Source organism: Labeo rohita, chromosome 18 (genome assembly GCF_022985175.1).
Source record: "Labeo rohita strain BAU-BD-2019 chromosome 18, IGBB_LRoh.1.0, whole genome shotgun sequence".
Lineage (NCBI taxonomy): Eukaryota > Metazoa > Chordata > Actinopteri > Cypriniformes > Cyprinidae > Labeo > Labeo rohita.
In genome coordinates this window covers 10,684,948-10,746,981 of record NC_066886.1, presented here as the reverse complement: position 1 = coordinate 10,746,981, position 62,034 = coordinate 10,684,948, and the positions used below count along the sequence as shown (strand labels likewise).

Below are 62,034 nucleotides of genomic sequence, written 5' to 3'. Positions count from 1 at the left end.
AGCACAGTGGGTTTCAATCTCAGTGTGCAGAGCCTGTTAGACTGCGTGGGAAGTGTAAGAAGGATGCTATTGGGAGGTTTTCTCACTGCATAACACTGAAACCTTGGTAACAGTGTCAAGATTTATATATATCAGTATTTACTCTAACAAGTCCTGATATGATGCATTCAGTGCTGGGACTTCCTCTTTTGTTTTGTCTGCCCATCTATGGTCTGTCTTCCTGTAGAATGCCTTATGAATTTTTGATAAATCACAGAGCAGTCACAGGATGGATATGTTCCCAGAGACACAATCAAATAACAACAGCTCTTATCAGCTGCATTCAGTGAATTTGTTGCGTGTTGTACATTTTTTGAGTATTGGAACATTATGTACTTGTTATTGATGCTGTGTTACTCACGTGTTACATGTCCTGATGGCACGCTAGTCAATCTATGACTGGCTGTGGATGTCAAATAATTACTAAGCATCTGCCATAGTAATCCTCTCGAGCTTTAAGATGTTTCCATGAATTAAAATGTTTGGTGGAAAAGGATTAAACTTTTTGTAAAGATGCAAAGATGCTCTGGCCCTTAAAGAATTATTAAACAGAGTGTATTCACGACGCAACATCAATCAGCACTGAATGTAAACTGAACAAAACTCACATTTTTTTGCTAATTATTGCCGCTGAAAGTAATAAATTATTGTCATGTTTTGGGCTGTGCTAATTGGTTGGATCAGGAAACACATTTTGAGTACTATAGACAGCCAAAAGTTAACAAATTAAGGAGAAGAGTGCAAAAAACTGTCTGGGGAACAAACGTTGTTTGTGGTTGGCCAAACTGAACCAGGATTTCCATTACAAGAATCTTGACAACATTTGTGTTTGTTCTTATTTCTGGTCAGGTAGGTGAAATAATAGGCTAATGTTTTAATTAATACTGCTCGGATGTATCTTTACCACCTATTAACTTTAGTTTGTCAAAAATATTACACCCTTTCCTGCTTTCTTAGTTGTTCTCTATATGATTTTAGCAGCTTCCATGCTTTTTTCCATGGTTAGACATAATAAATTAGCAGAACATATTCAGTAGTACATCAACCGTGCAATCTATGCTGTTGTTTACATCCGAGTATTGCCAATATGGCCGCGCATCCGGGTAACTGACTAAACCGTGAGTAAGTGCAAATCCTCTATAGGCCTATGTATTTCAAACGAGATGATTCAATATGTACTAGCCTACTGAACAACTTGACAGCTTAACTGGTGGAAAACCGTAAGTAATACATTTTCCATTATTTATCTTATTTAAAAGCAAATGTATATTTGTTAATTTAAATGTAGAATAAAATTACTATGCTATTGCCGTTCTTGTTTGTGTGGCATTTTAGTTACGGTCGAAAGACTACATTTCCCAGCAACCCGTGGGAAAGAAGGAAATGCATTTCAACTTTCACTTTAGCTTCACACGCCCATTACTGTCATACAGCGGCAACAGTTTGGAATTATTTGTGTGAATGCGACGATTTGTTTATAGAGTTCAAAGAGCAAACAACGAACGTTTTGGGCGTCATTGGATCGTAAGTTTTGCGTTGTGAATTTTAAATTGCAGACAAAAGTGTATGTTCACATGTGTGGGGTGCGCTTAAAATTTTGGCGACAAATGAATTGCAAAACAAGTTAAAATCTTCTAAATTTTTGCATAGTTTTCATTAAGGTAATTGTATGCAAAATCACGAGAATTACAGCTGTGCTGCGTTCTAAGTTCTAAGTATTATGACGCCAGTGTTGTGACTATTTGTGACAAGTTTCGTCGACATCATATGGAATTTCGGTCATATTCAGTTTTAGTGCAGTCCAGGACGCTTGTGTACATGGCCAGTGAATCCTGGTTGGAGTCTTCCCTGCGCCGTTCATCTAAACTTGGGCAGGAGGTGTTGGAAAAAGCAAAGAGACGATCTGGTAGCCGCTTAGGTACAAGACTAAGACCATCACCTGTGTTTGATCACAATGAAAGGACCTCAGAGGTTTGTAGACTCAATTCGTATTGGTTTGATCACAAATAAATGATGTCCATGACACTAATGCTTTTATTTTTATTTCCCTTGTGTTACAGAGAGACATCATTCATTCAAACTTGGACCATGCTTTTGCAAAAATAGTGGAGTACATGTCAGAAACCACCAGACAATGCAAGGTAAACATGCTTTATTCATTTACTTTAACTGTGTTGATCTGAATTAGAAAAACAACCTGTACTAATTCAACAGAAGTTTTATGAGACCGTCCACCTGGCTCAGCCCAGTGAGCGAGAACACATCTGTCGCTACCATTCCCAGCAGATGTTGAGGACTGCAGATCAAAAACAAAATGCAAGTACAGCCATCAAACGAGACATTGTAAGTACTGAGCCTGACAAAAATGTCATACTTTTGTTGTCATTGTAGCGATTTTGAAATGGATATCCATGGGTCATTCTAAAGCCTGGGTTATATTGCTTCACGTTTCAAACTGCTTATAATTTTCCCTGGGGTTAACAATTAATCCTAGGTATTCTTATGCTTGCATTTCACATCGTACATTCTTAAACCCTGTGTTAATGTTCTTTTTTGTGCATAATTGTCAGTGATATTGATTGGATGAATGCATCATGCAACCTGTTTACATGAGACCCTATATAGGCTGTTGCAGCTTAAACCAAAAAAGCATAGTAAAAAAGTAGATTTTGAGCAAATAGAAACCATATTTAACCAGGCCATAGATACTACATTTATTCTGCACATAAACTCTTTAAAGTGGTTCATCTACATGTTTTTGAAGGGTTCATCAGAATCAGAGGATTTCCTTATTGAAGTGTCTCCAGGCACCTATTCCATCACAGCAGCAATGCAGGACACAAAGCCACAGACGAAAACTGTCCGCATCAATGCAGGAGAAAGCATGAACCTTACATTCAACCTCTGAATGTCACCTGTGTATTATATGGGTGAAATTCAGTGCCTTTATTGAGGACTTGCACTAAAATTGTAAATGCACTGACTTTGACTCTTCTTGATTTAAAGTGTTACTGTATAATACTCAGGAATATTTATATTTTTAATAGTAATCATGAATTTATATTGAGCAATAGCAGCCATAATGAGATTCTACCACATTACATTTTACTTTGTTTATTCTTTAAAGTTTTAATAAAGTTTTGCATCATTTTACATAATAGTCTTTTGTATTTATTTAGTACACCAACCATAGGATGTTTGAATTACTAACTAACTCTGGAAAAAAAAAAAAACACTGGCGATACTCATATCACTCTGAACTCTGGCTGTGGAACTATCAGTTTAGTTGGCCTTGTGCTGATTGCCAAAGCTAGTGGTGATGGTGATGACTTTGGTTCAGTTGATCCAAATATTTCCCTCATATTAACTCCTCGTCTTGGTGAATCGGGAACCAGCTTAAATAAAGAGCTGTGATTGGTCATCACAGAGTTATCTGTAGAGCTCCCAGAATTCCCAGTGTCTCTAGTGCAAGAATGGCTGACATCTGGAGACCTGACTGCTCTTCCTGAAATGCCAAGAACACCCAGTGAGTTTCTTTGTAAGATAAAGAAAATATTTTTATTTTACCTGGACAAATCTTCATTACCTGGTTGTTTGTGCTGTGGTTCTGCAGAACCCCTTTTCCAGTATCTCCAGGCTGGTCTGGTCTCAGTTTGAGTGTATGGCTTTCTCAGACAGGAAATCTCTGTGTTTATTGATCGGCTCACCAGTTCTGACCTTGAAGGGCTGTGTTTTGCAGCTCCAGTATCCTCATTTTCATCTGAGTCAGAGGTTGATGATGAGGAAGATGAAGGCACTTGTGTCTGTCGAGAGCTCTGTAGTTCTTTCAGTTGGAGGTCAACTTTCCTCTCTAGCTCATGTCTCTTATGGTTATTCAGTAGTGGAGATGACATGAACATTGGCCAGGACCTCTTGACTGGACAGTGGCATGGTGGAATGTAGGACAGGCTGTGATAGTTGCACCGGTGACATGGCAATTCAAAACAATTCATGGTGCAGTGAGAAACCCCGTAGCAACATGGCCGAGATGAATAATGGTGGAGGTCTTTGATAATTTGCTCATGATGAGAGGCTGGAATCCATACTGCAAGCTGTTTGGGGACATGAATTGTCATCCCATTCCAGAAGAGAACCTGGAGTCCCAACAGACCTTCATCACCTGTAATGAGACAACAGATTTGAGCCGATTATACAGTTAACGCATATCACTCATATGAGGCTCATATGTATTGGTTCAAAATTTGTAACTATCCACCTTTTTCTTTAACACAGAATTAAGCCTATGGGTAAGACTTTCAGTGCCTTAGGGAAAGAAATATTGGGAAATAACAAGAATAACAAAGTTCAGTAAACCGTAAAACTGTTTGCACTACAAACTAGTGTGTTCTTAATTAAGACAATACATTAAAAAAATTTGGTAAGACACTCCAATTTGCAATACCAAGCAGTAAAACGAGCTGTTTTGTACAGCTAAAAATAGCTGGGTGCGGATAAGACCAGAAGCCACACCCATAAAATTTACAAATGGGAAGAAAAAGGTGACTAAATCTTACTTTTTAGTGGATCTCTTAGCTCCGTACCAGAGATGACTCTTCCAGGCCCATATCGTCTCATGTCTGGCTCCCACGGTGCCAGAACAGTGTCTCCTGGTACGATACTGTGCCTGTGTGCACTGGATAGATTCACCATATCAGGCTGGCAAGTTGGCTGAACTATATTTAATGTGTCCATAAATGTATTTCCATTAGGTCCAAACTTATCAAACTCCACCATGTAAAGATTTCCTCTGCTCTAGAGACAGACAAGAAAAGTTTAAATGTTTAATAAACTGTGATTACACATTTGGATTTGAACAAAAAAATCACAATGTCAATTTGAATCGACGTGTTAACTATATTTAAAGATATGCTATACCGATCCAAGTAATTTTTTTTTCCTTTTTTAAAAGAAATTAATACTTTTTTTCAGAAAGGACACATTAAATGGATCAAATGTGACAGTAAAGATAGTTATAATGTCACATGTATCAAAGTTTCCACAAAAATAACTGTTTTTAACAATAATAATAGGTTAAATGTTTTTTTGAGTCTCAAATTAGCATATTAGCACAGGAATAAATTACATTTTCATATATATTTAAAAATAAAACATTTTAAATAAAATAATATTTCACAGCATTACTGTTTTACTGTATTTTTGTCAAATGAATCCAGCCTTACTGAACATAAAAGACTTCTTATCCACCTTTTTTTCAGCTAATGGGAAATAACGAGAAGAATAACGTGCAGTAAATGGTAAAACTGTTTGCACTACAAACCAGTTTGTTCATAATTAAGATAATACATTAAAATAATATGGTAAGACACACCAATTTGCAATATCAAGCAGCAAAACAAGCTGTTTTGTACAGCTAAAAATAGCTGGACGTGGATGAGACTGGAAGCCAAACCCATAAAATTCACAAATGGCTCAACTCTTACAGGAAGAAAAAGGTGGATAGAAACATTTAAAAAATCTCACAGACCTCAAACTATTGACTGGTAGTGTTTATGATGATGATATATATATATTTTCAGTACCTGATGTATGATTGTCCCCAGGTAGAAAAATCCATCTATCTCTCTCCTGGCTAACACACGGCAGCCAGGAAAAAGTTCAGCACCTTGCATTACCCTTGCAGATACACAAGATACTGTACTAAAAGGATTCATAGATGAACACCTGTAAAGATATATACAGCTGAGGTCAAAAGTTTACATACACCTTGCAAAATCTGCAAAATGTTAATTAATTTACCAAAATCAAAAGGGATCATACAAAATGCATGTTATTTTATATTTAGTACTAACCTGAATATTATATTTCACATAAAATACATTTACATAAATTATAAAAATGGCATTTTGCAGATTCTGCAAGGTGTATGTAAACTTTTGACATCAACTGTATTTTCCACAGAATAATTATTCATTGTGTTTTATCTGTCTTACTTTCACTCCTTCCAGTTATAAATTAAATGAAAAAACATACCAGCATGGTACAGAACGGAAACAACTTGTGCAGTTGTTGTATTGGACCTGATTGAAGTCCATTGAACGCCATGGGTCCTCTGAGTATGATGGCTTTTGAATCACGTCATCCGTTGAATGCAACAAACTGAGCTGTTACATTTTAAAACATTAAATGGCAAAAACCATAATAAAATAAATAAATAAATTCTGATTAACTAAAAGAGGATGAACAATATAAGTGGTGAACGCCGTAAAAACATTCAACATCTTACTTGGTCCACTTTGTCTGCTGAGTTGAGCGTCATGATGTAACAGCTTCCTCTAGTGGTGGAAGTGATGCACTGCAAGAAGTCTGATATGTCAGTGTTTATGGGAGTCGTGTCAGATATGTAAAAAGTATTCACAGGACGCATCACCACGGTTGATAATGAAGCTAGACATTGTGGTGGATTGTCTGGAAGACCGCTGGTCACCAAATGGACAGACTGACAGGCAGGGTCAGAGAATGCTAAAGCCAGTGCTGAGTGGAGGTCTCTGCCGGGACTTGTTTGTAATGTGTGGATCCAGCTCAAGGCTTCATAGACTACATCAGGGGTGCAGGGCATCATGTGAGAAGACCATGGTGTTGACTAGTAAAATATAAATTGATTTAAAAAGAAAAAAAAAATAAGTATAATGTTTTATTATATAACATAACCTAGCCCTGCGATGGATGGACAACAGCTGGAATTTTCCCATTGAATTTGCTACAAGTTTTGAATTGAATAAACTTAAATTAAAAAGCAATTTTGATTATATTGTATTTAAAACTAGATTTTTATTAACCAAACATCATAATATTGGAGACTATAATACTCCATGGACAAATACCAGAGATTTTAAAACATTTTTTTCATTGTAAATTTACCTTGTATGAAAAGCTGATAATATTGAAGAGCGAATCTCTGAGTGAAGCTTTAGTAATCAAGGTTTGAATGATAAGATTCTTCACTTGTCCCAAAAAGCCATTCATTCCCACAGAGGAGTCCAGAACGAAAGTGACATTTCTGCCTTTACCCATGAATAAGGGAAGGACACTTCGGCTGTGAGATACCCGAGGACTTGACGACATTGTCAAGTCTGACAGAATGATCTGCAACACAATTGAATTTGCTAGGTTATAGTGGATCTAAAGACCTATCTAACTAGCTTCTGGTAAAACAAATAGCTTTTTTTCATATTTTTGGATAGTAACCAAATGTAAGAATGAGTAAACAAATAAAAACAAACATACCTTTCTTGATTCCTAGAACACAGTTGGAAACTGTCTGAATTTTTGTGTTGTCCCTAGTAATGATCCACTGAGCATTGATTCTTGTCTCTACTGTGTACTGAGGTTGCCATAGTGAGCCACTGACCAGCCTTAAACTATTAGTATGTCATTACATCCATCTAGTGGTGACACAGAGCATCTGATGAGCACTCAGGGACCGGTTTTAAAGGGATAGTTCACCCAAAAATTCAAATCTGTCATAATTTACTCACCCTTACGTTATTCCAAACCTGTATGAGTTTCTTTCTTCTGCTGAACATAATAGAAGATATTTTGAAGAATGTTTTCATACTATGGAAGTCAATGGGGACCACCAACTGTTTGGTTAAAATATTTTGTGGGAATTTAAATTTTTGGGTGAACTATCCTTCATATTGCTCCAAATCTGTATGCATTTATTTTTTTCTGTAGAATACAGAAGAAGGTATCTTATAGAACCAAACTGTTATAGTAGCCATTAACTTTATTTTAAACATCATTCTAAAAATATCTTTGTTTTACACTTTGTGAATAACATGGGGGTGAGTAAATAATGACAGAATGAATTCTTAAGATTTTTAATGTTTTTTTAAAGAAGTCTCTTCTACTCACCAACAAAAACAGTAAAATATTGAAATATTTCTACTATTAAAAATAACTCTTTTCTGTTTGAATATATTTTAAAATGTAATTTATTCCTGTAATTTTTACGCTGAATTTTTAGAATCATTACTCCAGTCACATGATCCTTCAGAAATCATTCTAATATTCTGATTTGCTGCTCAAAAAACATTATTATTTTGAAAACAGCTTAGCAGAATTTTTTCAAGTTCCTTCAATGAAAAGAAAGATTATTTATTTGTAAAAGAAATCTTTTGTAACATTAGAAATGTCTTTATCATCCCTTTTGATCAGTTAAAAGCATCCTTGCTAAATAAAACTATTAATTTCTATAACGTCTTTCCTATAAATAAATGTTTCTTGAACATAAATCAGCATATCAGAATGATTTCAAAAGGATCATGTGACTGAAGACTGGAGTAATGATTTTATTACTCTAAAATTTAGCTTTGATCACAGGACTAAATACCATTTTAAAATTTATTCAAACAGAAAGCAGTCATTTTAAATAGTAAACATATTTCAGAGTATTACTGTTATTTGGGTCAAATAAATGCAGGCTTGATGAGCAGAAGAGACTTATAAAAAACTTTAAAATCTTACTGTTCAAAAACTTTTGACTGGTAGTGTATGTTTATGTTTTAATACATACTATACATGCAAATTTGCTACTAAAAACACAACCACATAAATGCATAATTTTAATCTCTATATGAAATATTACATAGTAAGTACAGTGACTGGTTTGAATGTTTATAATTTTATTTATATGTTTGTATAAACCACTACAGGCACTAATTTTTATTGAGGCTCTTGAAATGACTTTGGCTCTTCATTTATAATTCAGGATTCTGACAGTAGCAGAAACTGCAGCAATAGTAAAAAAGAAGGTTTGAAACTTTTAGAAATGTGGTTTGACAAAAAAAAAATGCCATTGAATGTCATCCTACACCAGAAATTGGCACCTCAACCTGATTTCAGACCCTGAGTGCTATGACGTCCATCCCGTGACAGACACTTATTCCAAAAATAGATTCTTGTTCTGTCATCTCCTCTTCCACAGAAGCTGAAATGTGAAGACACTGAGGTGAGAAAAGCTGATGAAATATACATGACGTTTTGAAAAAGTACACTGACAGATTAAAGAATGTTGCAAATGTAAAAAAGTATCCCTTTTGTGCCAAGGGATACATACTGTCACTGCACAACGTCCCTAGTGTTTTTTTTTATTTTCTCAGAAATTGTCTTATTAAGCAACTTTAACTTTATGAATTTTAACTGTAGTTTTCCACTGTTACCCATTGAGCAAAATACATTTGCTTACATGGGTGTAAAAAAATGGCATTTGAAAAAATATTTAAATTTAATAAAAAATATAATTAAATATTAAAATATTTTAATACTTTATAATATTTTATCATTGTATTTATTTTTTAATATTTTTTAAAAACATTTTCAAACATTACTTTGTATTGTTTTTATTTTTTTTTTAACAAAAATAAGCAAGTTATAACAATTTATATCCTTTTGGTATAAAATCTTAATATTTTTAAACAGAGTATTTCTTATTCTCCTTTAAACAAACAGAAGTCTATTCCAACAGCAAAAGTTACATTCTTTCTACTGCACTGCATTGCCCATGCATCCTCACTCCAGCCATGACATAATGCTATTCAAAATGGCTACCAAGCCTTCTGTGACACACTGTACAAATGTGCTGTTATAAAAACATTAAAACCACCAGTCACGTTATGACGTTCGACGAAATGTACACAAAACCCGCCGCATCTATCCGCCAAATGAACATGTCACGGGCAAACACTGCTGTGCTAGATTTGCTTATTCACGCTTGAACAATACACCCAACAGACCCGAATGGCGTCCCCAAGGTGCCCCTGAACATGAATTTTGACAGCACGATTTCGCATGGACGGGTGTTCAGCCAATGGGAGCACGGCAGTAGCCTTCCTCAGCCAATCACATTGGCGTATTAAGGATCAGAATGAGGAACTCTGTCGTTATTCAGATTCCGGGGTTGTATTTTCTGCATAGTGTTTCCTGCCCTGGTGCATGGTGGTCGAACGAAGGGATTGTTGGAAAATTTTCGGAGGTTAGTATATAAATGTGTTTTTACCCAGTGTGCCTTATTTCCTCAGACGCCGCTTAGCCGGAGAGCGCGGCGATGGAAGTGTGGTGGAAGTCGATGTGGGATGATGAACAAAATAAAATAGTGAAAATGCATCGGAAGCGGTGTTTTATTTATTAAAGGCAGTTGGACGCAACGTTCTAATCGGTTGCAACATTGTAACGTTCCGATTGTGATTGTCAAGTTACCGCGGCAACTAATTCAGTGTGGGCTAACGGCCGTTCCTTATGTTTAAACGCCTTTATGAGGGACAGTAATACTTTGCGTTAGTTTAGGAAATGGCATAGTTATATGAATATCAACGGTGATTTTAGTATGTAAACATTAGGAAACGGCAAAAGTAAAACGCGAGCATTATTGTAGCATATTTGCTAACATGTGAGGAAGAGTTAGCATGACAGATGTCCTGTCAACTAATAAAACTAATAATTTACGAGACACTTTAGCCGGACTGCCTTTGCATTCCAGCCTGGATACTTATATAAACCTAGTGCTATTGTTTACAAACTTGTTTTGTAGCTATCTGGCTAAAAATGGCATTAGTGATGAAATGCCCGCATTAGCACAATATTTGTATTCGATACACGTTTTTTTTTTATCATGTCACCATTTCAAACTATTTTTGCAGAATGCAATACTGTATATTCTATGTCAGGCCGTATTAACATTTTATTTGTATTTTTATTCCATAAAATAACAATTGTCTATTTTATTTTTACTACTACTTTCAAAAAAGTTTTTTTTTTTTTTTAATAATATTGTAATATTTCGTTATTACTGGTGACAAATTATACTTTTTTTTTTTTTTTTTTTTTTTTTTTTCTTCCTTCACCATAGTGGTTCACCTATTAACCTTTGTGCTAGCAGGGATTTTAGTTGTTGCTGGTATCTATTTATATTTTACTAGTACTAACTGAATAGATACTAGCATGTTTAATATTAATAGAAAGAGTTGTTGTTATTATATAATATTTTATAACTATAATATTCTGACTCATCTGTATATGTCAAGTAAAAAAAGTGAGATAAGAAATTTGACAAGTAAAACTGAAAGAGAAACTAGTAACTACTAGAATTTAAACTGTAAACAAGAAATAATTCCTAGTCTTTAATGAATAGTTAGTAGAATTGGAATAGATAAATATAACATTTAGAATAATATTGGATAGATACTAGTTGATGTCTGAATTACAGATCCATAGTCTAAACACATAAGTATAATAATTCAACAATATAATGAATAAATAAGTATTTTTAAAATGTAAAAGCACTAGGATAAAAATAGGTTAATTTTAAGAAATGCATATTAAAAAGACTTGATAATAACAGTACTAACATTCAAAAATTAGGCTATGCAGCAGGAGTACACAAGCACAAAACCATGATCATAATTAATACCTAACCTATAAGAATGTAATATCTCCTCCCCTCCCCATTTTGTTTGCATTATTTTTTATTTTTTTATTTAGGTACATACAAGTAGTTAATGGACTGACTTTTGTAAAATAACAATAAGAGTACTAAAAGCCCACCAATAAATTAAGGCCTTTGATTGCCTCTGCGTTTTACGTGTAAATCTGTAATGGCTGTTGGTTGGTTTGTACAGGCAGATCATGCTCTTAGCCCAGGTGAATCGGGACACCCAGGGCATGGAGTTTCAAAGTGTGGATGGGGACCCGCAGCAGGTCACCCTTTGCCTGACAGAGGCAGTAACAGTTGCAGGTGAGATGGCTGTGTATAAAATCTCATATTGCAAAATGCATATTGCAATGTAGACTCATAACGGCCAACTGTTACCACACAGATGACAACATAGAGGGAATGGACACGGTGAGCTTGCAGGCCGTGACTCTGGTGGATGGCTCCACAGCATACATCCAACATAGCCCTAAAGGTACTGTAACTACACACAGTAGCTCAGGGATCACCAGATCCGGTCCTGGAGGGCCGGTGTCCCTGCAGAGTTTAGCTCCAACCCTAATCAAACACACCTGAACCAGCTAATCAAGGTCTTACTAGGTATACTTGAAACTTCCAGGCAGGTGTGTTGAGGAAAGTTGGAGGTAAACTCTGCAGGACACCGGCCCTCCAGGAACAAGTTTGATGACACCTGCATTAGCTAATAATCATCATCATCATCATCATCATAATAATAATAAGGTTATGCTTCTATTTCTATACAGAATAAATGTTGTGTAGTTACAAAACCTGCACAGATGTTCTTGCTTGGTCACTATTCAAATCTTACAGCATATAATAGTTTCTCTGACAGAAAACAAAATAATGGAAGGACAAGTGATTCAGCTGGAGGATGGATCTGCTGCTTATGTCCAGCACCTACCAATGTCTAAAACAGGTATTTCACATGGATTTCATTCTGACAGAAGCAGCTTTATGAACAGTGACTGTTTTAATAAGACACAGGCTTCTTCTGTTATAATAACCAACACAACGATTGCCTTTATGTTTTTAAACAAACTTTTTTAGGTGGAGAAGGATTGAGACTAGAAGATGGCCAAGCTGTGCAACTGGAGGATGGGACAACCGCTTATATTCATGCACCCAAAGGTCTGTCTCTAAAAAAAATAAAGAAAATATTTTATATATTTTACATAACAAATATTTTCAAAAATGAAAATGTACTCACCCTCTCCAGTGAAAATTTGGGTGACCTATTTCTTTAAATGTTGGACTCATTATAATAAAATCAAATGAATGAATCTCAATCTATTTCATGTTTGTAGAAACGTATGATCAGGGCGGTTTACAGGCTGTTCAGCTGGAGGATGGCACCACTGCATATATTCAACATATGCCTCCATCCAACACCATCCTGGCCATCCAGGCAGATGGTACAGTAGCAGACTTACAGACAGAGGGCACAATTGATGCTGAGACCATCAGTGTATTGGAGCAATACTCTGCTAAGGTTAACACTGTTTCTTAATACTTACTGCATGTTTATATGGTTTAGTTTACCTATTCTGAAAAATTGAATCTACTTTTTGTTGCAGATGGAGGCCACAGAATGTAGTACTGGGTTACTTGGTCGAGGCGATGAAGCTGTGCATATGCAGGTAATGTCTCTATTGGTACTGTTTTCTGCATTTGTTAAATAAGTAATTTATAAAATGAATCCTTTGCATGTTAATGAAGCAGTGACACACTTTTGTGTGCTCAGATTGTACTGCAGGGTCAAGACAGCCGGTCGCCTAGAATACAGCATGTTGGGGAAAAGGCCTTCAGATGTGAACATGAGGGATGTGGAAAACTTTACACAACTGCTCACCATCTGAAGGTGAATTCATGCAGGAGAAAAGAGATACAGTATATACAGTTGAGGTCAAAAGTTTACATCCCCCTTTCAGAATCTCATTAAGCGCCGGGGTGAAAACTTTGAACATTGTGTACATTTTTCTTAGTTTGCCTAAACATCATATTTTTCACTTAGTACTGCCCTTCAGAGGCTGCAGAAGATGGTTTCCCAGAAGACAAAATAAGTTATATTTACCCTGATCCTCAAATTCTAAAAGTTTTCACCCCCTGGCTCTTAATGCATGTTTTTTTTTTTCTTCTGGAGCATCAGTGAGCATTTAACCTTCTGTAATTGTTGCATATGAGTCCCACAGTTGTCATCAGTGTCCTCAAACTCATACAGTCATTGTTGGAAAGGATTCAAATACACAAAAATGCTGAAAAAATATATAATAAACAATAATATGCATTTTGTATGATCCTTCTTATTTTGGTAAAATAATTAACATTTAGCAGTTTCTGAAACGGGGGTGTAAACTTTTGACCTCAATTGTGTATATATATATATATATATATATATATATATTTTACAAAAGTTTGTGTTTGAATGTGTGCTTTGTTTCTGTAGTAATTTATCCACTTTTAAACTTTGTCACTTTCTAAATATTTTTAGGTACATGAAAGATCGCATACTGGGGATAAGCCATACATTTGTGAACATATAGGTTGTGGGAAAAAATTTGCAACAGGTAACAATTTTTCCAAAAACATTTTGTTCTTTTTCAACTGTTTTTGTACATGCATTTTTATTTCTCTTTCTCTTGTCTTCAAGGGTATGGTCTCAAGAGTCACGTTCGAACTCACACTGGAGAGAAACCATATCGTTGTCAGGAGCTTAACTGTCTCAAGTCTTTCAAAACGTCCGGAGACTTACAAAAACACACAAGAACACATACAGGTGTTTATCATATTTAACTGGCTTGTAATCTGATTTATGAAATTGAGTTGTCTTTAAATTTTTAATTTGTTGTTTAACTTCATTTTGTAGGCGAAAAACCATTTAAATGTCCGTTTGAAGGCTGTGGGAGATCTTTTACCACATCCAACATTCGTAAAGTCCACATCCGTACTCACACAGGCGAGAGGCCGTACTATTGCTCTGAACCCAACTGTGGAAGGGCCTTTGCAAGTGCCACCAATTACAAAAACCACATGAGGATTCACACAGGTACCTGTCCTATCTGCTATAACTGCTTCTAAATCTAATAAAGCATACATTTGAAAGAAATCAGAGGCTTTAAAGCATTTTCTTTTTCAAAATAAGGTATAATTTTACACTTAAGCTCATAAGTATGTTTGTTTCATAACCTTCAGGTGAGAAGCCTTACGTCTGCACTGTTCCTGGCTGTGACAAGCGTTTCACTGAGTACTCCAGCCTGTACAAGCACCATGTAGTTCATACGCCCTGTAAACCCTACAACTGTAACCACTGCGGAAAGACGTATAAGCAGATTTCAACCTTAGCCATGCATAAACGCACAGCACACAATGACACAGAGCCGATAGAAGAAGAACAAGAAGCTTATTTTGAGCCCCCAGCAGGTCTGTTCACTTAAATCTCCATCTACAAACAATGCAATCTAATATTGTTTAACTAAAAATCTGAATTTTGAAATTCTTTTTCAGAGGCCATTGATGACCCTGGGTTAATGTATACTCCGACAGTGGTGGAAGATGACTCTGGGTCTGAGCAGGTGTCAGGATCAGAGGTCATGGGACAACATGTGGCTCTCATATCTCAGGATGGCACTCAACAGGTCAGTGATGACTTACATAAATGTCCACCACTCTATTGATCATGCACAATGTCATCAGGACCTATTTTATTTAATACTTAAGTACTACTTCATACTACTGCAGTACAAGCTATGGAAAGGCAGTTGATTTGCAGCTATCGTCCAGGTGAATAGTTATTGTTTTTCCCTCTCAGGTTCTGTCTCAAGCAGATATGCAGGCTATGGGAGGCACGATTACAATGGTAACACAAGAAGGAACCACCATAACTATCCCAGCACATGAGGCAATGCTTTCCTCAGGGGGAGCACATTCTGTTACTATGGTGTCTGCAGATGGGACAGAGGGGCAGGTATGCATTGTTACTTTAAAGGGACAGTCCAGCAAAAAAAAATTCTGACATCATTAACACACCATTGTATGGAACACAAAAGTTATTTTGAAGAATGTTGGTAATCACTTACCATTTCAGAATTCCATTGCATGTGGACCGATTCTGATTTTTTTTTTTTTTTTGCTCACATGTGATCTGTTTTACTCATGACAGTGTGAACTGCAAAAACCACATCTTTTTAATTCTGATTTGGTGGTACTAAATCCGACACAGGTCAGGGTTTTTTGTTTTTTTTTGCAATGCAATTGCAGTGTGAACAGTCACATCAGAATTCATGTGACTTCTGTGTCACTCTAGATCAACATTCATCATGATTCTGCGCTCATGGGAGTCACTTCAAAGATTTTACATACCCAGAGTATCAAGACAGTTGCGAAAGGTACTCATAAGTATTACAGCGACAACTCTATATACAAGCAAAATGAGGCCTCATATAATAAATGTTTAAAAACTCTAATTTCACTGGCTTCTACGGCAGTTCACACGATAAATAAATGCATAATTGCTTACTTTGTCCTCTGAGTTTACTGCTGTATGACAGCGCGTTGCACAAGCATTGCCAAGCCCACAGTTTTCCCGTGGAATTGGGCTACTTTTTCACTGTTGCCGTGGGTTGTTTTTAACTCTGTGGGTTAAAGCAACCGCACTAACACAATAATTTCCCACGGGAACAAGATTCGGCTAGTTTTGGACTATTTTTTTGACAACTTCATGATCTGTTCACACTGGAAATCTGATATTGGCCACATTTAAAACAAAAATTTGAACAGTTATACAAAAAATCTAATCTGAGCAAAAATCTGAATTGTTCATACTGCAAGCTTTAGTGCTCAATACTGATTTAAAAAAAAATTTTTTTGTATAGCTGTTCACATTTTTGTTTTATATGTGGCCAATATCAGATTTCCAGTGTGAACATATCATGGTTTTAAACTGATCCACATGTGCAAAAGTGTTGCCAACAGGGTTGCCAGGTTGTCACAACAAAATCTGCCCAGTTGCTTCTCAAAACTAGTCTAAAACTATCCCAATCACATTCTGCGTTAGCATGGTCGCTTCAAGCCACATTGCTGAAAAACAACCCACAGCAACAGTGAAAAAGTAGCCCAATTCTGCAGGCAAACTGTGGACTTGGCAACACTTGCACCGTGCGCTGTCGTACAGAGGTAAACATGGAGGTAAACTTTTGCTACTTCTTGATAATTTTGGGTATGTAAAATGTTTGAAGTGACTCTCACGAGCACAGAAACATGGTGAATGTTGATCTAAAGCAGTGATGCCAAGTCTGCGGTTTTCCTGTGGAATTTGGATACTTTAACACTGTTGCCACGGGTTGTTTTTCATGTCTGCAGGTTGAAGCGACCCCAATAACATAATATTTAGCTTCTGGAATGTGAATTTTACCAGGGGAACCACACCAAAAAACATGTATTTTACTGGGGGACCCCCTCCAAAATGCGACTGAGCTAGTTTTGAGTAGCAATTGGGTGGGTTTTGTTGTGAAAACATGGCAACCCTGATCTATAGTGATATACAAATCGCATGAATTTCGACATGACTGTTCACAATGTGCATGCATTGCAATGATTTTTTTTTTTGTATAGCTTTTCGCATTTTTGTTTTAAATGTGGCCGATATCAGATTTCCAGTGTGAACAGATCATGGTTCTGAACTGACCCGCGTGCGCAAAAGAACAATACGAACAGGGTTGCCAGGTTTTCACAACAAAACTTGCTTTTCAAAACTAGTCCAATTCCATTCTGGGGGATAAATATAGCATTAGTAGGGTTGCTTCAACGCACAGAGTTGGAAAAACAACCCACGGCATCAGTGAAAGAGTAGCCCAATTCTGGGGGAAAACTGTGGACATGGCAACACTTGCGCAGAATTGTGCAAATATTGATCTAGAGTGACGTAAAAGTCACATGAATTTCTATATAAATGTTTAGACTGCGGTCAAATTGTGACAGAAGATTGCAAAACATCTGACCTGTATTAGATTTAGTACCACATATGAAAGTGGCACAAATCGGAATTGAAATGATCAGATTCAATGCAGTTTGTGCTGTTCACACTGTCATGAGAAAAACAGAAATGAATCATATGTGAGCAAAAAAATTGGTCTTTCTTGTTCCACAGAGAAATGCATAGAGGTTTACAAAGACATGAGGATAAGTAAAAAATAAGTAAAAAATGACACAATTATTTTTTTGATTGGTCTATCCCTTTAACTGGCTTGTGTTCTACCTAGAGACTCCATTGCTTAACTAAATACACACAAGTCGAGCTTATTGTTTAACTTTTTATTTACATTTTAGGTGGCTATTGTGACACCAGATTTGTCTGCATACCAGACAGAAGAGGGGGAGCTCGTACAAGATCAGGAACACCATGTGGTTTCCACAAGTCCACACCCAGTCACACTGCTGGCTACTTCTAATGGCACACACATAGCTGTGCAGGTATAGAATATATACACACACATTATGGAATCTTCCTCTCACAGTCACATTAACATACAGGGTTAGGAGGGGTTGCACAAGCTTAAATCATGTGTTTACTTTGCCTGAGAGTAAATATATAAATCTGCAGTTAATGCCGTAAACCTTTGAGCCCCTTTTAGGGTGGGAACATGTAATTATTTTCAAAAGACTGTTTGTTGGGGCCTTGCAACCTTCTTTCCATTAGGCGTGTGCTTTTAGGATGTGCGTTAAATATGTAGGACTCAACTGAGTAAGTATTGTGGTTCTGTAGGTTTAACGTTTGGAAACTTTTAAAATGAAATGCACTATGCATCACAACATGACATAGATTATATTAGACTAGGCCAGATCAAATGCATTTGATACACTGCGTTGCACTGCAAAGTTTTTACACCACAGCTAGGTTTTTTTTCTGACGACTAGAGTGCATGCATGTGCATGCAACATTTAGAGTTTTGTGGATCACTGAGAGAAAATGAGTACAAAATGGATGCAATCGTAAACTTAATATCTAAAATATCTACAATTTTATAATATCTTAATATCTAAAGTTGTGGATTTAGAGATTTCAGCTGTATGTGTAATGCTAACTGAAATCAGTAGCAGATAAAGATCTAATAATTATGATTAGTGATTGTATCACTTGTCTTTTTTGCACTAATGGAGAACTAATTGAGCATACTGGTCTAGTCCAATCAGCCTTGTTTTGATCTTTACACCAATGTGCCATTCACTTCTGATTAATGAGCCCTCGTTGCCAACAAAGGGGAAGTGTGTCGTTCTCTAGAAGAGGGGAGGGTGACCCTGTGTTTGGTGGGTGGTGCCATTGAGCAAGACAATTCTGAAATATTTGTTGTACAGTTTACAGTTTTATTAAATGCTTTTTTTCTGTTTCCCCATCTTAGCTCAGTGATCAGCCCTCTCTAGAAGAAGCAATCAGAATAGCATCAAGAATACAGCAAGGAGAAACCCCTGGCATAGACGATTAACTCACTGTGAACTAAATGTCTCAAACGTGTGTGTGTGTGTGTGTGAGAGAGAGAGAGAGTGTGTAAGTGTAAGTGTGTAAGTAAGTCTGAGTACTGCAAATCTGTCAAGCATCATAGATTCTCATAATGCTGACATCATGTTCGCTATATACCAAGAAGATATTTTTGTGTGGATATGTACATAACTGTTTTAAAAGTAGAGTTTTCTGTATATATTTGATTATGCTATTTTTTGCAAGCTGTTAAGAAAAGATCTACAATTATGATTAAAAAAAGAAGAAAAACTACTTAATTTCTTTGTATTGTATTTTTTTTTGGAACATCTCCCAATACATAGTGCAGTTTACAGATTTCAGTTTGGAGCACAACAATCATAAACTTGTCCAAGGTGAAAAAAGTGCACTTTCATAATGCCCATAAAGTGCTCTATTTTCATGCACTAATTTTGTACTTAATGTAGTAAGGATTATTTTTTAGTACTTCTTAAGACAGTCTTAAGAACATCTAAATTTACGCAACAATGCTATTTTGGGACATCATGAATATGAACTAAAATGTGATTTTAACATACTAGTGGTAACTACATATTAACTAAGTGGTAACTTAACTAAGTACAAAAAAAAGCACTTAAGAACATTATGGAAGTGCACCTTTTTCACCTGGGGGTAAAAACCTGGTAGCATTCATTTTTTATTTACCATATAAATTCTAGGGACTTTCCAAACTACTTTCTAGGGACTTTGGGTTTTAACAAGAGGCGGGAAAGTACCACTAATTTGTTGATGTACAAAAATCATTAGTGAAACTAACAGGCTGCTTATGTGATTGCTATTGTTAACAAATCGCCAGTCATAGCTATTTCACTGCAGAAGCTCTGCTATCACAACAAAACCATGTGGCTAATTTACACCACCATCCAAACACTAACAAAATGATTAATCTCATCAAATATAATCCCACGTAATTCACGTAACGTGTTCCAGTGTCACGAAGAACGGTTCACAATGTGCCATGAACGCTACAATCACTAAAGCATTCCTCTGATCAACTCCAAGATCAAACGAGACCATTACTTAGATGAAAGAAAAGCATTCGCGCCAAATTGAAGTCACAGTCTGTGGGCATTTCGGGGGAGGGGCTTGCTGACGTAGCACTCACGGAACCTCCTATCTTTTAAACTTCGGAGGTCGGCGCTCATTGGTACAAAACACGTCACATGACCAACGGTCGCGGGAAGACTTTGACCACGCTTGTTGGTGGGAGGAGTAGCTCGCCATTCAAACTAGTTTTGTAAACATTATTGTCTAAAACGACACGGTTTTGGATGCTTTGACATGTTTTGAGTTTTACATTTTAGTTCGGCTTCTTATATATCAGTATTAGGAATTTATTTTTCTAGTTTTTTTTTTAAGATATCAGTTGGAAGTTTGTGGAGCAGCCATTTTTTCACCCGAAACGTCGCCGTGGACGCTGGTTGATACGATTACATAGTCGTTATCAGTTTTTATCCGAGTAAACTCAACTTGTTTGGACTTGTCACGGAGATATCCGTCAGCGAGAGAAGATATTTTCCTTGGATAATCGGTAACACTGTTTTCCTTTCGGAACAATTTGGGAATCACATCGCCGTTTTCGGGACTTGTTGTTCAGCGCTCGGGTTGACCAGTATTAGATATGTTTATCTAAACTAACTTACATAGCCTCTGCCTGATTTGCCAGCCACCTAGGCTGGTTTTTATAGTTTAAACTACTTGCTTTGTGTGTTTTAACGAAGTTATCTTTTACAAGAACTGAACTTTTGACTGTAAAGATGAGTTTCACTGTACGGAGGCACGGCAAGTCTCCAAATCTTAAGCCCGTTCGCCAAAAGTTGCAGTTTTCGCCCAGCGATGGTGAAGAAGACGGCATCGAAGATGCCAATAACAGCACCGGAGCCGAATCGGGCTTCACCGAGCTGGACTCCCCGGTGTCCGTGCGGCGCAGCAGCGATAAGAGGCCGGAGGACCTGGGCAGCAGCAGCCCGCTTAGCCGAACCAGAGACGACGACGAGTCTTGGGATGAGGAGGGGTTCGGCTCACCGTCTCGGGCAAAACCAACTTTTTACATGAAAAGCTCTCCATCGCCAAGGAAAAGTCCCCAGGCTTACGACAGTTCACCTGAGAGGAGTTACATTCATGATGACATGGAAGGATCCAGCTCTCCTGTCCCGGACTGTCCTGATACACCACCCCATAAAACCTTCAGAAAACTCCGTCTGTTTGATACCCCTCACACCCCGAAGGTTTGTACGCAGTTATATACACAAATCAAATTGTCTTTTCTGTTAAAAGCATTTTCACTAAGGTTCTAATTGTTACTTGAAACAGAACGAGAGAAAGCATTCTTTTTCTGTTTGAATTTGTATAATTAGAATTTGTGAATGTTCGAAAGTACACTGTAGTAGTTATGATTTGAAAAGGCGGTGCTGAGTGTTTACCAGGTGGATGAGTTCACCTATAGTGACCTAGATATTAGACTAACTGTACAAAGTTGTGTAACAACAGTGAATCAGCCTATTGATACCATTACATCATTTGAAATGTGTAATGTTGTGGCATGTCCCCTGTTATTATGTGTTGGCTTGAGCCAGTTCCTTCTGCCGTGATGTTTACTTTCAATAATGCTTTATAAAATGAGTATTAATTATGCATATCATTGCATCTACAGAGCTTATTGTCGAGGGCCAGGACGATGGCATCGACGAGCCGGAGAGTCGCCCTGTTTAAGAATGTGGATTCCTCGAGCAAAGCCTGTCTCGACGGAAGACGAAACCAGACACCTCTAGTAAACATCAACCCCTTCACCCCGGACTCCATTCTGGTGCAGTCGTCGACACTACAAAGAAACAACAGGAAACGAGCACATTGGAATGAGTATGTTCACCATAGTTTAAACATTTTTTCCCCCTAAACAAGTTAACCTTCGGTTGCGAACTGACTTTAAGTTAATGTTTTAATAGAATGAAACACTATGCCCATCTTGGACAGGTGTGGCACAGGTTTGCATTACTGTTCGTTAAATCCGTTTACTAATTCAGTTCCAAGACAAAAAGTTGGCGTGGAACCAGTTCCTCGTGTTCGCTTATTCACCATGTGCTTAGTCAGGCCTCTCTGCTGCCCCTAGTGTGTGCTGTCTGCATTTGCATTCTTTCTAACAATGTCTTTTCTTGTTGTAGCTCATGTGGGGAAGACATGGATGCAAGTGATCCTGAGATAGAGGATGAGCTCATTCCACCCTCAAAGGTATTATAGTTGTAAATTACTTTTTATTATTGACTACTTTTGTGTGCTTTATTTAATGAAGCACTTCTTTGCTTTATTTTTGTTTAATAAAAATTATTTTCTTCTCACAGAGGATCACAATGATGGAGAACAACAACATGATGTCCAGATATGCGTCTGAATTCCATGAGCTGGAGAAGATCGGCTCTGGAGAGTTTGGTTCTGTTTTTAAATGTGTGAAGAGGTTGGACGGCTGTATTTACGCCATCAAGCGTTCCAAGAAGCCCTTGGCAGGCTCTGTGGATGAGTAAGTAAACATAACATCTTTTTGAATTCTATTTAGCCCTGCAGAATCATCCTTTGAAATTTTTCAAAGTTTGTTTACATACATGTGTGTGCACTGTGTGTATTTACTATGTGTATATTTAAATGCACACATTTATATATTATGGAAAATGTTAGATTTATATCTAAAATATTTATATATAATATAAATTATATACAAGTATAAATCTTTATACATACAAATATTTTTTTAAATATATATATTATGTGTGTGTATTTATATATGTGACCCTGAACCACAAAACCAGTCATAAGGGTAAATCTTTTGAAATTGGGATTTATACATCATCTGAAAGTTGAATAAATATGCTTTCCATGGTATGGTTTGTTAGGATAGGACAATATTTGGCCAAGATATGGCTATTTGAAAATCTGGAATCTGAGAAAATTGCCTTTAAAATTGTTTAAATAAAGTTTTTAGGAATGCAAATTACTAATCAAGAAATAACTTGATATTTACCGCAGGAAATGTACAAAATATCTTTGTGGGACATGATCTTTACCTAATATCCTAATGATTTTTGTCATTAAAGAAAAATCGATAATTTTGACCCATACAATGTGTTCTTGGCTATTGCTACAAATATACCTGTGCTACTTAAGACTGGTTTTGTGGTCCAGGGTCACACATCCATAATAAATATACACAGTACACACTTATATAGTGTAAACAAACTTTTATTTTGATTGCAATTAATTGTTTTGCAGCCCTAATACTATTATATACTCCAACTAAGCTAAGTTTCTTATTGCTTTCTTATTTATTTCTTTGAATTCTCCCCCAATAGGCAAAATGCACTTCGTGAGGTTTATGCACATGCAGTTCTTGGACAGCACCCCCACGTTGTGAGGTATTATTCTGCTTGGGCAGAAGACGACCACATGCTGATCCAGAACGAGTACTGCAACGGAGGAACCTTGTCTGATGTTATTGCGGACAACAACAGACGCATGCACTTCCTGTCTGAGATGGAGCTGAAGGATCTGCTGCTGCAAGTCTCTCGTGGACTCAAATACATTCACTCTACTGCACTTGTTCACATGGATATCAAGCCAAGTATGTATTCGCTTGTTATGCCTATTGCAAATACCTACTGATTACATTTTTTCAATGTTAATTTAATACATTTATTTCTTTCAGGCAATATATTCATTTCACGCAAACCTGCTGCTAGTGTAGAGGAATTTGAAGATGATGAAGATGGTCCCACCACAAAAGTGGTGTACAAAATAGGTAAGATACTGAAATTGCATGCCCATATGTATGCCTAATGATTTTTTTGCATAAAAGAAAAAACAATTTTGACCTATACAATGTATTTTTATTGTAATACAGACTTGGCTTTATGAAGTGAATGAGAATTTGACAATATTTTCTATATCAGGTGATCTAGGTCATGTTACAACGGTTACCAATCCACAAGTTGAAGAAGGTGACAGCAGATACCTGGCAAATGAAGTTCTTCAAGAGGTATGTGCTTGTATTCATTCTTTGGTCTTTTGCATCTTTTGTTTAATGTCATGCACTAATTTTGCTGTTCTTGCCCACAGGACTACAGTAACCTGAAAAAGGCAGACATATTTGCCCTTGCTCTGACTGTAATCAGTGCCTCTGGAGCAGAGCCACTTCCCACCAATGGAGAAAAGTGGCATAAAATCCGACAGGGCATCCTGCCACATATCCCACAAGTGCTTTCCCAGGAATTTTTAAGCTTGTTAAAGGTAAGGTTTCTCACTACTTACAAGTGCTTTTTTTATTTCTGACAGATATGCATTGAATTGTTTTGAATATTTGATTAAAATGTGCATATATCTTCCCGACAGCTTATGATCCATCCTGACCCAACACGACGACCCTCAACCTCTGACCTTGTCAGACATCCCGTTCTTCTGACTGCTTCCAGAATGAGTGCCGACCAGCTGCGTGTTGAGCTCAACGCTGAGAGATTCAAGAATGCACTTCTGCAGAAGTATGTAATGCGTTCTTCCATTTGCATGGACAGATTTCAGGCTTCATTTAGTAGCTGTTGGACTTTTTTTTTTTTTTTTTTTTTTTTTTTAAACCAAATTTTGTTTTTTGTTTTTCAGGGAGCTGAAGAAAGCTCAGATGGCAAAGGCTGCAGCAGAAGAGAGGGTTCTGTCCACAGACCGCGTTCTTACACGTTCCACAGTCCAATCCAGTTCCAGAGCTTCTCGACTCATTGGGAAAAAGATGAACCGTTCTGTTAGTCTCACGATTTACTGAACTGAACCCCAGACAGTGGAGAGACCAATCCTAATGGAAACTACAGCGGTGCTTATCAAAGACTTGGGCATGCAGACAGTTTTGTCTGTAGCCAGAAGGATGACACAGACTGTTTTTTGACTTCTAGTGCTTATACTGTTTGGTACAAGTACCATAGTCTGAAGCTTGGATCCTATTGGCACTAGGTTTGCCTTCTCAAACTCTCTCGACAGAATTGCCTTAAGATGGACACATTAGCATAGTTCTGTCTTCCTAATCTTTGCTTTAAGTTCCATAGGTAAGGGTTGAAATGGCCTCCCTGCACTTTATCGAAGGTGCAGTGTTGCTCTTTACCAAATGGGAGATGTGTGCCCCTAATGAGCCCTGATATGTGAATGTACCAGATCAAAGATTTGTGCACCTTACTGCCTGTGAAAAATGCCTGTTGGGCCACAGAAGTTGGGGCTTGAGTTAGATTGCCATTAAAATGAGCACTTTGGAGGCAATGGTGAGCTTGCCACAGAAAGCCTGCTGCTATTCATGTTCGTCTGTATCCAGTTAGGGTTGGAAGATTTTATTTTCTTTACTTTTAAATCATTTTATCCATCCAAACAAGCAATATTTCACAATCTCATTAAGCTCCAGTAACTTTTTTTTTTTTTTTTTTTTTTTTTTTTGCGGATTTTACAAACAGCCTTTTTTTGTTGTTCTGTCCAATCTTGTCAAATCTTGAATTTAACCATGTGATAAACCATGCTTAAAACTGGAAGCAAGTGATGATTTAAATGTACATATGCCTTTCAAATCTCCAACCCTGTTTTGTAGCATTAAAACAATCTTTGTCCAGTTCATCTGTCTTTAGTTAATAATGTTATTCAGACTTTTGTGTTACTTCAACTACATCAATAGGGTACTGTTTAGATTCTTCGGTCTTGTTAATCCTCATCTTCATTTTGTCTGTAAATACGTTCATTTTAATAAACTGTTTTCACCTAAACATGCCTAGTGTGTTTTATATAAACTTACTATTAGAGTGAATAGGAATTATTTTTTCTGTCAGTAGTTTGAGATATAATCGTTTGTTTGTTTTGCACCTCAAACTTGGTTAACTTGTATTTTAATTAGTGCTGTCACCGATTAATCATGGTTAATTGCATCCAAAATAAGTTTTTGTTTACATAATGTGTATATGTAGATATACACACAACTTCCTATTATATTTATCTATTATAAATATAATTATATTCATGTAAATATATATTTTTTTAAATATACACCGTATGTGTGTATTTATATATACATAATGAATATACACAGTATACACATTACGTAAGCAAAAACTTATTTTGGATGCGATTAATCATTTGACATTGTTTATATTTTAAGTTGACAGTAAGGTAAAAAAAAAATCCATTTTGGAAGCGTTTTGCAAACACCCTTGAAACTCAAATATTATCTAAAAATCTTTTCTAATTCTAAGGTCAATGCCTAATGATGTCATAAATTCCAGTGAAGTCCTTCAGCGGCACTCGCTCATCGCTGAGTGGTGCTCGAACCGCGAGTTCAGTCAGTAGTTCTGGTTCTAAGGTCATGTGACCGCTCTATTGCAAAGCCTCATGAGAAAACAGTTCACATCAAGAGCGACGCCAGTCAGTAGTCGGGAGACACTACCTCTGAAAATGGGACTAAGGGACGAGCTCCTCAAAGCAATATGGCATGCATTCACAGCCCTGGATGTGGATAAAAGTGGGAAAGTGTCTAAGTCACAGTTGAAGGTTTGTTTTTGCCACTGAATTAACATTCTTGTTCTTTTAAGTTTGGGCACTGGAGTGTAAACACTGTTTCAATGTTTGAGTGCGGGAAATTCTTAGAGTTTAAGGACGTGTGAATCATAGGAGCCGCACTGAGTGTAAATGTAAGACTGAACTAGTTTGTTTCGAAACTTAAAAAGTTATAAAGTACTCGTGGGATAGAGAATTCTGCTTCTGGTATCTGACTGTTGTGTGTTACGGATGAGGCGTTAGATAATATATAACTGCATCCTTTAGTTATTGCCTAATCCTTCCCGAAACGCTGAATTAGTTTAAAACTGTGTATCCATATTTAAATACTTTTAGATAAAGTTTTGTTATGCAAATTAAGCAAATGTTTTGTCTAAATTTTTAAGTTATAAAGATAAGAAAATATAAGGGATCGTTGTATAATGTAAAAACTGCATGCAGGTTGCACACAAAATGATTGAATGCTACGATTAATTCTTCAGAGGTGTTAAAGCACTGATTTAGATGATTATTGAAATATGAATTTACATTAATGAACTATTACTGGATATGTTTTGGTGTTAAACTCTGGTGTTTTTCAGGTGCTTTCCCATAACCTGTGCACAGTGATGAAGATCCCTCATGATCCTGTAGCTCTAGAAGAACATTTCAGAGATGATGATGAAGGTCCTGTTTCCAATCAGGGATACATGCCTTACCTGAACAGGTTCATTCTGGACAAGGTAAGCAATTTGTAGGACTTTTATAGGACTTTTCGGTTTTCAGTCCTTTGACTTTGGACAAAGTATTTGGATTTCCCACAGGTCCTTATGTGGATAAAATGTATCTCGACAGCAATGTCAGAGTGAAAAAATTTTTTTGAGGGCCATAGACAGCGTGTATTTTTACATGCTGAGCGTAGCATTTTATCATAAATGCTGTCATTTTTTTTTTTTTAAATGTAAATTTTCTCATGTAAAGTTTGAAGTTTGTTATCCTCATGGTTCACTAACCCTGATTTGAGTAAAATAGTTGATGCATTTACTGTGGATCTATTTAAAGTAAATGTTAGATAACAATGAAAGGCTTCGGGCATGAAAATTTGTGCCTTTTTGCAAGTGAAATGATGTTGAAAGTAACATGGAAGAATTGCTTTCTTTGTAATTTCTCATTTTCTTGTGCAAAAAGGAAACAGAAGGAGGGAAGAGATTTCACAATGTACCACAAAGCATTCATTTCTGGTGTTTAGGAAAAAGTCGTTTGTTGTTGAAGGGTATTATAGCCAATGTTAATTTAAACCGTTTGCCTATTTCATGTTTGTCTGAGGTCTCCTGTCTAGCACACTTTGGGGATTTAACATCACTAGCCAAGTATTGTCAGCTTTCTCTGGTCACACTTTTGCTTTTAATTGTATAGTTGTATGAGTGACCAAACACACACTCCACCCTGCTGCAAAGAGACCCGCCTTTCCCCTTTCTCTGCCTTCCATTTTGACTCTCAGCCAAGCAATTTAACTTGTGGTCAGTGGGAGAAAACAAGTTAAGTTTTACACTTAAACATTCAAACACACATAGTCACCGTCTTCTGTCTGAGACGGAACACTGACAGCTTAGTCACACGTCTTACTTCTCTTTTTAAGACGATGCATGATTGTGATTTTTGGGTAATTTATCCTCCACGTCTTTCTCACCCATTCAGCTCTCCTGATTCCAGGAATGCATTGTCTGAAAAGTGCTCTGATGTCAATGAGGAACAAAAGACGCAGATCTGCTTCACAAACACAAGACTAAAATAGAGTGATGCTATCAAAACGGTCTACGGCTTTGTGACCCATTTCTTCTAATACGTAGTGTGGTTATGCTCTAGTATGACATGCTGTGACCACAGCATGCTCAGAGATCGAAATAAGTTTGTTTCTCAGCTATGTTTTACCTGAGGTGATGGTTAAAAGAAACATACACTATCTTTGGGGGTTAAAACGTTTGTGGTCGGTATGATTTTTAATTAATAAACTTTTTTTTAAATTCCATTTTACATAAATGCAGTTTTTATGAACAAAAAATAATGAAAAAAAAATATTATATATATAATAAAAATATTTTTTTGAGCAGCAAATCAGTATATTAGAATTTCTGAAAGATCATGTCACCAAAACACTGGAATAATGGCTTCTGAAAATGTAGTTTTGCCATCACATTTTAAAGTACATCACATTACATTTTAAAGTATATTAAAATAGAAAATAGTTATTTTAAATTGTATTAATATTTCACAATATTACAATTTTTACTGCGTTTTACCTTAACGACCATAAACGTTTCAACAGTAGTGTACATAATTTAATATTTACTATTTGTCTTGACAGCTATCTAGAAAAATTCAATTTAAAATTTTGTCTTTTTTTTTAAAGAATTCAAACAATAAATACTGTTTTGTGGCTTTTTAATGTGACAGATCGCTGTAGTGCCTCAGTTCAAGCTGCATGTTAACTGATCAACTCTTCCTATTTACTAGTTATAGCTTGAAATAAACATGAATAAACATCAGAGGATATCTCGTTTCAACCGCAGAAAGACTCAAAACACTTTTTTTCCAAGTTCAAGTCCAAGTTCAAGTTGGACTGTTCTTCTGTCTGGTTTGTTTATCGGACCAAAATAATGTCAGATTTGGTGTTATGATTGATTGACTGTCAATCAAACTCTCCACGAAGGGTCAGTTGCAAAGTTAAATAGGTTTGAATAATGTCCATTAATGTGTATATTGATCATTGTGCCAGGAAATTAATTTCTTACATGTGCTTGTTCAATGCAGTGTTTTTGACTTTATTCTCATAATTTCGTCTTTATTCTCATAATTTCGATTTTATTCTCATAATTTCGACTTTATTCTCATAATATTTTGACTTTATTCTCATAATTTCGACTTTATTCTCATAATATTTTGACTTTATTCTCTTAATATTTCGACTTTATTCTCGTAATATTTCAACTTTATTCTCGTAATATTTCGACTTTATTCTCATAATTTCGACTTTATTCTCGTAATATTTTGACTTTATTCTCATAAATTTTTTACTTTATTCTTATAATTTCGACTTTACTCTCATAATTTCTACTTTATTCTCGTAATATTTTGACTTTATTCTCAAAATATTTGGACTTTATTCTCGTAATATTTGGACTTTATTCTCGTAATATTTGGACTTTATTCTCAAAATATTTCGACTTTATTCTCGTGATATTTGGACTTTATTCTCGTAATATTTGAACTTTATTCTCAAAATATTTGGACTTTATTCTCGTAATATTTGGACTTTATTCTCATAATTTCAACTTTATTCTCATAATTTCAACTTTATTCTCATAATTTCAACTTTATTCTCATAATATTTTGACTTTATTCTCATAATTTCTACTTTATTCTCATAATTTCGACTTTATTCTCGTAATTTCGACTTTATTCTCGTAATTTCTACTTTTTTCTCGTAATATTTTGACTTTATTCTCGTAATTTCTACTTTTTCTTGAAACATTTTGACTTCATTCTCATAATTTCTACTTTTTCTTGAAACATTTTGACTTCATTCTCATAATTTCTACTTTATTCTTGAAACATTTTGACTTCATTCTCATAATTTCTACTTTTTCTTGAAACATTTTGACTTCATTCTCATAATTTCTACTTTATTCTTGTAATATTTCGACTTTGTTCTCATAATTTCTACTTTATTCTTGAAACATTTTGACTTTATTCTCATAATTTCGACTTTATTATCGTAATTTCGACATTATTCTGGTAATTTAGACTTTATTCTCGTAATATTTTGACTTTTTATTCTCTACATATTTTGACTTTATTCTCGTAATGAGAATAAAGAACTGATCGCATTGACTAGCTGTCAGAAACCATGCAGTCTTGCTCATCCCAAACACCTCCTACCGTAAAACTTAAGACTTTCTCACCCTCACGACCCCTCACAGTCAGAGAAACCATAAAGCAGTTATTCACAGGCGTGATAAAGTCTATTTATGAATGTGATGGAGCCCGAGCCCCATGAATACAAATGAACAGCTTCATCTGGAGAAGAACAGAGGCTCCACTGGCCACTCAGGTCTCCACAAGGCCCCTATTGTGAGTCTCCCAGAGAAAGCCCGGGCGCGATGGGAGGTGCGTGTGTGAGCGAGGGATGAAATCTGGCACATAGACTTGTAAAGAGGAGCTGCCATTTCAAAACAAACATACAGCACTGCAACCGAGACGGCGCTTGAGTTGGTGGATTACAGTGATGGTGTTTCATGGGAGTTGTCTGTTTTTTGTTTTGTTTTGTTTTTTTTGTTGCTCATGTTACTCCACCCGACAGAGGACTATAAATAGTGTTAGGCAATGATAGGTCATTCGAGCAGTTCAGCTTCTTTTTGTGGTTTGCTTTTAATGTGCGAGTTCATAGCAGTGAATTAATCTCAATTTAAGACAGTTGTAGGCTTAAGTTGTCATTTTGCCGCCCCAAATAAAATCAGTGCTTATTTCTGTATAAAATATGATGAAATGTGATTTCTTTTACTATTGGACCTGAAAGAATAAATAAAATGCATATTATTTAATTATTAAAAAATATTAAAATTATTTTTAAAAATCTTCTCATGTTCTTTGTCAGTAATATTTAAGAGACATTATATGCTTTTGATTAATATTAAATAATAACTGTAGTACATGCTAGATTTGTCAGACATATTGTGTCCAACACATATTTACTACTTTTCAATTTTAATTTTTGCCATAATTAAGTTCAGGTTTGTCCAGACGTTAAGCTTTCTAAAATGTTTTGCAGTTTTCTCAACTGAATGTTTAGCACTACTCAGATGGGCACTGGATGCAAAACTGTGCCCAGAAGGCTCCAAAAGTATCCATGGGAACTCTAGTTAAGTACTAGGGAAAAAACATGTCTTATTTGCAGTGTTGTGTGTGCCTTGAATAGGTTTCAGGCCTACTTTGCACTTGTAAATCAGATTCAGGACATTTTGTTCGTTTTGATCTGTGCATCAAATCTAATTAGAGTTGAGCCTATCTAACAATTTATTTTATTCTATTGTTGTTCAGCTTCTACCCTGTTGTTTTTGCATTTATTAGTTCCACAAGGTCTCATGAGGACATTTAATTTTTGCAGGTCCAGGACAACTTTGACCGAGTGGATTTTAACAGGATGTGCTGGACTCTGTGTGCCAGAAAAAACCTCAACAGAAACCACCTGCTTATCTCAGATGATGATGCATTTAAGATCTGGTGCATTTTCAACTTCCTCTCGGAGGATAAATATCCATTGGTCATGGTCTCAGAGGAGGTGAGAAGGATAACTATATTTATATACTTTCCCAGTAGTTTGTGATTACTAGATAAAGATGTTTAAAAATCTAATTGCAGTTGAAGTCAAAAGTTTACATACACCTTGCGGAATGTACAAAATTTTAATTATTTTACAAAAAAAAGAGGGATTATAAAAAACACATGTTGTTTTTGATTTGGTACTGACCTGCATTATAATATTCCTCATAAAAGATGTTTACATATAGTCCACAAGAGAAAATAACGGTTGAATTTTATGTTTAACTGATGACCTTGTTCAAAAGTTAACATACTATACTCTGTTGCTACCTGAATGATCCACAGCTGACTGTTTTTTTTAGTGATAGTTGTTCAAGAGTCCCTTGTTTGTCCTGAACAGTTAAACTGTCTGCTGTTCTTCCTTAAGCATTTTTGTGTATTTGAAGCCCTTCCAACAATGACTGTATGAGTCTGAGATACATCTTTTCACACTGATGACAACTGAGGGACTCATATGCAATTACAGAAGGTTCAAGCTTTTGAAGGAAAAATTATGTATTAAGAGCCAGAATGGAGATGTGTACATTTTTCTTATTTTGCCTAAATATTATATTTTTTCATTTAGTACTGCCCTTTAGAAACTACAGAAGATACTTACATGTTTCCCAGAAGACATAATGAGTTAAATTTACCCTGATCTTCGAATTCCAAAAGTTTTCACCCACCTAGCTCTTAATGCATTGTTGCCTTCTGAAGCATCAGTGAGCGTCTGAACCTTCTGTAACAGTTGCATATGAGTCCCTCAGTTGTCCTCAGTGTGAAAAGATGGATCTCAAAGTCATACCGTCATTGTTGGAAAGGGTTCAAATACACAAAAATGCTAAAAAAACAAAGAATTTGTGGGACCTGAAGGATTTTTCTGAAGAACAGCAGGCAGTAAACAACTAACACACACAAACACACACACACACAAAAACAAAAAAACAAAACAAAACACAGCTGTGGATCATTCAGGTAACAACACAGTAGTAAGAATCAAGTGTATGTAAACTTTTGAACAGGGCAATTTTTATAAATTCAACAATTATTTTCTCTTGTGGACTATAGGTAAATGTCTTTTATGTGAAATATCTTATTCAGGTCAGTACTAAATCAAAAATAACATGCATTTTGTATGATCCATCTTATTTTGGTAAAATAATTAACATTTTGCAGATTCTGCAAAGTGTATTTAAAGTTTTGACTTCAGCTGTATATTAATTCTAAACTCAACAATTAAAGAAAACAATTGTATTCATTTTTCGACTTTTCCAGGCCTGCGAATCAAAATCCCTCTATATTTCCATGGTTTTACGAGCCTTGTGAAAAAGAGAACAGCTTTTTTTCAGACCTTTTTTTATGATTAATAGTGTAGTTCCCATTTCTAATCTCCCATGATATTTTTATGTAAATAAGATTATTTTTATTCTTTAGAACTTCTGTTTTATAAACTTCTGTTTAGTTCTTCCAGTCTGGTTGTGATTGTAATCAGTTGTCAAAAGGAAGTTTCAGCTTGCTGTTAATATATGTGACTGTGATATCTTTTTGCTTACTAAAGAGGGAACTATGTCTAGATTATTATACTTATTCTTAGTGAAATCAAGTAGATCAAACCAGTTCTTTTAGATTTCTGTGCTGTCTGTGTTGCACAAGAATAACTAGCATTTAAAAACAAATGTGCATTTTTTTTGCAACAAAAATACATGCTGTTTTCTCATGTAGTATAATAAATGATTGGTAATTGTGTTTATGCTCCCACCCTTAGATAGAGTACTTCCTTCGTAAGCTGACGGAAGCCATGGGCGGCAGCTGGATTGAGGAAAAGTTTGAAGAATACAAGATCCAGCTGAGCAGCAAACACCAGTGTCTGAACGTGTGGGAGCTAATTGAGCTGGTGGGAATGGGTCACTTCAGTAAGGGCATGGACCGCCAGACCCTCTCCATGGGCATTAATGAAGTCTTCCAGGAACTTATTCTGGATGTGCTCAAACAGGTAGGAGAAGTACAGCTCCAGTATAACAGAAACTGTATACAGTTTACACATACATGCCTTCCGATGGCTTCCAAATTGAGAAATACTGGACATAAATATTTTTAATCGGCCATCAAACTTTGTTTGTACCTGTGAAAATGGCATTACTTGACACTTTTTTTTTTTTCTAGCATATTTATGACACTCAGCATATGTGATGAACCAGTGTCAAACTCTCATTTGGCATTTGGCAAGTTCACATACCCTATGCAAAATCAGTTTGATTGTGAATAAACACTTTATATAATGACAATACCATTAAATAAATATATTTATTATTTTTATATATTTTAAAAACATATTTATTTCTGTGATGACAAAGTTGATTTCAAAGAATTGTTTTCTGATGCTGATTTTGTGCTCGGTAAATATTTCTTATTATTATCAATTTTAAAAATAGTTGTGCTGCTTAATATTTTTTGTGGAAACCAATACATGTTTTTTCAGGATTCTTTTTAAAGAAGTCTCTTCTGCTCACAAAGCCTGCATTTATTTGATCCAAAGTACATAAAAAAGTACAATTTTGAAATGTTTTTATTATTTAAAATAACAGGTTTTTTTTTTTATTTCCTGCGATTACAAAGCTGAATTCTCAGCATCTTTACTCCAGTCACATGATCCTTCAGAAATCATTCTAATATTCTGATTTGCTGCTCAAAAAAAAAAAAAAAAAAAAAAAAAAAAAAAATTATTATTATTATTATTATTATTATTATTATGTTGAAAACAGCTGTGTAGATTTTTTTTCAGAAAGTTCAGAAGCACAGCATTTATCTAAAATATAAATCTTTTGTAACATTATAAATGTCTTTATCATCACTATTGACCAGTTTAAAGCATCCTTGCTAATTAAAAGTATTAATTTCTGTCATTTCTTTACAAATAAATAAATAAATAAATAAATAAATAGAATGACTCCAAGCTTTTCAGTGTATAATGTTACAAAAGCTTTTTATTTTATTTTAGATAAATGCTGATCTTTGGATCTTTCTACAAAAAATGCTCAACTGTTTTAAATATTGACAATAATAATAATAATAATAAATGTTTACTGAACAGCAAATCAGCATATTAGAATGATTTCTGAAAGATCATGTGACACTGAAAACTGGAGTAATGATGCTAAAAATATAGCTTTGATCACAGGAATAAATTACATTTTAAAAAATATTCAAATAGAAAACTTTAAAATATTAAATAGTAAAAAATTTCAAAATGTTACTGTTTTTGCTGTACTTTGGATCAATTAAATGCAGGCTTGGTGATCAAAAGGAAATTCTTTAAAAACATTACAAATCTTTTGAGTGGTAGTGTATTTACTGTTAGTATTGATTAATTTACTGAGTAAAAGTATTCATTTCATTCCCTTTTTTTTTTGAATGAACTCTCCAAATATTGATTGATACAATCAGTGTTTCATTGTGTCGGTTATTGTCAAACCTGTTACAATTCCATTTCATCATGTTTAAAGTAGGTCATACCTGGAACGTTAATGTCTTACCGGCATGTAGCCTATGCAATATACGTCTGCTAATTATGACCTTTAGTAGACTGACTTTGGCCATGATATCAGCAGCCTGTGTTTTGAAGCCTGTATGTTTTGGAGATCTGAGGGCAGTGTGAACAAAACACACTGGCATCAGTGTTGTTTTCTGCTTCGACTATGAATGAGAGAGAGAGAGAGATTGGTGCCAAGGCCAGCTGTGCAGCCACAGCCAGGATCAGATACAGATAAACTAAGTCATAGGAAACTGACAGTTAAACAGGATGCAATAATTACATGGCGTGAAATGCACATTTTGTGTTAACAAGGCCACCTTAGAAAAAAAAGAATATGTGAGTCAGCATGTAGAATCCAGACTTTGTAGCAGTGATACAGAATGACTCATATAGATCATTTGAGGAGCAGGACTCACCGTTGTTTCCAGCAGGAAACTGTCAATGTGACTTGTTCCTTTGACCTGTTACAGGGTTACATGATGAAAAAGGGCCATAAAAGGAAGAACTGGACTGAACGGTGGTTCCTGTTGAAGCCCAACTTAATTTCATACTATGCCAGTGAAGATCTTACAGAGAAGAAAGGAGACATACTACTAGATGGAAATTGTTGTGTTGAGGTAAGGGCTCATCAAAGAATTATTTCTTTGTAATGATTTATTCTAAATATGTGACCCTGGACCACAAAACCTAGCCAACAATACATTGTATGGGTCAAAATTACAGATTTTTCTTTAATGCCAAAAATCATTAGGATATTAAGTAAAGATCATATTCCATGAAGATATTTTGTAAATTTCCTACTGCAAATATATCAAAACTTAATTTTTTAGATATTGTCCTATCAGCTTTCAGATGATGTATAAATCTCAGTTTCAAAAAACTGACCCTTATGACTTGTTTTGTGCAAGGTCACATATTATTTTTGCTGGGCCTTTACCGTAAGTAACGCAATAGTAAAGGCCTGTGTCTGTAATTTTCATGGTGACATCGTTCTTTTGAACACATTTCCTTTTCCTCTTATTGTGATGACCTCATGCATTCCTCTGCAGTCCTTACCTGATAAGGAGGGGAAGAAGTGCCTTTTCTATGTCAAATGCGTTGACAAAAGCTTTGAAATCAGCGCCTCTGATAAAAAGAAAAAACAAGAATGGATTCAAGGTGAGATTTCTGTTGTGTCTTTCACAGAAAGAAAAAAAGACTACCAGTAAAATGTTTGATCACACTGAATCTACATGTCTTTTTTTAATTGATATTTTAAACATTTGGATTTAAATATGAATGTTTAACTTGCTTAAAATGATTAAAATTATGTGAGCTAATGAATTTGTTTACAAAATATAGTATAACTATATTTAATGAATATAGTAGGCTGAATAATGAAGAAAAACAGCAAGCAAGAATCCAGCACACATTCAGTGTTTCACATTTTAGGTCATTTGAGTCATATTTGCAAACTTCTACTTACAGTTGAGGTTGAAAACTTTACATCCCCCTTTCAGAATCATTAAAAATGTTAATTATTTATCAGTATGAGTGAGCATTCAAACCTGTAATTTTTCAATTTTTAATGTTAGGTTGGATTAATTGCGATTAAACGTGTGATTTCATTATTTATTTATTTTTGATTGACAGCACTATATATATACTGCATATGGTGTATTATGTTCATATCAAAGTATATAACTTCTGTCCTTTATGCCCACTCAGCTATTCAGACTTGTATAACACTCCTGAAGGTGGGACGTCCAGCTCCACACCACGAGGCAAGGCAGAAGCGGCGAGAGTTACGACAGAAACAACAGGCTGAGCAGGAAGAACTAGAGCTGAGAATGAGAGAACTGCAGACGGCCAATGAGAACAAACAGAGAGAGCTGGAGGCCTTGAGGAAGGTCTGTAAACTGCTGAGCTTCCAATCTCTGTTTCTAACACCTCACTCAAATATGACTCTCTCAGTACACTTTTACTGGAAATTGCATGGTTTGCCACATTGTTCCTTCTACGCTTTATTATACAGAATATGGCTGTTATTCTGTGATTAAAAAACAATCCATCTGAGATGTTACCATGTTAGGAAATACAGATTTTGACTACAATTGTTAGACTTGTATTTAGACTGGTATTTAATGTGGAAAGATAAAGTTCTGTCGGTATTGGAACAAAACTACAAACATACCCCCTGCACTGCGGTTTAACGAGTGAAACAGGAACAGTGACTATTGCCACACTGACCATTCATGAAACAGTGTTTTCCCAGGAACCCATGGTGGCTCTTTGTAATCTCTCTCTGCTATTCATGAATTCGGATTTCACTGAAACCCTTATCTTTTATTTCAAGTACCACCTTCCATATTCACGCTCTCTACAGAAACCTTTCAGCAGAAGTTGTTTCATCCTGAATGGCCAGTACTGAAGCTGAAATTAGATTAGCTTGTGTGTGTGGTTTCACACCCTATATAGAGTTGTGAATTAAGTGTGTATGTGAGTTGGGGGTTGGGTGAGGAATTGTGGTTGTGTATTTAACCCTTCTTAACTTTCTAATTTCTCGTTATCCTGATTATCTTTTCCAGTTGAGTGTTTTAATATTGTTAAATCAGAGTTTAGCCAGACTTATCCCTAACGAGCTTTGTCGTCGGCAAGTGGATTTAAATCAGTAAGATAAGCATGACCGTGTTACACATTCAGCACATCGGTTAACCTACAAAGACGTGTGAGATCTTAATGATGAGAGCTCAAATGTTGAGTAGTGTGATGAAAAAGGATTTGTCTGTCACTTTCCTTAATTTATAGATTTTACACTATGTTTGGCATAAAAATATAAACCAAGACTGGATTCTTTGACTAGATTTTCGACTAGATGTTTTTGAACAGTAAGATTTTTAATGCTCAACAAACCTGCATTTGTTTTATCCAAAGTACAGCGAAAACTTTAAAATTTTGAAATACTTTTACTATTTAAAATAATTGTTTTGTACTTGAATTAGGGGTGTCACACTACTCAATATAATATCGAACCAATCGGTATGACATTCACGGTTCAGTACGTGCTTGTGAATTGCGTTTTTCCGGTTTTGCATTTAAATAATAATTTCCTTGTTTTATTTCTCTCCAAATTTGCTTTGTGTTTGCCCGTGATTTCACGTGCTGAGATGAGAAAACCTCCCCGTTTATATTTAAAAAAGCAACACTTGCAGAGTATCTTCCCTTCTAATGAAATGCAATAAGCCTTTCTAAACTTGTTGTTCAACAAAAGAGAACATTGTAACTTTTTTTTTACTTCACAGCATCGGTCGAGTGTTGGAAATAACTTCCTTTTGTGATCTGATGTGGCTTCTTATTATAGAATGAGGCAGACAATATATTCTATTCTGTATGTCGATTAGCAGTGGTTTACAAATATACGTAATCATTATGAAAATACCAGAGATAGCTTGAAGAACACAGATAAACCATATATTAATGCAGACGAGTGTTTATTGTCCTTACATTTCATCATTTAAAACGTTTAACGTTATATCTTGTTTATATTCAGTTACAGCAATAGCGATGCCTTTTTCCATATTAGAGATTTTCTGACTGGAACTTCATCAGTGTTATCTCTCTTATCTCAGTGTTATAAATGTTTACCGAACAGCAAATCAGCATATTAGAATGATTTCTGAAGGATCATGTGACACTGAAGACTGGAGTAATGATGCTGAAAATTTAGCTTTGACCACAGGAATAAATTACATAGAAAGCTGTTATTTTAAATATATTTTATAATATTACTGCTTTTGCTGTATTTTGGATCAATTAAATGCAGGCTTGGTGAGCAGAAGAGACTTCTCTTTAAAAAAACATTAAAAATAATACTGTTCAAAAACATTTGACTGGTAGTGTATGCAACAGTAACCAAAATAAACAATTAAATTTTTGGAAATACACTTTTATATACTTTTTTCATCCTTACATTACGTATTGACCTACAAATTTAAAAAAGTAATTAAGACTTTATTCTTTGACTCTTCTGTTTAAAGCAATACGCAACAACTATAATAAGTAAAAAAAATCAAATAAAATTAAAATAAGCTTGACTGAACTTGTTTTTTTTCTTGTCTTACATTTTAAAAATATTTTAAAAATATAAAACATTAACATTAAATTACCCAAAAGCATTTCAAAATAAACTGCGAAGTCCAACAGATGACAGCTGATTACAGTAAATTACACAAAACGCAATATACTCCAATAGAACCCCGTCTGACACAGTGCATACAGTGTTAACTGGGAACAATCATTTGATTTACGCTGATGACAAGTTCTCATTGTCTGATCTAATTGTGTCTGAACTGTTGTCTGCATGGAGAACAGTCCAGCATTGATGTGTCAGTGCCTCTCCCCCTGTCCTCTAATACATAGCAGGACAATAGGTGCCTGGGGAGAAAGCTAGAGAGGGCCGTTCCAAACCCTGAGGAGTTCATACTAAAACAATACCTGCCCTGTCACTCAGCACGGCCACCTGGGATCTCACACTGACCTGCTATCAGACCACAACAAGGCAGAAAGTGATTGAGGGTGAGATTGTGGTCAGCGGAGGATACTGTTGTCGCTCATGTGTATTTAACTTAAACATTATGCAGTTTCCAATTAAAACCTGTTGGGTTAAAAGAGAAAAAGTATGCACACTGTGTAAAAGGTTATAAGGTGTGATGGATGTGTAATATTTAGTTTTGTGGTCTATTTCTGTTTGGTTTGCTAAAAGGCAGTCATGGCCTAATGGTTAGAGAGTTGGGTTTGTAACCCAAAGGTCGCTGGTTCGATTCCCACTGTACTGTACTCTTTCCACCTTCAATACCATGACTGAAGTGGCACCAAACCTCCAATTGCTCCCTGGGCACTGGAGCAATGGCATCGGGTGTGTGTTCACAGTGTGTGTGCGTGTGCACTCATGATGGGTTAAATGCAGAGGACCAATTTCAAGTATGGGTCACCATACTTGAGATATGTCATCACTTTCACTTTTTCACTTAGGCTCCTGCTGTGCTAAAGCTTGCATGTGCTAAAGCTTGCATATGAAGTTTCATTGGCCCTAATCCAGATGGTATTTCCCATGTCTGAACTCTTGCATTCTGGGTAGTGGTATTATGATCCAATAGTAAAAATTAGCTTGTTTGCTTGTAGCCAACTCTTAAAACCCAGTTCAACATGATGTGTATATGATTTCTTTACAAATGAAGAAAGTCTTTGTGTTGCACAGAAACTGGAGGAGGCCGCAGCCAATGCAGCAGAAGAAGAACGCAGACGTCTGCAGACCCAGAGCGAGCTGCAGGATCTTTACAGAGTGGAAATGGAAAAAGAGAAAATGGTAGTTGTTTGCTTTTTAAACTTGGTTTGGCTAGCATGGCTTTTAGCAGTGCCTCTTTTATGCCCTTTGGTATCATGTACATAGGGAGGTTATTTTGGCCAGTGAGGTGCTGAATTACTTCACCTCCACAGGTCCATATTTGTAATATTACAGGAAGTATGCTGCAGCTCAAGTTCTGCTTTCTACAGTTATAACTGAAAACGTGGAAGCACAAAATATGCACACAGTCACACATAAAACCAGTCAGCACTGATACTTTTTTTTTTAAAGTGATAGTTAGCCAAAAATAAAAATTGTCATCATTAATCATTCTTGATCTAATTGTTAATGTATTTCAAGAACTAACTACTTTCTTCTGTGGAACACAGCAGTTTATTTTTGTTTAGTGAAAGTCAATTGGGTCCAATATTCTTTTATATGTGTTTTAGGTGCGGCAGCAAATGGAGGAACAGGTGGCTCAAAAGTCCAGTGAGTTAGAGCAGTACCTGCAACGCGTACGTGAGCTGGAGAACATGTATAACAGTTTAGAAGAAGCACTTGAGGAGGAAAGACAGGCCAGACAAGATGAGGAAACTGTCAGAAAACTACAGGCCAGGTAAATATATATTTTAATCGTGACAACTCTCGGAATAGTTAGCATGTTAATGGATATGACGGTGTTAATGCATTTGGTCTTGGTCCTTTAGATCTGCTACACATGCTGCCAGCAGATACACAGACATGCTTCTGTGAGCATTAAAGTTGCTGTTGCTGCTGCATGAATAAGCATACATAAATTCTGTAGCAGATCTAGACAGGTGGAGCTGGGGAGGTGGAGGGTTTTTGAGAAGAGCAAACACTGAACCAAACTATATTAGCATAAGAAAGATGGAATTTTTGAGAAGTTATCAAAAAGGTAGTGGTCAGAAGTACACATACACACACACACACATGTTTGTTTTTGTGAATTGTGGGGACTTTCCATAGACTTCTATAGATTTTGTACTGACCAAACGATATTGTCTATCCCCTAACCCAACCCTAACCCTAAACCTAGCCCTCACAGAAAACATGTTTGCATCGTTACACTTTCAGATAAACATCATTTACTATTTTTAATCATTTTTTAACATTGTGGGGACCGCAGGCCAGTCCCCACAATGTCAAAAATTTCAGGTTTTACTATCATTGTGGGGACATTTGGTCCCCACTATGTAGCAAAAACAAGTACACACACACACACACACACACACACACATATATAATATATATTCAAAAGTTTGGGATCAGTAATATTTTTTTTATGTTTTTAAAGAGGTTTCTTATGCTCATCAAGGCTGTATCTATTTGGTCAAAAATACAGAAAAAAACTAATTTTGTGAAATATTATTGCAATTTAAAATAACAGTTTTCTATTTTTATATAATTTAAGCAAAGCTGAATTTTTAGCATCATTACTTCAGTTTTCAGTGTCACACGATCCTTCAGAAATCATTTTAATATGCTGATTTATTATCAGTGTTGAAAACAGTTGTGCTGCTTAATATTTTTTGGGATCTGTGATACTTTTTTTAGGATTATTTAATTAAAAAATTAAAAAGAGCAGTGTTTTTTCAAAATATAAATGTTGTGTTACAATATACGCTACTGTTTAAAGGTTTGGGGTGAGTAAATGTTTTTTCTTTTTTATTTCCAAGAAATTAATACTTTTATTCAGCAAGTTGAAATCTTTTCAAATAGAAAATATTTCTGTTTTAAATAAATGCTGTTCCTTTAAACTTTCATCAAAGAATCAAAGAAAAACATATCACAGGTTCCGAAAAAAAAATATTAAGCAGCACAACTGTTTTAATAAATCAACATATAATGATTTCTAAAGAATCGTGTGACACTGAAGACTGGAATATTGGTTGAAGAAAATTCAGTGCCGTGTCACAGAAATAAATTCCATTTTAAAGTTTATTGAAAATAGGAAACCAGTATTAGAAGTTGGAATAATATTTTACAATATTACTGTTTTTTTTTCTGTATTTTTGATCAAATAAATACAGCCTTGATAAGCATAGGAGACTCCATTAACAACTGTACTGATCCCAAACTTTTGAACGGCAAGTATATGTGCTACTTATGACTGGTTTTATGGTCCAGGGTCACATATATGATCTGATTTTTTTATGACTTTTGCTGATATTCAGCCATTTAAATGCATGCGAGTTAAACGGAATGTGTTAAGTTCATGCTGTCTGTAATACAGCGATCATAACCCAGACTCTCTTCCAAGCCTGTTTGTTCAGTTCCTCACTGTAGTGTATGTTACAATAGGGTTTAAATTGTAGTCTGATCTGCCCAACAGTGGCAAAGCAACATATTATTATACTATAGGCAGTTTGTGGCATGACAAAACCTTCAGAGTAAGGTCATGTGACACCTGGAACGGGGCGGCCTACAAAAGGCTGTCCATTTCCTTGTAAGGTGGGAAGTTCGAGTAGCGTCACAAACACGAGGATGTCTGAGATGTCTGTTCAAGTCTGCAGTTCCTGTTCCCTGTCTCACCCCATGAAACCCAAATCTCTTCCTGTGCTTGTGCTGACCCATCGCCAGCTCATCACTTTACCCAAACTCACACAAAATGACACAATCAGCTCTATCACCAGTATGTGAATTCCCCTAATTTATATGGCTTTTGTTGGCTCATGAATGCCATTCAGCCAGTTTAAATGTTACTTTTATTTACTTTGTCAGGACTAAATTTTAATGTTGACTTGACAAAGCCTTGTTTTAAAATTCAAAAACGTTTAGAGGTTTGAAGTTTTATACTTGTATAGAAACTCAGCTGATAAATGTTAAATTTTGCACAACCCCGGTGCTGACACTAGCTCATCCACACACTGTGACAATTTAGCCTTTTTTTGAGACACAACTATAACACAAGATCTTGCGACATTCAGAATTTCCCTTTTTCCCCTGCCACTTTTCTGTCCTTTTTTCTCTACTGCCTGTCTAAGATCTAAAATGCTTGTAAAAAGGATTGTTTTGTGCTTGTTTTTTTTAAATGTGAGCATGTGCATCTGTGTTTGCCGCAGGCTGTTGGAAGAAGAGGTATCCAAGCGTGCAGAGCTAGAGCAGATACACCTGTATCAACAGCAGACCATTTCCCAGACACAGGCAGAAAAACAGGAGCTGGAACGAGAACGGCTGGCGAAGGAGAGCGCTTTGCAGTCTGCCATGCAGCAGCTGCATCAACTGGAGGCTGACAGACAGGGTGCACTGGAGCAATACGAGGTAAGACGCTAGAATAATAAAGCTGGAGGCTAGGTGTGCTAAAGTTGTGATCTTCATTGCTGAAAAATGTTGCCATCTAGTGGCTGAATACAGCAGTGTGAGTCTTATACAGTTGAAGTCAAAAATTTACAATCTGCGAAATGTTAATTATTTTGCCAAAATAAGAAGAGTCTTACAAAATGCATGTTTTTCTTTTATTTAGTACTGATCTGAATAAGATATTTCACATAAAAGATGTTTACATATAGTCCACAAGAGAAAATAATAGTTGAATTTATTAAAAAAAGACCCCGTTCAAAAGTTTACATACACTTGATTCTTAATACTGTGTTGTTACCTGAATGATCCACAGCTGCTTTTTTTGTTTAGTGATTGTTTATGAGTCCCTTGTTTGTCTTAAACAGTTAAACTGCCTGCTGTTCTTTTGAAAAAAATCCTTTAGGTCCCACAAATTCTTTGGTTTTTCAGCATTTTTGTGTATTTGAACCCTTTCCAACAATTACCATTTGATTTTGAGATCCATCTTTTCACACTGAGGACAATCGAAGGACTCATATGCAACTATTACAGAAGGTTGAAACGCTCACTGATGCTCCAGCAGTAAAAATGATGCATTAAGAGACGGGGGGTGTAAACTTTTGAATAGAATGTAAATGTGTACATTTTTCTTATTTAGCCTAAATATCTTTTTTTTTTTCATTTAGTACTGCCCTTCAGAAGATACTTATGTTTCCCAAAATACAAAATAAGTTACATTTACCCTGATCTTCAAATTCCAAAAGTTTTCACCCCCAGCTCTTAATATATCGTGGTTCTTTCTGAAGCATGAGTGAGCGTTTGAACTTTCTGTAGTTGTAGTTCCATATGAGTCCCTCAGTTGTCCTCAGTATGAAATGATGGAGCTCAAAATTATTTCAGGTAAAATAATTGACATTTTGCAGATTCTGCAAGGTGTATGTAAACTTTTGACTTCAACTGTGTATTGTTGCTCCTGATGGTGAAATTGCATGTTTTTATGTAAACAGGAAGTGATGAAGAAACTAGCAGATGCTGCTAATAACACAAAGAGCTGGAAAGACAAGGTGGCTCAACATGAAGGACTGATACGGCTCGTTCAACCAGGTGAGCTCTTTTTGTGTTCTCTTTAATTTTAAGAATGTGAAGATTTTTCTTTTTTTTATTATTTTTTTCTTTTATTTAACATGTATTATTACCAGCATCTAATTTCTTCACATGACTGCCACTTTTAGGTTGTTGAGCCTTATTTTCAGCATATATAATAAAATGAAACAATGCATCCGGTAGCATTAAAAATGTAGTGCAATTGACTGAATTAAAGGGATAGTTAACCCAAAAATAAAACTTACCCCATGATTTACTCACCCTCAAGCCATCCTAGGTGTATATGACTTTCTTCTTTCAGACAAATACAATCGGAGTTACATTAAAAAATGTCCTTGCTCTTCCAAGCAAGGCAGTGAATGGGTGTTGAGATTTTGAAGCCCAAAACTGCATCTATACATAATAGAAAGTGCTCCACATTGCTCCGAGGGGTTGATAAAGGCATTCTGAAGAGAATCGGTGCGTTTGTGTAAGAAAAACATCCGTATTTAAAACTTGAAAAAACGTAATCTCTAACTTCTGCTAACCATCGTACGCACATTCACAAGAGAGTGGCGTTCCAGCGGATGACAAACCTGGAAACACAAATGAAAGAGCAGAAAAAAGCACCGGTCATGATTAAGAAGTACAAAACGAGGATTTGTAAAGAAAAATGTCAAAGGATTTCGATATAAGCCAAGAGGAGACTGGTTTTCCTCTGCTGTAAACAAAACCTGGTTCTTGTGAGACTGGCATATTCTCACCGGAGCTTATGCTAAGCTTACGTCCTACGTCATCTGATGGACCGCCACTCTCTCGTGAATGTCAGTTAGTGGAAGCTAGAGATTACAGTTGATATTTTTCTTACAAAAATGCATTGATTCGCTTCAGAAGGCCTTTATTAACACCCCGGAGCCATGTGGAGTACTTTATATGATGGATGGATGTACTTTATTGGACTTCAAAAAAATAACAGCCATACATTGCCATTATAAAGCCGAGAAGAGCCAGGACATTTTTAACATAACTCTAATTGTATTTGTCTAAAAGAAGAAAGTCATATACACCTAGGATGGCTTGATGGTGAGTAAATCAAGAAGAATTTTCATTTTTGGGTGAACTATCCCTTTAATGATTAATTTCTTATGTTCATTTTATTCTAATTTGTGAGTACATTTATATTAATATCCATATTTCGTTCAGCTTATTGTATGTTTTGTCTCTTCAGGTCCCAAGTACCCTCAGAAAATCACTAACTGGGGCCCTGCAGCATTCACAGAAGCAGAACTGAGTCTGCGAGAGAAGGACTGGCAGGAAAAGAAAAACAGGCCTGCTACCCCCCAATAGTGTGTTCAGTCTGCAGATCTGCTGTCCTGTTAATACACGTTACTGTAGATAGAGTCACTAGTGAAGTATATATACTGCCTCTGTGGGGTTAGTCTCTGACCACACTAAAACTGCAGGCTGCTTGACTTTACACAGTAAAGTTGAGCCCGGCCTCATCTGAAGAATTGTGTCTCACCATTCCAATCTATACTGTAACATTCCAGTGTCATTTTCTCCTTTTCTTTGAAATGATTTTATACATTTTTTGTATGATGTTCTACATCTTGTGAATGTGTTCATTTTGGTGCATTTCCACCAAAGTAATGGCAGATGTTTCTTCCCCATAGTTCATGAGTTTCAAAAAATAATGACGTAAATAACCTAACTGACCAAGTAAATCTTTTTTAAAAAGTGCAGTTATGCATACATTGCATTGTCATCTCTAATTTAGTTTTCAAAAAATGTCAGTTTTACATTTTAAATAGTAATAAAGCATGCAAAATGAACTAATAAAAACATTTTGATATAATTCATAATTAGCGCTAGAACAATTGACATAGTTGTTCACATACTGTAAACGCAATCTCATTCAAGGAGACATGACTGCAGTATTAACTAATTTATACGCTCAATTTATTAACACAATTGTGTTTTACCTATTTTATCTGTGTTTTTGGGATTATTCAGTCATGTACAATACTGTACCAAACTGTTGTGTTTGCCTCAAACTAATGTCCAGATTTAAGCTTGAGACTGTATTGTTTATCATTCAATAAAGGCGTTATTTAATAGTTGCAAGTTATTTATTTTCAGCGTTATATCCACCTCATTGTTCAACGCGGAAGTAAGTCAATGGGCGAGACTGCCGTTATAGGGAAATAACAAGATTAACAACGTGCAGTAAACATTAGCCACTATAAGGAAATTATGAGCAGGGTTGCCGACTTTGAAGTTCAGCTTGGAGTGAGATTTTATTTTTTTATTTTTATTTTTATTTTCTGGAGTGGGGGGGTTGGGTTGGGGGGAGGGGTGGCAATCTAGATTCCATATCTATTTATATGTATATACTGTACATATAAGGGGATAAAAATGCAGCTGAATGATTTTTTAGCACCATTTTAAACTTGGTTTAAATTCAGTATTTGCTTGCATTCATTGTGTGTACTTATACGAGTGTCATTTAAAAAAGGATGTAAGGTATTAACTTTTTAAATTTCACAATTAAAAAATAGTTTAATCATTTCTAAATATTTATTCAAATAAAAAACCTAAAAATAAGTAAGCAGGTATGACCTGCAATATTCTATATACATGTATATTTAGTAAAGAGCCATACAGGTACCTAGTGGGTAAACCATGGCATTACAAATGAACAATTTTTTTTTCAGACTCTAATTTGCCTCTTTGCATTGGAATTTAAAACCCTTTTCTCTATTTAACCTTAAATATTACACAAATTGTAACATAAGTAACAAACATATAAAATAATATATATATTTGAAGTCATCAATAGACCATAATTATTGCACAAATAGTATTTAGTACTAACTGATCTCCTTAAAATATTAAATATTACTGAACTAAAATATAGAACATTTATTTAACTGAAAAATAGTTATGTATGATCACATTATAAGTAAATGATACCTGAGGGTTAAATACAAGAAAAACATATTAACCCTTACGAAAATTAACCATGGTAACAATGTTTTTTGGCGCATTGATTACCATTTGTATAACCGTAGTTTTACTACAAATACCATGGTTAAACTATGGTTAGTGTAGCAAAACCATGGTTAATTTGTGGTTACCATGTTTTAACTGTAGTAACCATTATTTTTTGGTTTTATCTGTAGTAAAAACCATGTTTAATTTTCGTAAGGGTTGCCTCTTGATCACTCTCCAGAATCAAATTATACTGTAAATGTCATCGACGAAAAAAAAACAATGCGTAATATGCTATAATGTTTACCAAAAATTGCTGCAAATGCCTGTATAGTGAAGCTGTCGTCTCTATCCTACTTAACCACAATCAAATGTACTGTCAACGTTGGCTTGTTTGTAGAGCTCCGTGAACCACGTGACCGCGTGGCGGCGATGCCGACGAGATCAAAGCTTGTCGCGGCTGTTTTTCAGTGGCTCTGGCATTAACAGAAGCGCTACATTTTAAAATTTACGCCACATTAAGTGCGCCAAAACGGTATTTATCGTTTGAATTTAAAATTAAAAAAACTAATAATAATAATAATAATAAAATTGTATTTGAATATATTAAAACTGTTTTATAATATTATAATAATCACATATTATTTTAAAATATATTTATTTATTTGCATAATATTCAAGCACTGATATATATTTTTATTATTTTATTAACAATTTAAGCATGTTTTATTATTAGCACATAGTGTAAATAATAATAATAATTTAATACATATTTTAATACATTTAAATATGTATAGTTTTATAAATATTCATGTAAATATTAAATAACATTTTAAAATATTTAATAAATATTTATATATTTATTTATTAACATTCAAATACTTTAGCACAGATTGATCTTTTGTCTTAATGTAGGCATGTTTTTCTGTTTTCACTTGAAATAAGCACAAAGAAATTATGTATATGTTTTATAAATATTATTACAATTTTCACATTATTTTAAAATAGCTTTTTGTTTATTTGGCCTGTGTCTCACGCCAAATGCGTGAGAGTTGGCAACCCTGATTATTATGAGAAGAATAACAACGTGCCATAAACGGTTTGCACTACTGTGTTCATAATTAAGATAATGCATTAAAATAATATGGCAAGACAAACCAGTTTGCAATAGGATATCAAGGAGCAAAGCAACCTGTTTTGTACAGCTAAAAAGAAAATTAGCTGGACGCCGATGAGACCGGAAGCCGCACCCATAAAATTAAAAAATGGCCGCGCCCACTCTTACGGGAAAAAAAAGGTGGACAGAGCTTGCCTAATAGCAAAAATTAAACACTGGAGTATTTTTATTGAGCGCGTAGAAGGTGATAGTGTTTTTACGGCCACTAGAGGTCGATAGATCGCTGTATTTGCAGCCTGTCTGCTTGTAGAAATTGTAGTAATATTGGGTGTGAAGGAAACTTAAAATAGGTTTAAAGACATGGCTATTAATTGAAATGTTTGGACGTATTCATAATTAGACAAATTTGTAGGAGAGTTTAAATCTGAGAACTCAAATATCACTTTTATGTTGAAATGTCACGATTATATCATTGTTTTAAAATGTACTTTAAATTCTATGATTTATTGATGTATTGCATAGTACAAGTAATGAAAACTGATGGATCTTGAAAGGCAAATTGTGAATGAGAGGGGCAGAAGACTAGAACTGGCGTGTGCATAAATGTGTTCTTGATCAAGCGTGACGCAAGGCTATTAAAAAGTTTGGCCACCTTTCAGGCCACCATCATTCTCCACGGATATGATAATTGGATTCTTGATACACTCACAGTTTCCATAAACTATTTCTGTATAAATGATTGAAAAACGCTCATAGTCTAAACAATCAAAGCACAAATTTAACTTTGACTTAGTGGAATGAAGATGTATCGTCAGTGTAATTTCTCAATGGGGAGCCATGTATTCTGATAACAGGGAGGAAATTGAATTTTTTATTTTGCCGTGCTTGCTCACGTACAGCATGGAATGATTAAAACAAGATTGGAATTGTGATTATTTTAAGCTGTATAATTGACTTGGACTAGAGGTTAATGCTGTTCTTACCTAAGAGGATGACATATCAACACTTGTACACACTAAATTTGTATTGGGGCCATTCTTGTTCGGAAGTGTCAGATTTGTGTTACAAGGCACAAGGGTCCATTTGTTTTCCATGAACTCATCTCGTAAAATTTGTACAAAAATCTTGTCTTATCTGTCCAGATATTAATTTCTAGTTTGTTTACACGACGTGCTTCTTTTGAGTGCTGCGTGTCATACGTGGGTAATAGTAAAACAAAAGAAAAATATGATTACATTGTAAATAAGATCAGTCTGTGCTTACACATCTTTGCTAATAAACAAAAAGCTATTTTAAAATAATGTGATAATTATAATATTTATAAAACTATACATTTTCAATATATGTATTTAGAAATTATCATTTCTTTGTGCTTTTTTCAAGTGTGAGTGTCATATGAATAATAGTAAAAACAGAAAACATGCCTTCATTGTTTAAGACAAAAGACCAATCTGTGCTAAAGCATTTGAATGTTAATAAATAAATATATAAATATTTATTAAATATTTAAAAATGTTATATAATATTTACATGGATATTTATAAAACTGTACATATTTATATGTATATTAAAATATTTATTTAATTATTATTACTATTATTTACATTAAGTGCTAATAATAAAACATGCTTAAATTGTTAATAAAAGAATAAAAAATAGATAAATCAGTGATTGAATACTTCTATGGAAATAAATAAATATATTTTAAAATAATATGTGATTATTATAATATTATAAAACATTTTAAATATATTCAAATACAATTTTATTATTATTATTATTTACACTTTTAATATATTATGTGTTTTTCAAGTTCTGCATGTCATATGGATAATAGTAAAATAACAAAAAACATTCTTACATCATTAATAAAAAATGTTAATCTGAGCTTGAAAATGTCTGCAAAAAAGTAAAGATTTTAAAGTTCTGTGATAATTATAATAGTATTTACATATTCGTATAATGAAAATGTATAATTTTATAAATATTTATAAGTATTTTTTATATATTTAAAAATGTTTATTATTATTATTATTTACACTTTTAATACATGATGTGTTTTTTCAAGCTCTGCATGTCATATATGGATAATAGTAAAACAACAACAAAAACATTCTTACATTATTAATAAAAATATTAATCTGAGCTTGAAAACTTCTATGCAAAGTAAATATTTTAAAATTGCGTGATAATTATAATAGTATTTACATATAAGTATTTATAAAACTATACATTTTATTATATGAATAAGTATTTTTTATATATTTAAAAATGTTTTATTATTATTAATAATAATTTACATGATGTGCTTTAAAGTAAAACAACAAAAAACATTCTTACATTATTATTTAAAAATATTAATCTGTGCTTAAACACTTCTATAATAATTTAATATTTAAAAATTATGTGTTATAATAATGTTTACATATGAATATTTATAAAACTATACATTTTTATTATATTAAAATTATATTATATTATATATTATATTTTTATTGTATATTTTAAAATAATGTATTATTATGTTACTTACACAATGTTCTTTTTAAAACACTGCATGTCGTACATGGATAAAAGTAAAACAAAAAAACATTCTTACATTATTAATAAAAAATATTAAGCAGTGCTTGAACACTTCTATGCAAATAAATAAATATTTAAAAATTATGAGATAATTCTAATAATATTTACACATGCATTTTTATAAGACCATACATTTTTTATTATGTGAATAAACATTTATTATATTATATATTTGAAAATAATGTATTATTATTATTATTTACATGATGTGCTTCTTTCAAGCACTGCATGTCATATATGGATAACAGTAAAAAAAACATTCTTATATTATTCATAAAAAATATGAATCCATGCTTGAACACTTCTATGAAAATTAGTAAATATTTTTTAAAATAATTAGATAATTATAATAATATTTACGTATGAATATATTTAAAACCATTTTTAAATTTTACATTTTTATTATACAAATAAATATTTATATTATTTTATATATTTAAAAATAATGTATTATTATTATTTACATGTGCTTCTTTCAAGCACTGTATGTCATATATGGATAACTGTAAAAAAAAAAGAATTAGCAGTGCTTGAACACCTCAATAGGCAGATAAGCCCATAAATATTTTTAAATAGTGATAATTATAATAATACGTACTCGTGAATATTTATAAAAAAATACATTTTTATTATATGAATAAATATTTTATTATATGTTTAAAAATAACGTATTATCATTATATAATGGCACACTTTACAATTACTAAATGTACAATTACTAAATTTTACCACATTTATAATTTAGTGCAATAGCTAACATGAGAATGAGCAATATATTTTTACTGCGTTATCTTGGCTAATATTTGTTAGTTGCTGCTGTACATGTTATTGCAATTGTATATACGTTATTATTATGTTTCTGAAAACTAAAATGTCTACCCCATTTGCTTTGCGCTTGTTTGTGTCTAGATGTTTTATAGTAGGAAAGTGCGGCGCAGGGGAATGCATTTTTTCCTGTTCTGGTTGAATCAGATGAATGATTGTGTCCATTAAGTTTATGTACAGCGATAGCCATACCACGCAAACACTGAGGGCAAAAGGTGCACCGCATCAGTATCTTACATAACACGTACAGCTGTGCTTGTAATTAAAAGAGTAATTGACAATACCTCTTAAATATGTATTCACAGCTGAGACTGACCTAGTGACCCCCGGGCCCGTCCAACAACCTCTAAATTTTGCAGTCAATTTCTGCTGAAATATTTTGGCTCATTAACGTAACCCGGTCCTCGCGTGTGTTCTCACATGCAATCAGATATTTGACGATAAAAGCAATATTTATTTCAACTACGTCCCCCCGGCTGATTGATTGGCTCTGGCGAAAGACGTCATTAGTGATGTAAATGGGCGATTCTCTGCATTCCTCCAAATCTATCTGATGTACATCCAGAAAAAAGCGCTGCATTTATTAAAAAACGCACAACAACAGAATCGTTTGCGATATCGCGACCCGTGCTTATGCATCCATCATCATTTGCAGGTTCCGTCACGGACTTCACGTCTCACCACTCAAGCCGACGAAAGATCTTTTCATTGACCTTCAAACTTATTTATGTATTAAAAGAAAAATCTAATGATTGTGCAAATATCTGCATACTACGTGAGTGACGGAGAGCAAGAAGCAGGCGAGGGGGAAATGTGCACTCCAGATGCACGGCGTTCTGGCTGAACGAACGCTTTACGCAACGAGACGGAGGGTCATTAACGGCGGCGCTCACGAGGCGGTGCTCCGGATGCGCCCCGCTCCCCAGCAGCGCCTGTATCCCATCATTCCTCTTTTCAAACTTCCTTGAATCCATCAGCTCCGGTTTGGGGCCTTCTGCGCTAGCGCAACATTCCAGAGAAATGATGTGAAACAGAAATGCATCAAATTCCTGATCTGGAATACATCGCTGGGTTATGCCTGTCCGTGGCCCCTCAGTAGATACTGTAAAAAGGGGCTCTGGGGTGTCCGCGGAAAGGCATTTTTACATCTGCGCTGCGCGAAGCTGCTAGCACCTCTGGGGAGCCATGTGTTCAGTTTAATTCTTTGAGTCTTTGGAATGTGTGAGTGCTGTAAAAGTCACAGCTATCTATGGAACTGATTAGTGGCTTGTTCTGCATTGATAGTCTGCAGGCATTTGTTTAATCTATAAAAAAGCTCCAAATAAATTACAGTAAAAAGATCCGCAAATGTTACCGTTCCAAAACATTTAATTTAACTCAGGTTCATAGGATGATCATATGATAAAAGACTCATTTTTTTGTAATCAAAGCTGTACGGAGCAAAAGTAAATGACCCCCAGCACTGCACAGTGGAAAAACTGTCTGTCACGACCTGCTAGAGCAGCTGACATTTCCAGTGTGGGTCCGGTCTAAACAAGCTGTGACCGCCCCAAACCAACCCCTACCAACAGAGGTTCGTGCTCTGGCCTATGAATGTTTTTAAATGCTGGAATAATAAGGATGGGTCATGGTTATGAATAAAGAAAGATTATTCAACTCACACTATACAGTGTTTATATGCTTGAGAGGGAATCTGATGAAATTTTAAATACAGTCAAATACAGTCAAACCAAAAATTATTCAGACACCAGATATTGTATTTTTTTTTAGTAGTGGGTGTGGGACACTATAGTCAATTTATGTAAGTGAGGATAGCAAAATAAAGTAAACTGTGACACATTATACCCAAAAATTCTTCATACAGTAGACTAAATTTGGGACCAAAAATTATTCAGACACTTTGTCCTTTTTACACCACAGACATTACTTGGTAACTGGTCAACAAAGTAATGAAAGTTGTGTAAATTTGGTCTGAATTTTTGGTTGACTGTAAACCATTACATACCTTTCTATAAAAATTATCTGACATTACTAAAGATGAATTTGTTCTGACACAGTTTAACACAGTTCTTATCATATTTTGGTACCACTTTCTAAACAATAGTGAATAAACTTTGATAATGTTAGAAATGTTTAAGGTGTCTGAATACATTTTGGTTTGACTGTATTTGTGTTTATATTTATAGCCTAATAAGCACTCATCAAAAAAAGCTTGCCACAGCACTCCGGCAGATATAATAATTATAGTGTCAAAGGAAAAAAGCATGAAGACTGCATTAACGTTTTACACAGAGTTTCTAAGTTTTGTGTTCAAGTTCACAGAGCCAGAGATGGAAGAAAGCACATCCTGTTCGCTTTAATTATTTTACAAAAGTTGAATGTTTCGTTGTTAAAACAAAATTTCTCATTACTATAATCCAGTAATATATTCCTGTAATGCATTTTTATGCATAAGATTCAAATCAGCATGATTTAAGCCATAATAATGTAATCTATATATTCTAAATTTACATTTAAAAAAAGAAATGAGTATTTTTATTATGAAAGGATGCATTAAATCACAGTAAAGACATTTATAAATATAGCTGCAAGCAGTGATTACTGGGGTTCAAGCACTTAAGGCATTTAAGCACATAAGGAAAAAGACATCACATATTATTTAGCAAGGCTGTACCCACCTAAATCAATAATTAAAAAAGCGTTTTCTGCAAATCCAGGTAATTTACCATAGAAATATGATGTTTGTTAATGTTTATGACAATATAGTGTTATAGTGCCAGCTGTGAACCAGTCTGCTTAAAACTTTGCATGCTTGTTTAGAATCACCTGTCTCATGTGCTCAACAGGTTTTGTGAAGTTTTGAGTTTTCCTTTAGGCTTTATAGGATTTTTGGTAAATTTGGACAGGCCCCTTTTCTAAACGACCTCGTTATAGCTTCCCAAAGGGTAAATTTCAACACTTTTTTTAAATTATTGGCCTAGAGAGTCCAGAGAATTGTACTGCAGTGCAGCTTTTTTCCAACCTAGTTTCAAAAGTAGAACTTACATCTTCTCAGTTATTTAAAAACTGATTTGATTGACAGCAGTGGTTCTAGAGGCAAAAATGCAATGGCCAATAGCGGCCATGTTTTTTGAGATACGCAAATATCCCTGAAGACACTTGTGGCACTTCGGGCCAAGACATGCACAGCAATTATCATATTGATAGGACAAATGGTTGTGCAGTTACAGGCATTTTTATGTTTTTTTTTCTTCTAATAGCACCATTTTTCCTGTGACCTCAGATTGAGCTCTTATATAAGTCTTCTGAGTTTGGTGAGGATATCTCATTCCGTTCAGGAGTTACAGGCTTTTTACTAAAAAAATGGCCCAGCTCCTTTTAAACGTTTTGTTTCCCCTTTGTGACGGTGAGTTGAAAATTCAACTTTTTTTTTTTTTGATAATAACTGATGTTCACTTTCCAGAGAATCTTTGTGTACTGGTTTGTTTCCAATCAGGCAAAAAACCTAGGACTAGTTTGCAAAAGTATGTTTTTCAAAGAATCCGAAATACCCCCAAATTTTGCCAGGCTCATGACTGAATCTGAGGTGTATGTTTTGTCCGACATGAGCCAAGAATTCCAACGACATAAGACACTTGAGCCTTATGCTGAGCAATGATTATATACTGTAATCAAAATCATGTGGTCATTTTCTTTGCTTATCATTTTCCCCAGTTTCTCGACCTCTTCCTGAGGCAGTGGGTAAAGGTAAAGAACAAGCCTCAAATAATTTTAAGGGAAACTCAGTGGGATATTGAACCCTTCCCTTTCAATTGTTCTCTCCAGTTATAAATACGCTCAGTGACCACCTTGACCTTTGTGAAGCCGTTTATATAGAATGGAGACTCAACAGAAGAAGCCATAATGACAGACAAAAAGTCTACACCGCAACTCTGATTCATTTCTCTCTCTCCCTCTCTTGGGTCTTATGAGAGCATGGCGTGAGTAGGGCAGAGTGGACTTGTGCATCTGTTTGAAATGCTGGACGTGCCAATAAGCTGGAGGGATTTTTTTAGACAGAGTCCTTCCTCATCCCTGTTCCTCCTCTTCGTTTTCTAGCACAGAGGAATGTGCGGAAATGAGCAAATATAAAACACCAGTGTGAACCACCCCCCATGGATCTAACCCCTTTCCCGCCAACTCCTCACAATCTGTGTCTCCTTATAATTCCTCTGGCTTTGAGACGTCTGGCCTGGTTCAGGAGTCTGGAGTTCAACCAACATATTGTTTACCAGCATCCTTCTGCTGAAATTTACGTTGAACTTCTGAAAATAGTATAAACGAAGAAAGACAGAGGCACAAAGGGATTATAAATTTGTCAGGGTCATATTAACGGCACTGAAGTAGAGCATTAGGAGACAATTATGAGTGAGTCAACATTTGCTGAATGGCAAGAATGTTTGTTTTAGGGATAAGTAAAGACCTAACAAAGACTAACAGTTAAAAAGTCTAAGTCTAAGCAAAAGAATAAGCTTAGAAAATGTATTTATCTACTCATTGCTCAGCACATTTAATCAAATTTATGTTGATGTCACATTATATTCCGAACACTGCTTGTGACTGAGGTTAAACAGGTTACTATGGGTTGCACTAATCGCTTTTGGCACATAAAAAATAGACAAGTCAGATTCTGATCAGTATAGAAGTGCTATGCACAGCTTGTTATTTTTGGATCAGTCTTAATGACCGGTAGCAGACAGATCCATCCTGCTTGGCTGGAGACTGGAGCTCAATATCGTGACCCAATATCTGGAAAACGTCCGAGAGGACAAGTTTGGACAGCCTGTCGCCCTTGTAGGGGGACACCGAAACGAGAGAAAAACAAACAAGCCCCAAACAAATAAGGATTCACTCACTGGCCCATTAATTTAATAAGTGACAGAAGCAAAAACAATGAAATGAGGACATAGGTGGTGACTGGAATATGGTAATGCTTCAGAATTCTTTGCTTGTGATTGTTTAGCCAAGTCCACATTGTGTGCAACAAACGTCTTGTAGTAAAAGTCTTGTTTTTTCTTCACTAAGAAGACAATCCTGACAGAATCAATATAATCTAGTTTGTCTTGAGGTGTTATTCTCAACCTTTTTCACTCCAGGCCTCCTCACTCCCACAACAATATTTAAAGACCCCATGACTTTTGCAGTCTTTGTCAATTTTTTTTTTTTTTTTAATTTTCACACAATTCTTGGCATAGCTAGAAAAATTTATATCTTGGCATTACTAGAAAAATGTATATTCATTATAAAAATTCCTATGGAGTTATAAGGTTACCTCATATATCCAGGTTTTTCAGTACAGTGGTTCTTCAAAAAAAATTAGTATTTTAATCTGAATTTTTAAAAATTCTTTTGCATACAGTTTTATGCAAAAGTTTTGGAAACCTTTCAGAATCTGTGAAAATGTGAATAATTGTAACGAAATGAAAGAGATCATACAAAATGCATGTTATTTTTTACTTAGTACTGTCCTGAGTAAGTTATCTTACATAAAAGATGTTTACATATAGTCCACAAGAGAAAATAATAGTTGAAATGATTAAAATAACCTGCTGCGAAAGTTTGGGAACCCTTTGTTTTTAATACTGCGTGTGGTTACATGGATGATCTATGAATGTGTTTTTGTTTTGTGATGGTTGTTCATGAGTCACTTGTTTGTTCTGAACAGTTAAGCTGAGCACTGTTCTTCAGAAAAATCCTCCAGGTCCTGCAGATTCTTTAGTTTTCCAGCATTGTTTGCATATCTTTTGCACTAAGGACAACAGAGGGTCTCAACCACAACTATTAAAAAAGGTTCAAACATTCACTGATGCTCCGGAAGGAAACATGACGCATTAAGAGCCAGGGGGTGAAAAGCTTTTGAATTTGAAGATCAAGGTAAATTGTACTTAATTTGTCTCCCGGGAAACATCTTCTGTTTCTTCCGAAAGGGCAGTACTAAATGAAAAAAACATATTTCAACCAAATAAGAAAAATCTGGACATCTGCAAATTCTTAATGCATCCTGTTTCCTTCTGGAGCATCAGTGAGTGTTTAAACCTTTTTTAATAGTTGTGTTTGAGTCCCTCTTGTCCTCAGTGTGAAAAGATGGATCTCAAAATCATACAGTCACTGCTGGAAAGGGTTCAAATATGCAAAAGATGCTGGAAAACTGAAGAATCTGCAGGACCTGGAGGATTTTTCTGAAGAACAGTGCTCAGTTTAACTGTTCAGAAGAAACAAGGGACTCATGAACAACCATCACAAAACAAAAAAACAGTCATAGATCATCCAGGTAACCACACACAGTATTAAGAACCAAGGTTTCCAAACTTTTGCAGGCGGTCATTTTAATAATTTCAGCTATTTTTTTTGTCTTGTGGACTATATGTAAACATATTTTATGTAAAATATCTTACTCAGGACAGTACTAAATTAAAAATAATATTCATTTTGTATGACCTCTCTTATTTTGTTAAAATTATTCACATTTTCACAGATTCTCCAAGGGCTTCCCAAACTTTTGCATAAAACTGTATAAAGCTAGGGCACTGTTACCACCTCTGGCAAGCTCCAAAAATAACCCCCCAAAAAATCATAAAACTAGGGGTGTGCGATATATATCATCTATGATAATATTGTGATTGTTGTTCAATAGTAATTGACTTACATTTTAAACACAAGTTCCTGTTTTTGCTGTATTTCGACAACGAAAATAGTTCCAAACAACTGTTTTGCATCTCTGTGCAACACACAATTACTGAATCAATCAGCCGTTCGAACGAATCAGCTAAATGAATGACTCAATGACTCGCTCATGCAGTGATTTGCCGCTAACTACTGTCAATTTTAGGGTTATATTTAAAGCATTTTTTCCCTTTTTTCCCCCCAAATCATTTCATATATCACGTTTTGTATTTAAAACATCTAAACATTATTTATGCATTTGTAACTGCAGGTTAACTGCATTCATGTCCTGCATTAAAGAGTTTATGTGAATGGATCTAAACACCATTTCAGATGCAGATTCTGTGTCACCTCTGCATTGCAAAGAAACATTTTGTTGAAACTGATTCCATTTGATTAGTAACAGCCCTAGTGTCTTACTTTTTGAATTTCCACTTCCAGAACAACAATTTACAAAAAATGTACTCACCCCCTTGTCATCCAAGATGTTCATGTCTTTCTGTCTTCAGTCATAAAGAAATTATGGTTTTTGAGGAAAACATTTCAGGATTTTTCTTCATATAATGGACTTCACTGGTGCCCCGATTTTGAACTTCCAAAATGTAGTTTAAATGCAGCTTGAAAGGGCTCTAAAGGATCCCAGCAGAGGAAGAAGGGTCTTATCTAGCGAAATGATCTGTCATTTTTTTCAAAAAAATGAAAATTTGTATACTTTTCAAGCACAAAAGCTCATGTAGCACAGGCTCTGGGATGTGCATCCACGACACTACAAATCATGTCTAAGTTCATCTTTTGTGTACTCTGGCTAAAAAGGTAGAATATGGCAAAAAACTCCATCTTATTTTCTCCTACAACTTCAGAATCGTCCGACGTCGTTGTACCTTTTTGTTTGTAAACAGCGTTTGACTTACTTGCACTTCCTTAGTCTTTGCACGTTCGCTTTGTAAACACTGGGTCTGTAGTTCTGCCTACATTTCGCGTGACCTTTCAACGTGATTCAGTAGCACGTAGTGTCGTGGACGCGATCTCAGAGCCTGTGCTACATATGAATACAGTTTTTTATTTTCCAATAAGACCCTTTTTTGCTAGATAAGACCCTTCTTAATCGGGTGGGATCGTTTAGAGCCCTTTGAAGTTGCATTTAAACTACATTTTGAAAGTTCAAAATCGGGGCACTAATGAAGTCCATTATATGGAGAAAAATCCTCAAGAGCTTTCCTCAAAAACCATAATTTCTTCACGACTGAAGACAGAAAGACACAAAGACTTCTCCTTTAATTAAAAGTAAGAATTTGACACAAAATATTATGCACACATTTAATTTGGTAAAAAATGGCCTAATAAAATGCCCATAAATGGTAAAAATCAATTTAGGAAAAAGTTAATTACAAAAACCTTGAAACGTCTTAAACCTGCCGAAGTACCTGCACCATAACACTTAGCAAAATATCATCTAATTATTGATACTGACAAAATTTCAGAAAATATTAAGATATAATTTTTTGTCATTATCACACACCCCTACATAAAACATAAAATTAGTCCATATGAATGTTGTTTTTTGAAGCTTTACAGCCATGGCCAATATGAACAACATGAATTTCATCGTTCTTCAGAGTCTCTCCTTTTGTACTCTAAATCCACAACAACAGTACACACATCATGAGTGTGAGCAAATAATGACAGAATTTAATTTGGCAGAACTATTTCTTTTAATTTCTGTCTCAGTGCAGTGAATGATTAAATCTGTATCACAATGACTCTATTAATAGTAGTACAAACCAAAACTGACATTCTGAACCCACACAACACTACAATTATAGCATATATTGTCTGATGTCATGGTCTCTGGTTGCCTGTGGTTGTTGGACGAAGGAAGAGAGACTAATAGAGAAACTCAATACAGGCACCTCTGACCTCTCTCTGCGCCTGTTGCCAGCTGGCCCAGACAGTCTCTGCTGCATTTAAGAACTGGATGTGCTTAAAATATTACAGGGTAGACACTTTGGAGAAAAAAACAATGAGGGCCAGGGCAAAAAAGGTCAAAAAAATAAATAAATTCAAGTATTTACTCTGGAATAAATCTATAAACAGCCCCAATGGGAAGTGCTTGAAAAAAATTTGTCAGTGATTAAGCAGCGCCTTTGTTTGTATAGAGAAACTGCATTTATTATAAACAGTTTAACCAGTGTTTCACAGAATATGCTGGTTTTGGTTAAAGCTAAAGCAATCACCTGTAAACAGGAAATTGCATATATACTTATACTACCAACAATTACGAAAAAACGTCAGCAGATCAAAATCTGTGAATCAAAAGTGAGGTCTAGACTGAGATTTGTGTGTGTTTGGCAAGTTTTTTTCTGTTGGAATCATTGCAGTGGCTTTAAACAACAGTTTACATTCTTTCAATGGAGGAAAGCCAATATGTCTTGGAGTCCAGTTCATATGCAAGTTATGATAATGTCATGATGGATATCAACAATAAAGGTAGGTTTGCGAGGTCCTTTCCAAGCACGTCATCCTTCAAGTTAACAGTGCAAATGCTGCCAACACTGAGAAGTGGGGTCCCAATCGCAAGGCTTATTAAAGAAATTAAAATGCCATAAAC

General features: G+C 35.1%; 5 protein-coding genes across 6 annotated transcripts; 4 read left to right on the top strand and 1 right to left on the bottom strand.

Moving 5' to 3' along the window:
• The first annotated feature begins 1,433 nt into the window (after positions 1 to 1,433).
• akip1 (A kinase (PRKA) interacting protein 1) lies at positions 1,434 to 3,095 on the top strand. The gene is made up of 5 exons (XM_051134406.1): positions 1,434 to 1,563; positions 1,829 to 2,010; positions 2,100 to 2,180; positions 2,254 to 2,382; positions 2,804 to 3,095. Exons 2-5 carry the CDS (start codon positions 1,858 to 1,860, stop codon positions 2,945 to 2,947), a joined length of 507 nt encoding a protein of 168 aa, XP_050990363.1. The 5' UTR covers positions 1,434 to 1,563; positions 1,829 to 1,857; the 3' UTR covers positions 2,948 to 3,095.
• Positions 3,096 to 3,260: 165 nt separating this feature from the next.
• c18h11orf16 (chromosome 18 C11orf16 homolog) lies at positions 3,261 to 7,490 on the bottom strand. The gene is made up of 8 exons (XM_051134405.1): positions 7,324 to 7,490; positions 6,958 to 7,182; positions 6,323 to 6,679; positions 6,070 to 6,200; positions 5,619 to 5,760; positions 4,593 to 4,830; positions 3,626 to 4,198; positions 3,261 to 3,544 (listed from the first exon to the last, which is right to left on the bottom strand). The coding sequence occupies exons 2-8, from the start codon at positions 7,159 to 7,161 to the stop codon at positions 3,285 to 3,287; spliced, it is 1,905 nt and encodes a 634-aa protein (XP_050990362.1). The 5' UTR covers positions 7,162 to 7,182; positions 7,324 to 7,490; the 3' UTR covers positions 3,261 to 3,284.
• A 2,444-nt stretch (positions 7,491 to 9,934) lies between these two features.
• On the top strand, positions 9,935 to 19,300 carry znf143b (zinc finger protein 143b). 2 transcript variants are annotated; one of them, XM_051135694.1, is made up of 16 exons: positions 9,935 to 10,072; positions 11,715 to 11,830; positions 11,913 to 12,002; positions 12,381 to 12,464; positions 12,596 to 12,676; positions 12,853 to 13,037; positions 13,123 to 13,185; positions 13,290 to 13,406; positions 14,037 to 14,112; positions 14,196 to 14,321; positions 14,412 to 14,591; positions 14,738 to 14,965; positions 15,050 to 15,180; positions 15,354 to 15,509; positions 17,870 to 18,013; positions 18,940 to 19,300. In XM_051135694.1, exons 2-16 carry the CDS (start codon positions 11,722 to 11,724, stop codon positions 19,021 to 19,023), a joined length of 1,854 nt encoding a protein of 617 aa, XP_050991651.1. In that variant the 5' UTR covers positions 9,935 to 10,072; positions 11,715 to 11,721; the 3' UTR covers positions 19,024 to 19,300. The 2 variants fall into 2 exon arrangements, with proteins under 2 accessions (XP_050991651.1, XP_050991650.1); XM_051135693.1 differs by having other exon boundaries at positions 12,369 to 12,464.
• Positions 19,301 to 20,255: 955 nt separating this feature from the next.
• Positions 20,256 to 25,849, top strand: wee1 (WEE1 G2 checkpoint kinase). The gene is made up of 10 exons (XM_051134320.1): positions 20,256 to 21,304; positions 21,730 to 21,935; positions 22,238 to 22,304; positions 22,415 to 22,590; positions 23,417 to 23,685; positions 23,770 to 23,862; positions 24,014 to 24,099; positions 24,180 to 24,350; positions 24,453 to 24,598; positions 24,717 to 25,849. The coding sequence occupies exons 1-10, from the start codon at positions 20,834 to 20,836 to the stop codon at positions 24,871 to 24,873; spliced, it is 1,842 nt and encodes a 613-aa protein (XP_050990277.1). The 5' UTR covers positions 20,256 to 20,833; the 3' UTR covers positions 24,874 to 25,849.
• A 612-nt stretch (positions 25,850 to 26,461) lies between these two features.
• Positions 26,462 to 47,325, top strand: swap70b (switching B cell complex subunit SWAP70b). The gene is made up of 12 exons (XM_051135319.1): positions 26,462 to 26,627; positions 27,215 to 27,355; positions 31,777 to 31,950; positions 33,736 to 33,963; positions 35,973 to 36,119; positions 36,552 to 36,660; positions 37,210 to 37,391; positions 40,739 to 40,846; positions 41,275 to 41,441; positions 43,909 to 44,107; positions 45,133 to 45,229; positions 46,437 to 47,325. Exons 1-12 carry the CDS (start codon positions 26,469 to 26,471, stop codon positions 46,553 to 46,555), a joined length of 1,830 nt encoding a protein of 609 aa, XP_050991276.1. The 5' UTR covers positions 26,462 to 26,468; the 3' UTR covers positions 46,556 to 47,325.
• Positions 47,326 to 62,034: the final 14,709 nt, after the last annotated feature.

Bases quoted from the DNA above. Each gene is read 5' to 3' on its own strand.
- znf143b (XM_051135693.1), top strand. From the start codon at position 11,722: ATGCTCTTAGCCCAGGTGAATCGGGACACCCAGGGCATGGAGTTTCAA. The intron at 14,322-14,411 runs GTGTTTATCATA...TTCATTTTGTAG, and splicing joins ACACACAAGAACACATACAG to GCGAAAAACCATTTAAATGT. The intron at 15,510-17,869 runs GTATGCATTGTT...TTTACATTTTAG, and splicing joins CAGATGGGACAGAGGGGCAG to GTGGCTATTGTGACACCAGA.
- c18h11orf16 (XM_051134405.1), bottom strand. From the start codon at position 7,161: ATGTCGTCAAGTCCTCGGGTATCTCACAGCCGAAGTGTCCTTCCCTTA. The intron at 5,761-6,069 runs GTATGTTTTTTC...ATATCTTTACAG, and splicing joins TTCCGTTCTGTACCATGCTG to GTGTTCATCTATGAATCCTT. The intron at 4,831-5,618 runs GTACTGAAAATA...GTCTGTCTCTAG, and splicing joins TGGGGACAATCATACATCAG to AGCAGAGGAAATCTTTACAT.
- swap70b (XM_051135319.1), top strand. From the start codon at position 26,469: ATGAGAAAACAGTTCACATCAAGAGCGACGCCAGTCAGTAGTCGGGAG. The intron at 33,964-35,972 runs GTAGGAGAAGTA...GACCTGTTACAG, and splicing joins TTCTGGATGTGCTCAAACAG to GGTTACATGATGAAAAAGGG. The intron at 36,661-37,209 runs GTGAGATTTCTG...ATGCCCACTCAG, and splicing joins AAAACAAGAATGGATTCAAG to CTATTCAGACTTGTATAACA.
- akip1 (XM_051134406.1), top strand. From the start codon at position 1,858: ATGGCCAGTGAATCCTGGTTGGAGTCTTCCCTGCGCCGTTCATCTAAA. The intron at 2,011-2,099 runs GTTTGTAGACTC...CTTGTGTTACAG, and splicing joins ACAATGAAAGGACCTCAGAG to AGAGACATCATTCATTCAAA. The intron at 2,181-2,253 runs GTAAACATGCTT...CTAATTCAACAG, and splicing joins AAACCACCAGACAATGCAAG to AAGTTTTATGAGACCGTCCA.
- wee1 (XM_051134320.1), top strand. From the start codon at position 20,834: ATGAGTTTCACTGTACGGAGGCACGGCAAGTCTCCAAATCTTAAGCCC. The intron at 21,936-22,237 runs GTATGTTCACCA...TTCTTGTTGTAG, and splicing joins AAACGAGCACATTGGAATGA to CTCATGTGGGGAAGACATGG. The intron at 22,305-22,414 runs GTATTATAGTTG...TTCTTCTCACAG, and splicing joins AGCTCATTCCACCCTCAAAG to AGGATCACAATGATGGAGAA.